This window comes from Giraffa tippelskirchi, chromosome 12 (genome assembly GCF_054371585.1).
Source record: "Giraffa tippelskirchi isolate mGirTip1 chromosome 12, T2T-mGirTip1v1.2.pri, whole genome shotgun sequence".
NCBI lineage: Eukaryota > Metazoa > Chordata > Mammalia > Artiodactyla > Giraffidae > Giraffa > Giraffa tippelskirchi.
This window is the reverse complement of record NC_137286.1, coordinates 72441618-72503544: the sequence shown is the minus strand read 5'-3', so window position 1 is coordinate 72503544 and position 61927 is coordinate 72441618. Positions and strand designations below refer to the sequence as shown.

General features: G+C 55.1%; 5 protein-coding genes and 2 long non-coding RNA genes across 8 annotated transcripts; 5 read left to right on the top strand and 2 right to left on the bottom strand.

The window, feature by feature from the left end:
- The first annotated feature begins 1632 nt into the window (after positions 1-1632).
- On the top strand, positions 1633-5342 carry LOC145529543 (uncharacterized). The gene is made up of 3 exons (XM_081550123.1): positions 1633-3727; positions 4127-4439; positions 4690-5342. The coding sequence occupies exons 1-3, from the start codon at positions 3491-3493 to the stop codon at positions 5316-5318; spliced, it is 1179 nt and encodes a 392-aa protein (XP_081406249.1). The 5' UTR covers positions 1633-3490; the 3' UTR covers positions 5319-5342.
- On the bottom strand, positions 5294-30448 carry LOC145529722 (uncharacterized). The gene is made up of 3 exons (XR_014071312.1): positions 30337-30448; positions 22684-22795; positions 5294-7495 (listed from the first exon to the last, which is right to left on the bottom strand). It is a non-coding gene; the product is annotated as an uncharacterized LOC145529722 (long non-coding RNA).
- Positions 7925-12988, top strand: LOC145529579 (uncharacterized). The gene is made up of 3 exons (XM_081550164.1): positions 7925-11373; positions 11773-12085; positions 12336-12988. The coding sequence occupies exons 1-3, from the start codon at positions 11137-11139 to the stop codon at positions 12962-12964; spliced, it is 1179 nt and encodes a 392-aa protein (XP_081406290.1). The 5' UTR covers positions 7925-11136; the 3' UTR covers positions 12965-12988.
- A 303-nt stretch (positions 30449-30751) lies between the features above and the next one.
- On the bottom strand, positions 30752-41446 carry LOC145529712 (uncharacterized). Its single transcript, XR_014071301.1, has 4 exons — positions 41221-41446; positions 37991-38102; positions 33566-33791; positions 30752-31332 (listed from the first exon to the last, which is right to left on the bottom strand). It is a non-coding gene; the product is annotated as an uncharacterized LOC145529712 (long non-coding RNA).
- LOC145529650 (uncharacterized) lies at positions 34141-37010 on the top strand. Its single transcript, XM_081550247.1, has 3 exons — positions 34141-34326; positions 34726-35038; positions 35289-37010. The coding sequence occupies exons 1-3, from the start codon at positions 34192-34194 to the stop codon at positions 35915-35917; spliced, it is 1077 nt and encodes a 358-aa protein (XP_081406373.1). The 5' UTR covers positions 34141-34191; the 3' UTR covers positions 35918-37010.
- Positions 41447-41795: 349 nt separating the features above from the next.
- Positions 41796-51240, top strand: LOC145529680 (uncharacterized). 2 transcript variants are annotated; one of them, XM_081550282.1, is made up of 3 exons: positions 41796-41981; positions 42381-42693; positions 42944-43594. In XM_081550282.1, exons 1-3 carry the CDS (start codon positions 41847-41849, stop codon positions 43570-43572), a joined length of 1077 nt encoding a protein of 358 aa, XP_081406408.1. In that variant the 5' UTR covers positions 41796-41846; the 3' UTR covers positions 43573-43594. The 2 variants fall into 2 exon arrangements, with proteins under 2 accessions (XP_081406408.1, XP_081406409.1); XM_081550283.1 differs by lacking the exons at positions 42381-42693; positions 42944-43594 and adding exons at positions 50025-50337; positions 50588-51240 and having other exon boundaries at positions 41808-41981.
- A 5862-nt stretch (positions 51241-57102) lies between these two features.
- Positions 57103-61047, top strand: LOC145529702 (uncharacterized). The gene is made up of 3 exons (XM_081550309.1): positions 57103-57279; positions 57679-57991; positions 58242-61047. The coding sequence occupies exons 1-3, from the start codon at positions 57145-57147 to the stop codon at positions 58868-58870; spliced, it is 1077 nt and encodes a 358-aa protein (XP_081406435.1). The 5' UTR covers positions 57103-57144; the 3' UTR covers positions 58871-61047.
- Positions 61048-61927: the final 880 nt, after the last annotated feature.

The following is a 61927-nucleotide window of genomic DNA, read 5'->3' as shown; positions in this document are numbered from 1 at the left end:
GGCCCCGATTGGGCACTGCCCCAGTCCGGAGCCAATCACAGTGGCCAGGGAGCTGGAACGCACCGATTGGCCAGGGCCAGGTCATGTGACCATGCTCCCCAGGAAACACAAATATTACCAAGATACCCTAACAAACCAATGAACAAAATTATCCAGTAAAGGCAAACCGTACTTTTTAATGAGGCCAATGTCACAGAAAAAAAAAAAAAAATGCTTCACAATGAACTGCTCAAGGAAGCTACTAAATAAACTTTCAGAAAAGTTAAGTAGTTTTTTTTTTTTTTTTTAATAGGGTGACGGAGAGCTATACCTTTCCCATCTATGTGAATTTAGGTTTAAACTAGATTTCCCTTGGCTATTATATACGACAAAAAAAACCCCACATCACCCCCTTTCACTCCCCCCACCCCCCAAAAGTGTTTTAGTCTATTGAGTTTTTGTGTCCTCAGTTGTGTCTGATTCACGGCAACTCACGAACTCTACACAGCCAGGCTCTTCCGTCCATGGAATTCAGGGCAATTTTTTTCTGTCACAGTAAATGCCCACCCTGGGTGATCCAAAGGCAAGGGCTCAGAGGCTCCTGAGAGTCTAACTCCTTTCAGCTGAGCACAGAGCTGGCTCCTCACTGGGATGCCTGTGGCCTGGGGCTCCCAGAGGGGAGAGCAGCACTCGCCCCACCGTGTGGTCACTGCTGGAAGTGCAGGCTGCTCCTCACTCCCCCTTGACAGTGTCCCTGAGGGCGGAACAGTGGGAATCTACTCAAGGTGGAAATGCAAACTCCCATGCAACCAAACTTCCCACAAGGTCTCCAAAACCACTCAGGAACAGGGAATTGGAAACTGCAGGGCATGACATGAATGGAGATGGAGACTGGACACCTTACACCGAGTTCACTTCCAGTTATCCCTAGACAAAGTTTCCATGAAAACTTGTCACAAATCTAGAAGAACAATGAGCAGAAACCGGACACGTGCTTTGAGTCTTCACACACAAAACTAAAAGGCAGTCCACAAAACAACCCAGAGAATACAGTGGACTTTGCAAAATCAAAGATATCTACTGTGGGAAAGACCTCATTACAAAAGCAAAAGACAGGTCATACATCGCGAGACGAATGAGTGGAAACACAAAGCTTCTCAAGGATGTGTCTCCAAACAGACAAAGAACACCAACACAACAAGCCTGTGAAAACTAGGGAAAGGTCTGAAGGGACACCAGACTGAGGAAGACACACACAGAGTATCCCGGATGATGTCCAGCACTGAGGGCCTGAAGAAACAACAGTCTAGTTGCACTCCCTCAGGCCTGTGTGACCCTGGATGAGGCCTCTGTTTCCCGGTGGCTCTGAGAGATGGACAGGGAGGAAGGGGAAGAGAAATCACTTGCATTTCTAATACTCACAGCAAAGTCTTCCAATGAGAAGGGAATTATCACCCCCACTGACAATGCCATTCACTGAAGTGATACCCACGAGTCCATCTAACCCAGAAGGGAAGGAAGGACCTGTTCTCACAAAACGGCGAGAGATGGAAGAAGGAAGATCAAGCCCACACCAATCACTGGAAAGAGAAGCTGTGCTCAGGGCTTGAAAGAATTCCTATTGGGAAAATGATGTCACAGCCCCACAAGGCAATCCACAGCTTCGATGCTATTCCTCCCCAAATGCCAATGCATTGTCGCACCGAACAAAGAATTGCAAAAGGGGTTACGGAAACAGAAAAGAGCCTAAATTGTCAATACAATCCGACGAAAAAGCCCCGATACGGACATCCAAGGTTGTGTGAGAGGAAATTAGACGACCAAACTAGGATCCTCAGGAGAGTATCGGAGAAGGCGATGGCGACCCACGCCAGTACTCTTGCCTGGAAAATGCCCTGGACGGAGGAGCCTGGTAGGCTGCAGGCCATGGGGTCGCGCAGAGTCAGACACGACTGAAGTGACTTAGCCGCAGCGGCAGCAGCAGGACAGTATGCTATTGGGAATACAACAACACACACAGATCCAGATCGATGGAATAAAGTTGAGGGTCCAGAAACAAACCCCGGCATCCATGGTCAACTCATCTCTGACACAGAAGGGGAGAATATCCAAATGGGAACAAGAAAGCCTCTTCAATAAATGGCCATGGGAAAACCAGACAGCTACATCTGAAGAACGCTATTGGTTTTGATCTCACACCACCTCAATATCGGGGAAAAACCTCACCCTAAAGACTGATGTCATGAGATAGCTAGAAAGAAGCGTAGGTCAAAGGCTCCTTAACATCAGAGTCTCCTTGCCATTTGCTGGGCGGAGGTAGAAATGGGTCTCTTCAAGTAAGGGAAAGAGGGAAACGAAGTACACCAATGGGCTTCCATCCAATGGAACCTCTTCACAACAGAGAAGCTAAGCATTCACACATGCAAAAGATAGGAAACGGAACATGAGAGACTCCTTGCAAGTGGTGTATCTGAGAAGGGGTTCATATGGAAAGAGACGAAGAATGCACAGCACTCAGATTCCAAGACACACCACCACCACCCTTGACCCTTCCCCCATGACCAACTCCGACCTAAAGCCTTTCTCTCCCTCTAACCCATCCCTAAAACATAACCCTCATCTAATCATATACATGTGCATTCCTAGCATCCATCCATCCACACACGAGAGAGAAAGAGGAAGACACAGACTGAATCGAGAAAGGAAAAGAGAGGGACACAGCCAGAGAGAGACACGGAACCAAAGAGAGGAAAGGAGTCGATGGTCCAGACTTTTCATCAATCTGTCTCGAAGGTAGAAGCAATGACAGCGCCCATCCACCCCAGAAGGGGGAAAAGGACGGAAGGTTTGGAGAGGAAAAGACAAGAACGCAGGGAGCCATTAGAAGCTCAGCCACCCGCAGAAGCCGAGCTGGGACACTTGAACAGAATCTCAATGGAAACAGAGGACCAGAAAGTTGGCTACTCTTTTCTATAAGAGAGGGAGACCTTCGAGTCTTCCTTTCGGGCCTCCAACTTGGATGCGGGGTCTCAAAACAGTCAGGAGGGGCGGTGCCTTTTCCTGGGTACCACGGCGCATCCAGGCCTCGTTCTTCCCCATTCTGTGCTGTGTCAGCCCTGGATGGAGTCTTTCTTTCTGAAGTCTCGGCGCACAAGCTCCACGTGATATCGGCCCCAGGTGGAGAGGCACGGAGCTGCTCGTAGGCCGACAGACCTAGGAAACAGATGGGAGAATGACCCCCACTCTGCAGATGGAGAGACTGGGGAAACCCTGAGGGGCATATGCTTGTCCAGGGCCACACCACTTATGAGAAGAAGGAGCCTGGTCTGAGAGCAGCGGGGTCCTCGGAGCTCAGGCCCTGGCTGCACCCAGGCCTCCCCAGGGCTGTGGGCTGGGCTGTGTGGCTGTCACTGTGCCTGCACATGGCCTAAGGGGGGTGGTCGAGCAGTCAGAAACCCAGAGATTCCCTTGGGAAGTTTTGGGGAAGGGACCTCAGCACGAACCCCAGGAAATGATGTCACCTGCCGGCAACAGAACCCAACAGAACCCGCAACCCGGGTATCCAGGCCTCCAGAGCGGAGAGGAGCCCCCAGCCAGATCTCTTGCTGCCAGGATGTTCTGCTGTTTGCCCCTGCCCAGAGGCCGGGGCCTCAGGAGAGCTCACAGGCAGTGTGCGTGGGCACCCTGTCGACGTTGGCTCAGGGCACCCCCGAGAGGCCTCTGGCCCTCTGCCCGGAGAAACAGAAAGGTAACACGGGGAGCCCCAGGCCGGGCCAGGCCACCTCTCCCATGCCACCCGGAAACACCGGGTCCTTTGCCTGTGTGTGTGGATGCGGGTTTCTCGGGGTGTGTCTCCCTCAAGGAAGCCCAGGCGGATGTGGGGTCAGAAGCCTGCGGACCAGTTGTGTCCACACCCCAGGGGAGAGCAGGCTGGCTGGGATGGGGAGAGTGCGGGCAGCGCCGGCCGCCCAGGCTGACCTCACACCCTCAGGTGGGTCTCTTTCCTCCCGGGTGGGGATCTGAGCAGACACACGTCTCTGACCCTTCTGGGAAGAGAAGTTCGAGCAGGCAGAAGCAGCGGCTCCACTGGCCAGGCCCAGCTCGGAAAACTCCCAGCACGGCTGGCTGACGGTCACTGTCGTTGCAGAGCTTCCCACGTGATGAGGCCGAGGACGGGGACACCCCGTCCACCTCCCGGAGGGAGGGGTCGGAGCACCACCCCCCCGCCCGTGAGGCCCAGTGCAGGCTCCAGGTGAGCGTGCCCACGGAGGCATCAGCCCCACCGGGGGCGAAGCGGAGGCGGGGAAGGCCTGCTGCCGAGACACCGCCCAGGATACACCCGGCGGCCCAGTCTGAGGCTGCCACGGAGCTCAGCACACCCGGCTCCGACCCAGAGTCCCGAGAACCCCGGCCTCTGAGGCAGCAGGAGGACCTGGAGCCCAGCACGCCAGAGCACAGAGGTGAGGACGCTGGGGCTGGTGCACGGGAGTGTGTGGGGAGGGGGTGCTGAGCTACACAGGGACGAGTCCCCGAAAGATGCTGCTGGGCCTGCAGCAAGCGCTGGCCTCACACCCCCACCCCCATCTTGCACACTTCAGTCCCAAAAGACATCCGACCCTGGGTATTCTTTGGGAATCTCTTGGAAGCTTTCTGTCCCGGGATACGCACATGCCAAGGCTGGCCTGTGGGCAAACTTTGCTTCTCCCCCAGCTCTAGCACTGGCCTCCAACTGGAACCAGGCTCCACTTCCCAGACCTGTGCCTACAGAGGTGGTGGCTCCAGGTGCAGGACCCAGGGATCCACCGAGGGCAGATGGAGAACCGAGACTTGCCCTCGCAGAGACACCAGGCCAGCTGGGTACTGGCCAGCACACCGGGCAGATCGCATCTCCGTGCCTGCAGGACCCCCAGCCCCAGGCACTGATGTCCCACCCCCTCAGCCAGAACCTCCACCTCCACGTGCACCTGTACCTGCTCGGGCTTTGGCAGGAGAACCCGAGGCAGAGGAGGAGTCACCGCCTCGGCAGGGAGAGCCTGCCCTGGCTCCCGCGCAACACCCAGACGCCGACGATGACTCACCCGCCCCTGCAGGAAGAACGAGCCCCCGCTCTGGACAGAGACCCAGAGCCCTTGCCGGAAACACCACGTCCAGGGGAGCGGTCGGCTCTGCAGCCTCCATCCCTGTCTGCTCACCGTGGACGCCGGCAACTCGGTCTGCCCCCAGGGGACATGGAGTTCCTTTCCCCTGAACTGCTTTGCATTTGGTTTGTTTCCACCTTTCTGGTGATGTTTTACTTTTTGTATGGTTTCGTCTATTTTTGTTGGTTAAGTTGGGATTAGTAAACTTTTTCATCATTGTTGCAATTTGGGAACACTGTTGTGTAACTCTGGTGATACTGTGTTACCATCACCACTCTGTAGTTTCAGACCCGTTCGATCTTTATGCCCCACCCGCCAACAAAGCCTGGGTTCAAGGCAAGCAGGCCCTGTTCATCCCTCCCCCCGATCCTGACCACAATTTCATCTTTTCTTTCTGCATTCCTTCCTATATTCTTGGTGTCCCCAATCAATGACTCTCAGTGAAATGACTGAAGGAGTTTTTTTCGGACTCTCCACCTACTGTAAGACTCCATTGGAGAGTTCTCATTTTTATGTCATTTGAACTAGCCTTTGATAGCTGAAAGGACGGTGTACGTCCTTTCAAGATATCATGTGCCAAACGAAGCCCTTTTGGCAAATGCCATCATTATCTCCAGGCAGGCATTGCTGTTTGAAGGGTGACATCTCAGCCAGAAGGCAGAGGCTGAGCTCCTCTTGTTGCACCAGCTCCCAAAAGAAGCCAAGAAAGGGAGCTGGAACAACAAACCACCCCAACGCCCAGGAAAGCGTTCTTCACGACAGAAGGCTAGCAAATGACCCAACAACCTTGTGGCCCAGAACCCCTCTAGAAAAATCACTGTTCCATACAAAAGAGAAACACATGGGAAGTTCCAAGGAGAGGCAATGCCCATGGCCAGTGTACTTTAGAGACGGCCTGACCGCTCCGGGGAAGACACGCACCGACGGAACCCCTTGGGAAACAGCAGTGAGAGTCCTCACCGTCGTAAGGGTTTCCTCTGGGGACAACCTGCCCTGGGCACCACATGAGGGAGCAGACCGGCTTCTCTTCCTCTGCCCCCACACCATTCACTCATGAAGGCAGCTCAGCTGTTCTCATGCCCTGCCTGCCTGCCTGCCTGCCTGGCTCATCCGTGAGCTGTGACCACCTCCAGGGCAGGACTCCACCTTCTCCTCTCTGTGTACCGTGAATCTGCACACAGTGGGCTTTCAGAACCTTAGGAGACTTGAGCCATTCCCACTCGAGCCAGAACCCTCCCCAGGAAGGAAAACAGCTGTGGAGTCATTTTGGCCCCAGCACTGGTTCCCAAACCCTGGCGGCTCCTACAGCCTCTACGGTGTGAAGAGGGAGGTCCCTTTTGACAGAGCTTTCTGGCTGTCAGATCGAAGCTGTTGTTTCACTGTCAGCTGTGTCTCTGCCGTTGCAGCCAGGTGGGCCACGCTGCTCCAAAGGAGCTCACAAGCTGAGTGGCAAGGGAGGTATTGAGAGGACAGGGATGGCTACAACGTGCTGCAAACTGAGTGAGGGTCCCCGCAATCCTCAGCAAAGGTCTGTGGTGTGCAAGTGGGGAGTAGAGGGCCCCCAAGTTCCAAAGGAAGGGAGGTACTCGGGAGATAAAGCCCTTGGCTGCTGTGGTAGCAGCTGCAGATGGCAGCTCGTCCACAGTGCACTTCGAATGAGGTCATATGAGCGGGACTCTGGAAATGGCTCCGAAATCCAGAGAAAGGGGTCAGGGTATGTGGGAATCCGGCGGGGGTGGGGGGTGGATGAAGGAAGGTGTCCTTCCTCTCTCCAGTGCAATTTGGTTTGGTGAGTCTCAAAGCTACCAGATGGCACTTCCCAAGTCAGGCCCCCGCAGGAATCAGGGTGGGCTGCGTGCCTCGGCCCCTGCCACAGGGACAAGCCACACCAGTGGCCTCCCTGAGCTCAAATGGCCGGATCTGGGGGTTCCGTCTGGGTGCACACCTCCTGGCTGTGGCCAAGTTCCCCCCTTCTCTGAGCACCAGCTTCATCATCCTCTCGAATGAGGACATCGATTGCTACCTTGGCACGTTACTCTCTTCATCCTGTGAAGACTCATTAGGCTTATCCTACAATTACTAGCTGGCCCGAAGAGATATTTCCTGAATCCAGATTAAGCTGGAGTCTCCCAGGCTCATCTGGCATGTCTTCCCTGAAGTCTGCCAAAACCCACACCCTTGCATTTCCAGGGACTCCCCTTAGCCGGCTGGGCAGAAAACCCAGCATGGTTCAAACAAGCTGACAGACAAGCGGGAGAGGACTCACGGGCAGACGGCCTCCCTCAGGTCTCGGGTGGAGCTCTGGGACCACAGCAGCAACGGGCCATCCCAGCCCCTGGGCTCAGCAGCGCCCTCATTCTCAGGCCGGCGGCTCTGCCCTGAGGGGAGCAGGAAGGTCACCAACTGCCGCAGGCGGACCTCAAGCCCCTCCCACTGCTGGAGCCTGACCTCCCCCGGCCCCACCCCTTCCCCTACCCCAGCAGGACGAGAGCTCGTCTTCCCCTGGCTTCCAACGTGAGGCCCGGCCCTGGGCCCCGATTGGGCACTGCCCCAGTCCGGAGCCAATCACAGTGGCCAGGGAGCTGGAACGCACCGATTGGCCAGGGCCAGGTCATGTGACCATGCTCCCCAGGAAACACAAATATTACCAAGATACCCTAACAAACCAATGAACAAAATTATCCAGTAAAGGCAAACCGTACTTTTTAATGAGGCCAATGTCACAGAAAAAAAAAAAAAAAATGCTTCACAATGAACTGCTCAAGGAAGCTACTAAATAAACTTTCAGAAAAGTTAAGTAGTTTTTTTTTTTTTTTAATAGGGTGACGGAGAGCTATACCTTTCCTATCTATGTGAATTTAGGTTTAAACTAGATTTCCCTTGGCTATTATATACGACAAAAAAAACCCCACATCACCCCCTTTCACTCCCCCCACCCCCCAAAAGTGTTTTAGTCTATTGAGTTTTTGTGTCCTCAGTTGTGTCTGATTCACGGCAACTCACGAACTCTACACAGCCAGGCTCTTCCGTCCATGGAATTCAGGGCAATTTTTTTCTGTCACAGTAAATGCCCACCCTGGGTGATCCAAAGGCAAGGGCTCAGAGGCTCCTGAGAGTCTAACTCCTTTCAGCTGAGCACAGAGCTGGCTCCTCACTGGGATGCCTGTGGCCTGGGGCTCCCAGAGGGGAGAGCAGCACTCGCCCCACCGTGTGGTCACTGCTGGAAGTGCAGGCTGCTCCTCACTCCCCCTTGACAGTGTCCCTGAGGGCGGAACAGTGGGAATCTACTCAAGGTGGAAATGCAAACTCCCATGCAACCAAACTTCCCACAAGGTCTCCAAAACCACTCAGGAACAGGGAATTGGAAACTGCAGGGCATGACATGAATGGAGATGGAGACTTGACACCTTACACCGAGTTCACTTCCAGTTATCCCTAGACAAAGTTTCCATGAAAACTTGTCACAAATCTAGAAGAACAATGAGCAGAAACCGGACACGTGCTTTGAGTCTTCACACACAAAACTAAAAGGCAGTCCACAAAACAACCCAGAGAATACAGTGGACTTTGCAAAATCAAAGATATCTACTGTGGGAAAGACCTCATTACAAAAGCAAAAGACAGGTCATACATCGCGAGACGAATGAGTGGAAACACAAAGCTTCTCAAGGATGTGTCTCCAAACAGACAAAGAACACCAACACAACAAGCCTGTGAAAACTAGGGAAAGGTCTGAAGGGACACCAGACTGAGGAAGACACACACAGAGTATCCCGGATGATGTCCAGCACTGAGGGCCTGAAGAAACAACAGTCTAGTTGCACTCCCTCAGGCCTGTGTGACCCTGGATGAGGCCTCTGTTTCCCGGTGGCTCTGAGAGATGGACAGGGAGGAAGGGGAAGAGAAATCACTTGCATTTCTAATACTCACAGCAAAGTCTTCCAATGAGAAGGGAATTATCACCCCCACTGACAATGCCATTCACTGAAGTGATACCCACGAGTCCATCTAACCCAGAAGGGAAGGAAGGACCTGTTCTCACAAAACGGCGAGAGATGGAAGAAGGAAGATCAAGCCCACACCAATCACTGGAAAGAGAAGCTGTGCTCAGGGCTTGAAAGAATTCCTATTGGGAAAATGATGTCACAGCCCCACAAGGCAATCCACAGCTTCGATGCTATTCCTCCCAAAATGCCAATGCATTGTCGCACCGAACAAAGAATTGCAAAAGGGGTTACGGAAACAGAAAAGAGCCTAAATTGTCAATACAATCCGACGAAAAAGCCCCGATACGGACATCCAAGGTTGTGTGAGAGGAAATTAGACGACCAAACTAGGATCCTCAGGAGAGTATCGGAGAAGGCGATGGCGACCCACGCCAGTACTCTTGCCTGGAAAATGCCCTGGACGGAGGAGCCTGGTAGGCTGCAGGCCATGGGGTCGCGCAGAGTCAGACACGACTGAAGTGACTTAGCCGCAGCGGCAGCAGCAGGACAGTATGCTATTGGGAATACAACAACACACACAGATCCAGATCGATGGAATAAAGTTGAGGGTCCAGAAACAAACCCCGGCATCCATGGTCAACTCATCTGTGACACAGAAGGGGAGAATATCCAAATGGGAACAAGAAAGCCTCTTCAATAAATGGCCATGGGAAAACCAGACAGCTACATCTGAAGAACGCTATTGGTTTTGATCTCACACCACCTCAATATCGGGGAAAAACCTCACCCTAAAGACTGATGTCATGAGATAGCTAGAAAGAAGCGTAGGTCAAAGGCTCCTTAACATCAGAGTCTCCTTGCCATTTGCTGGGCGGAGGTAGAAATGGGTCTCTTCAAGTAAGGGAAAGAGGGAAACGAAGTACACCAATGGGTTTCCATCCAATGGAACCTCTTCACAACAGAGAAGCTAAGCATTCACACATGCAAAAGATAGGAAACGGAACATGAGAGACTCCTTGCAAGTGGTGTATCTGAGAAGGGGTTCATATGGAAAGAGACGAAGAATGCACAGCACTCAGATTCCAAGAAACACCACCACCACCCTTGACCCTTCCCCCATGACCAACTCCGACCTAAAGCCTTTCTCTCCCTCTAACCCATCCCTAAAACATAACCCTCATCTAATCATATACATGTGCATTCCTAGCATCCATCCATCCACACACGAGAGAGAAAGAGGAAGACACAGACTGAATCGAGAAAGGAAAAGAGAGGGACACAGCCAGAGAGAGACACGGAACCAAAGAGAGGAAAGGAGTCGATGGTCCAGACTTTTCATCAATCTGTCTCGAAGGTAGAAGCAATGACAGCGCCCATCCACCCCAGAAGGGGGAAAAGGACGGAAGGTTTGGAGAGGAAAAGACAAGAACGCAGGGAGCCATTAGAAGCTCAGCCACCCGCAGAAGCCGAGCTGGGACACTTGAACAGAATCTCAATGGAAACAGAGGACCAGAAAGTTGGCTACTCTTTTCTATAAGAGAGGGAGACCTTCGAGTCTTCCTTTCGGGCCTCCAACTTGGATGCGGGGTCTCAAAACAGTCAGGAGGGGCGGTGCCTTTTCCTGGGTACCACGGCGCATCCAGGCCTCGTTCTGCCCCATTCTGTGCTGTATCAGCCCTGGATGGAGTCTTTCTTTCTGAAGTCTCGGCGCACAAGCTCCACGTGATATCGGCCCCAGGTGGAGAGGCACGGAGCTGCTCGTAGGCCGACAGACCTAGGAAACAGATGGGAGAATGACCCCCACTCTGCAGATGGAGAGACTGGGGAAACCCTGAGGGGCATATGCTTGTCCAGGGCCACACCACTTATGAGAAGAAGGAGCCTGGTCTGAGAGCAGCGGGGTCCTCGGAGCTCAGGCCCTGGCTGCACCCAGGCCTCCCCAGGGCTGTGGGCTGGGCTGTGTGGCTGTCACTGTGCCTGCACATGGCCTAAGGGGGGTGGTCGAGCAGTCAGAAACCCAGAGATTCCCTTGGGAAGTTTTGGGGAAGGGACCTCAGCACGAACCCCAGGAAATGATGTCACCTGCCGGCAACAGAACCCAACAGAACCCGCAACCCGGGTATCCAGGCCTCCAGAGCGGAGAGGAGCCCCCAGCCAGATCTCTTGCTGCCAGGATGTTCTGCTGTTTGCCCCTGCCCAGAGGCCGGGGCCTCAGGAGAGCTCACAGGCAGTGTGCGTGGGCACCCTGTCGACGTTGGCTCAGGGCACCCCCGAGAGGCCTCTGGCCCTCTGCCCGGAGAAACAGAAAGGTAACACGGGGAGCCCCAGGCCGGGCCAGGCCACCTCTCCCATGCCACCCGGAAACACCGGGTCCTTTGCCTGTGTGTGTGGATGCGGGTTTCTCGGGGTGTGTCTCCCTCAAGGAAGCCCAGGCGGATGTGGGGTCAGAAGCCTGCGGACCAGTTGTGTCCACACCCCAGGGGAGAGCAGGCTGGCTGGGATGGGGAGAGTGCGGGCAGCGCCGGCCGCCCAGGCTGACCTCACACCCTCAGGTGGGTCTCTTTCCTCCCGGGTGGGGATCTGAGCAGACACACGTCTCTGACCCTTCTGGGAAGAGAAGTTCGAGCAGGCAGAAGCAGCGGCTCCACTGGCCAGGCCCAGCTCGGAAAACTCCCAGCACGGCTGGCTGACGGTCACTGTCGTTGCAGAGCTTCCCACGTGATGAGGCCGAGGACGGGGACACCCCGTCCACCTCCCAGAGGGAGGGGTCGGAGCACCACCCCCCCGCCCGTGAGGCCCAGTGCAGGCTCCAGGTGAGCGTGCCCACGGAGGCATCAGCCCCACCGGGGGCGAAGCGGAGGCGGGGAAGGCCTGCTGCCGAGACACCGCCCAGGATACACCCGGCGGCCCAGTCTGAGGCTGCCACGGAGCTCAGCACACCCGGCTCCGACCCAGAGTCCCGAGAACCCCGGCCTCTGAGGCAGCAGGAGGACCTGGAGCCCAGCACGCCAGAGCACAGAGGTGAGGACGCTGGGGCTGGTGCACGGGAGTGTGTGGGGAGGGGGTGCTGAGCTACACAGGGACGAGTCCCCGAAAGATGCTGCTGGGCCTGCAGCAAGCGCTGGCCTCACGCCCCCACCCCCATCTTGCACACTTCAGTCCCGAAAGACATCCGACCCTGGGTATTCTTTGGGAATCTCTTGGAAGCTTTCTGTCCCGGGATACGCACATGCCAAGGCTGGCCTGTGGGCAAACTTTGCTTCTCCCCCAGCTCTAGCACTGGCCTCCAACTGGAACCAGGCTCCACTTCCCAGACCTGTGCCTACAGAGGTGGTGGCTCCAGGTGCAGGACCCAGGGATCCACCGAGGGCAGATGGAGAACCGAGACTTGCCCTCGCAGAGACACCAGGCCAGCTGGGTACTGGCCAGCACACCGGGCAGATCGCATCTCCGTGCCTGCAGGACCCCCAGCCCCAGGCACTGATGTCCCACCCCCTCAGCCAGAACCTCCACCTCCACGTGCGCCTGTACCTGCTCGGGCTTTGGCAGGAGAACCCGAGGCAGAGGAGGAGTCACCGCCTCGGCAGGGAGAGCCTGCCCTGGCTCCCGCGCAACACCCAGACGCCGACGATGACTCACCCGCCCCTGCAGGAAGAACGAGCCCCCGCTCTGGACAGAGACCCAGAGCCCTTGCCGGAAACACCACGTCCAGGGGAGCGGTCGGCTCTGCAGCCTCCATCCCTGTCTGCTCACCGTGGACGCCGGCAACTCGGTCTGCCCCCAGGGGACATGGAGTTCCTTTCCCCTGAACTGCTTTGCATTTGGTTTGTTTCCACCTTTCTGGTGATGTTTTACTTTTTGTATGGTTTCGTCTATTTTTGTTGGTTAAGTTGGGATTAGTAAACTTTTTCATCATTGTTGCAATTTGGGAACACTGTTGTGTAACTCTGGTGATACTGTGTTACCATCACCACTCTGTAGTTTCAGACCCGTTCGATCTTTATGCCCCACCCGCCAACAAAGCCTGGGTTCAAGGCAAGGAGGCCCTGTTCATCCCTCCCCCCGATCCTGACCACAATTTCATCTTTTCTTTCTGCATTCCTTCCTATATTCTTGGTGTCCCCAATCAATGACTCTCAGTGAAATGACTGAAGGAGTTTTTTTCGGACTCTCCACCTACTGTAAGACTCCATTGGAGAGTTCTCATTTTTATGTCATTTGAACTAGCCTTTGATAGCTGACAGGACGGTGTACGTCCTTTCAAGATATCATGTGCCAAACGAAGCCCTTTTGGCAAATGCCATCATTATCTCCAGGCAGGCATTGCTGTTTGAAGGGTGACATCTCAGCCAGAAGGCAGAGGCTGAGCTCCTCTTGTTGCACCAGCTCCCAAAAGAAGCCAAGAAAAGGAGCTGGAACAACAAACCACCCCAACGCCCAGGAAAGCGTTCTTCACGACAGAAGGCTAGCAAATGACCCAACAACCTTGTGGCCCAGAACCCCTCTAGAAAAATCACTGTTCCATACAAAAGAGAAACACATGGGAAGTTCCAAGGAGAGGCAATGCCCATGGCCAGTGTACTTTAGAGACGGCCTGACCGCTCCGGGGAAGACACGCACCGACGGAACCCCTTGGGAAACAGCAGTGAGAGTCCTCACCGTCGTAAGGGTTTCCTCTGGGGACAACCTGCCCTGGGCACCACATGAGGGAGCAGACCGGCTTCTCTTCCTCTGCCCCCACACCACTCACTCATGAAGGCAGCTCAGCTGTTCTCATGCCCTGCCTGCCTGCCTGCCTGCCTGGCTCATCCGTGAGCTGTGACCACCTCCAGGGCAGGACTCCACCTTCTCCTCTCTGTGTACCGTGAATCTGCACACAGTGGGCTTTCAGAACCTTAGGAGACTTGAGCCATTCCCACTCGAGCCAGAACCCTCCCCAGGAAGGAAAACAGCTGTGGAGTCATTTTCGCCCCAGCACTGGTTCCCAAACCCTGGCGGCTCCTACAGCCTCTACGGTGTGAAGAGGGAGGTCCCTTTTGACAGAGCTTTCCGGCTGTCAGATCGAAGCTGTTGTTTCACTGTCAGCTGTGTCTCTGCCGTTGCAGCCAGGTGGGCCACGCTGCTCCAAAGGAGCTCACAAGCTGAGTTGCAAGGGAGGTATTGAGAGGACAGGGATGGCTACAACGTGCTGCAAACTGAGTGAGGGTCCCCGCAATCCTCAGCAAAGGTCTGTGGTGTGCAAGTGGGGAGTAGAGGGCCCCCAAGTTCCAAAGGAAGGGAGGTACTCGGGAGATAAAGCCCTTGGCTGCTGTGGTAGCAGCTGCAGATGGCAGCTCGTCCACAGTGCACTTCGAATGAGGTCATATGAGCGGGACTCTGGAAATGGCTCCGAAATCCAGAGAAAGGGGTCAGGGTATGTGGGAATCCGGCGGGGGTGGGGGGTGGATGAAGGAAGGTGTCCTTCCTCTCTCCAGTGCAATTTGGTTTGGTGAGTCTCAAAGCTACCAGATGGCACTTCCCAAGTCAGGCCCCCGCAGGAATCAGGGTGGGCTGCGTGCCTCGGCCCCTGCCACAGGGACAAGCCACACCAGTGGCCTCCCTGAGCTCAAATGGCCGGATCTGGGGGTTCCGTCTGGGTGCACACCTCCTTGCTGTGGCCAAGTTCCCCCCTTCTCTGAGCACCAGCTTCATCATCCTCTCGAATGAGGACATCGATTGCTACCTTGGCACGTTAATCTCTTCATCCTGTGAAGACTCATTAGGCTTATCCTACAATTACTAGCTGGCCCGAAGAGATATCTCCTGAATCCAGATTAAGCTGGAGTCTCCCAGGCTCATCTGGCATGTCTTCCCTGAAGTCTGCCAAAACCCACACCCTTGCATTTCCAGGGACTCCCCTTAGCCGGCTGGGCAGAAAACCCAGCATGGTTCAAACAAGCTGACAGACAAGCGGGAGAGGACTCAACGGGCAGACGGCCTCCGTCAGGTCTCGGGTGGAGCTCTGGGACCACAGCAGCAACGGGCCATCCCAGCCCCTGGGCTCAGCAGCGCCCTCATTCTCAGGCCGGCGGCTCTGCCCTGAGGGGAGCAGGAAGGTCACCAACTGCCGCAGGCGGACCTCAAGCCCCTCCCACTGCTGGAGCCTGACCTCCCCCGGCCCCACCCCTTCCCCTACCCCAGCAGGACGAGAGCTCGTCTTCCCCTGGCTTCCAACGTGAGGCCCGGCCCTGGGCCCCGATTGGGCACTGCCCCAGTCCGGAGCCAATCACAGTGGCCAGGGAGCTGGAACGCACCGATTGGCCAGGGCCAGGTCATGTGACCATGCTCCCCAGGAAACACAAATATTACCAAGATACCCTAACAAACCAATGAACAAAATTATCCAGTAAAGGCAAACCGTACTTTTTAATGAGGCCAATGTCACAGAAAAAAAAAAAAAATGCTTCACAATGAACTGCTCAAGGAAGCTACTAAATAAACTTTCAGAAAAGTTAAGTAGTTTTTTTTGTTTTTTAATAGGTTGACGGAGAGCTATACCTTTCCCATCTATGTGAATTTAGGTTTAAACTAGATTTCCCTTGGCTATTATATACGACAAAAAAAACCCCCACATCACCCCCTTTCACTCCCCCCACCCCCCAAAAGTGTTTTAGTCTATTGAGTTTTTGTGTCCTCAGTTGTGTCTGATTCACGGCAACTCACGAACTCTACACAGCCAGGCTCTTCCGTCCATGGAATTCAGGGCAATTTTTTTCTGTCACAGTAAATGCCCACCCTGGGTGATCCAAAGGCAAGGGCTCAGAGGCTCCTGAGAGTCTAACTCCTTTCAGCCGAGCACAGAGCTGGCTCCTCACTGGGATGCCTGTGGCCTGGGGCTCCCAGAGGGGAGAGCAGCACTCGCCCCACCGTGTGGTCACTGCTGGAAGTGCAGGCTGCTCCTCACTCCCCCTTGACAGTGTCCCTGAGGGCAGAACAGTGGGAATCTACTCAAGGTGGAAATGCAAACTCCCATGCAACCAAACTTCCCACAAGGTCTCCAAAACCACTCAGGAACAGGGAATTGGAAACTGCAGGGCATGACATGAATGGAGATGGAGACTTGACACCTTACACCGAGTTCACTTCCAGTTATCCCTAGACAAAGTTTCCATGAAAACTTGTCACAAATCTAGAAGAACAATGAGCAGAAACCGGACACGTGCTTTGAGTCTTCACACACAAAACTAAAAGGCAGTCCACAAAACAACCCAGAGAATACAGTGGACTTTGCAAAATCAAAGATATCTACTGTGGGAAAGACCTCATTACAAAAGCAAAAGACAGGTCATACATCGCGAGACGAATGAGTGGAAACACAAAGCTTCTCAAGGATGTGTCTCCAAACAGACAAAGAACACCAACACAACAAGCCTGTGAAAACTAGGGAAAGGTCTGAAGGGACACCAGACTGAGGAAGACACACACAGAGTATCCCGGATGATGTCCAGCACTGAGGGCCTGAAGAAACAACAGTCTAGTTGCACTCCCTCAGGCCTGTGTGACCCTGGATGAGGCCTCTGTTTCCCGGTGGCTCTGAGAGATGGACAGGGAGGAAGGGGAAGAGAAATCACTTGCATTTCTAATACTCACAGCAAAGTCTTCCAATGAGAAGGGAATTATCACCCCCACTGACAATGCCATTCACTGAAGTGATACCCACGAGTCCATCTAACCCAGAAGGGAAGGAAGGACCTGTTCTCACCAAACGGCGAGAGATGGAAGAAGGAAGATCAAGCCCAAACCAATCACTGGAAAGAGAAGCTGTGCTCAGGGCTTGAAAGAATTCCTATTGGGAAAATGATGTCACAGCCCCACAAGGCAATCCACAGCTTGGACGCTATTCCTCCCAAAATAACAATGCATTGTCGCACCGAACAAAGAATTGCAAAAGGGGTTACGGAAACAGAAAAGAGCCTAAATTGTCAATACAATCCGACGAAAAAGCCCCGATACGGACATCCAAGGTTGTGTGAGAGGAAATTAGACGACCAAACTAGGATCCTCAGGAGAGTATCGGAGAAGGCGATGGCGACCCACGCCAGTACTCTTGCCTGGAAAATGCCCTGGACGGAGGAGCCTGGTAGGCTGCAGGCCATGGGGTCGCGCAGAGTCAGACACGACTGAAGTGACTTAGCCGCAGCGGCAGCAGCAGGACAGTATGCTATTGGGAATACAACAACACACACAGATCCAGATCGATGCAATAAAGTTGAGGGTCCAGAAACAAACCCCGGCATCCATGGTCAACTCATCTCTGACACAGAAGGGGAGAATATCCAAATGGGAACAAGAAAGCCTCTTCAATAAATGGCCATGGGAAAACCAGACAGCTACATCTGAAGAACGCTATTGGTTTTGATCTCACACCACCTCAATATCGGGGAAAAACCTCACCCTAAAGACTGATGTCATGAGATAGCTAGAAAGAAGCGTAGGTCAAAGGCTCCTTAACATCAGAGTCTCCTTGCCATTTGCTGGGCGGAGGTAGAAATGGGTCTCTTCAAGTAAGGGAAAGAGGGAAACGAAGTACACCAATGGGTTTCCATCCAATGGAACCTCTTCACAACAGAGAAGCTAAGCATTCACACATGCAAAAGATAGGAAACGGAACATGAGAGACTCCTTGCAAGTGGTGTATCTGAGAAGGGGTTCATATGGAAAGAGACGAAGAATGCACAGCACTCAGATTCCAAGAAACACCACCACCACCCTTGACCCTTCCCCCATGACCAACTCCGACCTAAAGCCTTTCTCTCCCTCTAACCCATCCCTAAAACATAACCCTCATCTAATCATATACATGTGCATTCCTAGCATCCATCCATCCACACACGAGAGAGAAAGAGGAAGACACAGACTGAATCGAGAAAGGAAAAGAGAGGGACACAGCCAGAGAGAGACACGGAACCAAAGAGAGGAAAGGAGTCGATGGTCCAGACTTTTCATCAATCTGTCTCGAAGGTAGAAGCAATGACAGCGCCCATCCACCCCAGAAGGGGGAAAAGGACGGAAGGTTTGGAGAGGAAAAGACAAGAACGCAGGGAGCCCTTAGAAGCTCAGCCACCCGCAGAAGCCGAGCTGGGACACTTGAACAGAATCTCAATGGAAACAGAGGACCAGAAAGTTGGCTACTCTTTTCTATAAGAGAGGGAGACCTTCGAGTCTTCCTTTTGGGCCTCCAACTTGGATGCGGGGTCTCAAAACAGTCAGGAGGGGCGGTGCCTTTTCCTGGGTACCACGGCGCATCCAGGCCTCGTTCTGCCCCATTCTGTGCTGTATCAGCCCTGGATGGAGTCTTTCTTTCTGAAGTCTCGGCGCACAAGCTCCACGTGATATCGGCCCCAGGTGGAGAGGCACGGAGCTGCTCGTAGGCCGACAGACCTAGGAAACAGATGGGAGAATGACCCCCACTCTGCAGATGGAGAGACTGGGGAAACCCTGAGGGGCATATGCTTGTCCAGGGCCACACCACTTATGAGAAGAAGGAGCCTGGTCTGAGAGCAGCGGGGTCCTCGGAGCTCAGGCCCTGGCTGCACCCAGGCCTCCCCAGGGCTGTGGGCTGGGCTGTGTGGCTGTCACTGTGCCTGCACATGGCCTAAGGGGGGTGGTCGAGCAGTCAGAAACCCAGAGATTCCCTTGGGAAGTTTTGGGGAAGGGACCTCAGCACGAACCCCAGGAAATGATGTCACCTGCCGGCAACAGAACCCAACAGAACCCGCAACCCGGGTATCCAGGCCTCCAGAGCGGAGAGGAGCCCCCAGCCAGATCTCTTGCTGCCAGGATGTTCTGCTGTTTGCCCCTGCCCAGAGGCCGGGGCCTCAGGAGAGCTCACAGGCAGTGTGCGTGGGCACCCTGTCGACGTTGGCTCAGGGCACCCCCGAGAGGCCTCTGGCCCTCTGCCCGGAGAAACAGAAAGGTAACACGGGGAGCCCCAGGCCGGGCCAGGCCACCTCTCCCATGCCACCCGGAAACACCGGGTCCTTTGCCTGTGTGTGTGGATGCGGGTTTCTCGGGGTGTGTCTCCCTCAAGGAAGCCCAGGCGGATGTGGGGTCAGAAGCCTGCGGACAAGTTGTGTCCACACCCCAGGGGAGAGCAGGCTGGCTGGGATGGGGAGAGTGCGGGCAGCGCCGGCCGCCCAGGCTGACCTCACACCCTCAGGTGGGTCTCTTTCCTCCCGGGTGGGGATCTGAGCAGACACACGTCTCTGACCCTTCTGGGAAGAGAAGTTCGAGCAGGCAGAAGCAGCGGCTCCACTGGCCAGGCCCAGCTCGGAAAACTCCCAGCACGGCTGGCTGACGGTCACTGTCGTTGCAGAGCTTCCCACGTGATGAGGCCGAGGACGGGGACACCCCGTCCACCTCCCAAAGGGAGGGGTCGGAGCACCAGCCCCCCGCCCGTGAGGCCCAGTGCAGGCTCCAGGTGAGCGTGCCCACGGAGGCATCAGCCCCACCGGGGGCGAAGCGGAGGCGGGGAAGGCCTGCTGCCGAGACACCGCCCAGGATACACCCGGCGGCCCAGTCTGAGGCTGCCACGGAGCTCAGCACACCCGGCTCCGACCCAGAGTCCCGAGAACCCCGGCCTCTGAGGCAGCAGGAGGACCTGGAGCCCAGCACGCCAGAGCACAGAGGTGAGGACGCTGGGGCTGGTGCACGGGAGTGTGTGGGGAGGGGGTGCTGAGCTACACAGGGACGAGTCCCCGAAAGATGCTGCTGGGCCTGCAGCAAGCGCTGGCCTCACGCCCCCACCCCCATCTTGCACACTTCAGTCCCAAAAGACATCCGACCCTGGGTATTCTTTGGGAATCTCTTGGAAGCTTTCTGTCCCGGGATACGCACATGCCAAGGCTGGCCTGTGGGCAAACTTTGCTTCTCCCCCAGCTCTAGCACTGGCCTCCAACTGGAACCAGGCTCCACTTCCCAGACCTGTGCCTACAGAGGTGGTGGCTCCAGGTGCAGGACCCAGGGATCCACCGAGGGCAGATGGAGAACCGAGACTTGCCCTCGCAGAGACACCAGGCCACCTGGGTACTGGCCAGCACACCGGGCAGATCGCATCTCCGTGCCTGCAGGACCCCCAGCCCCAGGCACTGATGTCCCACCCCCTCAGCCAGAACCTCCACCTCCACGTGCACCTGTACCTGCTCGGGCTTTGGCAGGAGAACCCGAGGCAGAGGAGGAGTCACCGCCTCGGCAGGGAGAGCCTGCCCTGGCTCCCGCGCAACACCCAGACGCCGACGATGACTCACCCGCCCCTGCAGGAAGAACGAGCCCCCGCTCTGGACAGAGACCCAGAGCCCTTGCCGGAAACACCACGTCCAGGGGAGCGGTCGGCTCTGCAGCCTCCATCCCTGTCTGCTCACCGTGGACGCCGGCAACTCGGTCTGCCCCCAGGGGACATGGAGTTCCTTTCCCCTGAACTGCTTTGCATTTGGTTTGTTTCCACCTTTCTGGTGATGTTTTACTTTTTGTATGGTTTCGTCTGTTTTTGTTGGTTAAGTTGGGATTAGTAAACTTTTTCATCATTGTTGCAATTTGGGAACACTGTTGTGTAACTCTGGTGATACTGTGTTACCATCACCACTCTGTAGTTTCAGACCCGTTCGATCTTTATGCCCCACCCGCCAACAAAGCCTGGGTTCAAGGCAAGCAGGCCCTGTTCATCCCTCCCCCCGATCCTGACCACAATTTCATCTTTTCTTTCTGCATTCCTTCCTATATTCTTGGTGTCCCCAATCAATGACTCTCAGTGAAATGACTGAAGGAGTTTTTTTCGGACTCTCCACCTACTGTAAGACTCCATTGGAGAGTTCTCATTTTTATGTCATTTGAACTAGCCTTTGATAGCTGAAAGGACGGTGTACGTCCTTTCAAGATATCATGTGCCAAACGAAGCCCTTTTGGCAAATGCCATCATTATCTCCAGGCAGGCATTGCTGTTTGAAGGGTGACATCTCAGCCAGAAGGCAGAGGCTGAGCTCCTCTTGTTGCACCAGCTCCCAAAAGAAGCCAAGAAAGGGAGCTGGAACAACAAACCACCCCAACGCCCAGGAAAGCGTTCTTCATGACAGAAGGCTAGCAAATGACCCAACAACCTTGTGGCCCAGAACCCCTCTAGAAAAATCACTGTTCCATACAAAAGAGAAACACATGGGAAGTTCCAAGGAGAGGCAATGCCCATGGCCAGTGTACTTTAGAGACGGCCTGACCGCTCCGGGGAAGACACGCACCGACGGAACCCCTTGGGAAACAGCAGTGAGAGTCCTCACCGTCGTAAGGGTTTCCTCTGGGGACAACCTGCCCTGGGCACCACATGAGGGAGCAGACCGGCTTCTCTTCCTCTGCCCCCACACCATTCACTCATGAAGGCAGCTCAGCTGTTCTCATGCCCTGCCTGTCTGCCTGCCTGCCTGCCTGCCTGGCTCATCCGTGAGCTGTGACCACCTCCAGGGCAGGACTCCACCTTCTCCTCTCTGTGTACCGTGAATCTGCACACAGTGGGCTTTCAGAACCTTAGGAGACTTGAGCCATTCCCACTCGAGCCAGAACCCTCCCCAGGAAGGAAAACAGCTGTGGAGTCATTTTGGCCCCAGCACCGGTTCCCAAACCCTGGCGGCTCCTAAAGCCTCTACGGTGTGAAGAGGGAGGTCCCTTTTGACAGAGCTTTCTGGCTGTCAGATCGAAGCTGTTGTTTCACTGTCAGCTGTGTCTCTGCCGTTGCAGCCAGGTGGGCCACGCTGCTCCAAAGGAGCTCACAAGCTGAGTGGCAAGGGAGGTATTGAGAGGACAGGGATGGCTACAACGTGCTGCAAACTGAGTGAGGGTCCCCACAATCCTCAGCAAAGGTCTGTGGTGTGCAAGTGGGGAGTAGAGGGCCCCCAAGTTCCAAAGGAAGGGAGGTACTCGGGAGATAAAGCCCTTGGCTGCTGTGGTAGCAGCTGCAGATGGCAGCTCGTCCACAGTGCACTTCGAATGAGGTCATATGAGCGGGACTCTGGAAATGGCTCCGAAATCCAGAGAAAGGGGTCAGGGTATGTGGGAATCCGGCGGGGGTGGGGGGTGGATGAAGGAAGGTGTCCTTCCTCTCTCCAGTGCAATTTGGTTTGGTGAGTCTCAAAGCTACCAGATGGCACTTCCCAAGTCAGGCCCCCGCAGGAATCAGGGTGGGCTGCGTGCCTCGGCCCCTGCCACAGGGACAAGCCACACCAGTGGCCTCCCTGAGCTCAAATGGCCGGATCTGGGGGTTCCGTCTGGGTGCACACCTCCTGGCTGTGGCCAAGTTCCCCCCTTCTCTGAGCACCAGCTTCATCATCCTCTCGAATGAGGACATCGATTGCTACCTTGGCACGTTACTCTCTTCATCCTGTGAAGACTCATTAGGCTTATCCTACAATTACTAGCTGGCCCGAAGAGATATTTCCTGAATCCAGATTAAGCTGGAGTCTCCCAGGCTCATCTGGCATGTCTTCCCTGAAGTCTGCCAAAACCCACACCCTTGCATTTCCAGGGACTCTCCTTAGCCGGCTGGGCAGAAAACCCAGCATGGTTCAAACAAGCTGACAGACAAGCGGGAGAGGACTCACGGGCAGACGGCCTCCCTCAGGTCTCGGGTGGAGCTCTGGGACCACAGCAGCAACGGGCCATCCCAGCCCCTGGGCTCAGCAGCGCCCTCATTCTCAGGCCGGCGGCTCTGCCCTGAGGGGAGCAGGAAGGTCACCAACTGCCGCAGGCGGACCTCAAGGCCCTCCCACTGCTGGAGCCTGACCTCCCCCGGCCCCACCCCTTCCCCTACCCCAGCAGGACGAGAGCTCGTCTTCCCCTGGCTTCCAACGTGAGGCCCGGCCCTGGGCCCCGATTGGGCACTGCCCCAGTCCGGAGCCAATCACAGTGGCCAGGGAGCTGGAACGCACCGATTGGCCAGGGCCAGGTCATGTGACCATGCTCCCCAGGAAACACAAATATTACCAAGATACCCTAACAAACCAATGAACAAAATTATCCAGTAAAGGCAAACCGTACTTTTTAATGAGGCCAATGTCACAGAAAAAAAAAAAAAAAGCTTCACAATGAACTGCTCAAGGAAGCTACTAAATAAACTTTCAGAAAAGTTAAGTAGTTTTTTTTTTTTTTTTAATAGGGTGACGGAGAGCTATACCTTTCCCATCTATGTGAATTTAGGTTTAAACTAGATTTCCCTTGGCTATTATATACGACAAAAAAAACCCCACATCACCCCCTTTCACTCCCCCCACCCCCCAAAAGTGTTTTAGTCTATTGAGTTTTTGTGTCCTCAGTTGTGTCTGATTCACGGCAACTCACGAACTCTACACAGCCAGGCTCTTCCGTCCATGGAATTCAGGGCAATTTTTTTCTGTCACAGTAAATGCCCACCCTGGGTGATCCAAAGGCAAGGGCTCAGAGGCTCCTGAGAGTCTAATTCCTTTCAGCTGAGCACAGAGCTGGCTCCTCACTGGGATGCCTGTGGCCTGGGGCTCCCAGAGGGGAGAGCAGCACTCGCCCCACCGTGTGGCCACTGCTGGAAGTGCAGGCTGCTCCTCACTCCCCCTTGACAGTGTCCCTGAGGGCGGAACAGTGGGAATCTACTCAAGGTGGAAATGCAAACTCCCATGCAACCAAACTTCCCACAAGGTCTCCAAAACCACTCAGGAACAGGGAATTGGAAACTGCAGGGCATGACATGAATGGAGATGGAGACTGGACACCTTACACCGAGTTCACTTCCAGTTATCCCTAGACAAAGTTTCCATGAAAACTTGTCACAAATCTAGAAGAACAATGAGCAGAAACTGGACACGTGCTTTGAGTCTTCACACACAAAACTAAAAGGCAGTCCACAAAACAACCCAGAGAATACAGTGGACTTTGCAAAATCAAAGATATCTACTGTGGGAAAGACCTCATTACAAAAGCAAAAGACAGGTCATACATCGCGAGACGAATGAGTGGAAACACAAAGCTTCTCAAGGATGTGTCTCCAAACAGACAAAGAACACCAACACAACAAGCCTGTGAAAACTAGGGAAAGGTCTGAAGGGACACCAGACTGAGGAAGACACACACAGAGTATCCCGGATGATGTCCAGCACTGAGGGCCTGAAGAAACAACAGTCTAGTTGCACTCCCTCAGGCCTGTGTGACCCTGGATGAGGCCTCTGTTTCCTGGTGGCTCTGAGAGATGGACAGGGAGGAAGGGGAAGAGAAATCACTTGCATTTCTAATACTCACAGCAAAGTCTTCCAATGAGAAGGGAATTATCACCCCCACTGACAATGCCATTCACTGAAGTGATACCCACGAGTCCATCTAACCCAGAAGGGAAGGAAGGACCTGTTCTCACAAAACGGCGAGAGATGGAAGAAGGAAGATCAAGCCCACACCAATCACTGGAAAGAGAAGCTGTGCTCAGGGCTTGAAAGAATTCCTATTGGGAAAATGATGTCACAGCCCCACAAGGCAATCCACAGCTTCGATGCTATTCCTCCCCAAATGCCAATGCATTGTCGCACCGAACAAAGAATTGCAAAAGGGGTTACGGAAACAGAAAAGAGCCTAAATTGTCAATACAATCCGACGAAAAAGCCCCGATACGGACATCCAAGGTTGTGTGAGAGGAAATTAGACGACCAAACTAGGATCCTCAGGAGAGTATCGGAGAAGGCGATGGCGACCCACGCCAGTACTCTTGCCTGGAAAATGCCCTGGACGGAGGAGCCTGGTAGGCTGCAGGCCATGGGGTCGCGCAGAGTCAGACACGACTGAAGTGACTTAGCCGCAGCGGCAGCAGCAGGACAGTATGCTATTGGGAATACAACAACACACACAGATCCAGATCGATGGAATAAAGTTGAGGGTCCAGAAACAAACCCCGGCATCCATGGTCAACTCATCTCTGACACAGAAGGGGAGAATATCCAAATGGGAACAAGAAAGCCTCTTCAATAAATGGCCATGGGAAAACCAGACAGCTACATCTGAAGAACGCTATTGGTTTTGATCTCACACCACCTCAATATCGGGGAAAAACCTCACCCTAAAGACTGATGTCATGAGATAGCTAGAAAGAAGCGTAGGTCAAAGGCTCCTTAACATCAGAGTCTCCTTGCCATTTGCTGGGCGGAGGTAGAAATGGGTCTCTTCAAGTAAGGGAAAGAGGGAAACGAAGTACACCAATGGGTTTCCATCCAATGGAACCTCTTCACAACAGAGAAGCTAAGCATTCACACATGCAAAAGATAGGAAACGGAACATGAGAGACTCCTTGCAAGTGGTGTATCTGAGAAGGGGTTCATATGGAAAGAGACGAAGAATGCACAGCACTCAGATTCCAAGAAACACCACCACCACCCTTGACCCTTCCCCCATGACCAACTCCGACCTAAAGCCTTTCTCTCCCTCTAACCCATCCCTAAAACATAACCCTCATCTAATCATATACATGTGCATTCCTAGCATCCATCCATCCACACACGAGAGAGAAAGAGGAAGACACAGACTGAATCGAGAAAGGAAAAGAGAGGGACACAGCCAGAGAGAGACACGGAACCAAAGAGAGGAAAGGAGTCGATGGTCCAGACTTTTCATCAATCTGTCTCGAAGGTAGAAGCAATGACAGCGCCCATCCACCCCAGAAGGGGGAAAAGGACGGAAGGTTTGGAGAGGAAAAGACAAGAACGCAGGGAGCCCTTAGAAGCTCAGCCACCCGCAGAAGCCGAGCTGGGACACTTGAACAGAATCTCAATGGAAACAGAGGACCAGAAAGTTGGCTACTCTTTTCTATAAGAGAGGGAGACCTTCGAGTCTTCCTTTTGGGCCTCCAACTTGGATGCGGGGTCTCAAAACAGTCAGGAGGGGCGGTGCCTTTTCCTGGGTACCACGGCGCATCCAGGCCTCGTTCTGCCCCATTCTGTGCTGTATCAGCCCTGGATGGAGTCTTTCTTTCTGAAGTCTCGGCGCACAAGCTCCACGTGATATCGGCCCCAGGTGGAGAGGCACGGAGCTGCTCGTAGGCCGACAGACCTAGGAAACAGATGGGAGAATGACCCCCACTCTGCAGATGGAGAGACTGGGGAAACCCTGAGGGGCATATGCTTGTCCAGGGCCACACCACTTATGAGAAGAAGGAGCCTGGTCTGAGAGCAGCGGGGTCCTCGGAGCTCAGGCCCTGGCTGCACCCAGGCCTCCCCAGGGCTGTGGGCTGGGCTGTGTGGCTGTCACTGTGCCTGCACATGGCCTAAGGGGGGTGGTCGAGCAGTCAGAAACCCAGAGATTCCCTTGGGAAGTTTTGGGGAAGGGACCTCAGCACGAACCCCAGGAAATGATGTCACCTGCCGGCAACAGAACCCAACAGAACCCGCAACCCGGGTATCCAGGCCTCCAGAGCGGAGAGGAGCCCCCAGCCAGATCTCTTGCTGCCAGGATGTTCTGCTGTTTGCCCCTGCCCAGAGGCCGGGGCCTCAGGAGAGCTCACAGGCAGTGTGCGTGGGCACCCTGTCGACGTTGGCTCAGGGCACCCCCGAGAGGCCTCTGGCCCTCTGCCCGGAGAAACAGAAAGGTAACACGGGGAGCCCCAGGCCGGGCCAGGCCACCTCTCCCATGCCACCCGGAAACACCGGGTCCTTTGCCTGTGTGTGTGGATGCGGGTTTCTCGGGGTGTGTCTCCCTCAAGGAAGCCCAGGCGGATGTGGGGTCAGAAGCCTGCGGACAAGTTGTGTCCACACCCCAGGGGAGAGCAGGCTGGCTGGGATGGGGAGAGTGCGGGCAGCGCCGGCCGCCCAGGCTGACCTCACACCCTCAGGTGGGTCTCTTTCCTCCCGGGTGGGGATCTGAGCAGACACACGTCTCTGACCCTTCTGGGAAGAGAAGTTCGAGCAGGCAGAAGCAGCGGCTCCACTGGCCAGGACCAGCTCGGAAAACTCCCAGCACGGCTGGCTGACGGTCACTGTCGTTGCAGAGCTTCCCACGTGATGAGGCCGAGGACGGGGACACCCCGTCCACCTCCCAAAGGGAGGGGTCGGAGCACCAGCCCCCCGCCCGTGAGGCCCAGTGCAGGCTCCAGGTGAGCGTGCCCACGGAGGCATCAGCCCCACCGGGGGCGAAGCGGAGGCGGGGAAGGCCTGCTGCCGAGACACCGCCCAGGATACACCCGGCGGCCCAGTCTGAGGCTGCCACGGAGCTCAGCACACCCGGCTCCGACCCAGAGTCCCGAGAACCCCGGCCTCTGAGGCAGCAGGAGGACCTGGAGCCCAGCACGCCAGAGCACAGAGGTGAGGACGCTGGGGCTGGTGCACGGGAGTGTGTGGGGAGGGGGTGCTGAGCTACACAGGGACGAGTCCCCGAAAGATGCTGCTGGGCCTGCAGCAAGCGCTGGCCTCACGCCCCCACCCCCATCTTGCACACTTCAGTCCCAAAAGACATCCGACCCTGGGTATTCTTTGGGAATCTCTTGGAAGCTTTCTGTCCCGGGATACGCACATGCCAAGGCTGGCCTGTGGGCAAACTTTGCTTCTCCCCCAGCTCTAGCACTGGCCTCCAACTGGAACCAGGCTCCACTTCCCAGACCTGTGCCTACAGAGGTGGTGGCTCCAGGTGCAGGACCCAGGGATCCACCGAGGGCAGATGGAGAACCGAGACTTGCCCTCGCAGAGACACCAGGCCAGCTGGGTACTGGCCAGCACACCGGGCAGATCGCATCTCCGTGCCTGCAGGACCCCCAGCCCCAGGCACTGATGTCCCACCCCCTCAGCCAGAACCTCCACATCCACGTGCACCTGTACCTGCTCGGGCTTTGGCAGGAGAACCCGAGGCAGAGGAGGAGTCACCGCCTCGGCAGGGAGAGCCTGCCCTGGCTCCCGCGCAACACCCAGACGCCGACGATGACTCACCCGCCCCTGCAGGAAGAACGAGCCCCCGCTCTGGACAGAGACCCAGAGCCCTTGCCGGAAACACCATGTCCAGGGGAGCGGTCGGCTCTGCAGCCTCCATCCCTGTCTGCTCACCGTGGACGCCGGCAACTCGGTCTGCCCCCAGGGGACATGGAGTTCCTTTCCCCTGAACTGCTTTGCATTTGGTTTGTTTCCACCTTTCTGGTGATGTTTTACTTTTTGTATGGTTTCGTCTATTTTTGTTGGTTAAGTTGGGATTAGTAAACTTTTTCATCATTGTTGCAATTTGGGAACACTGTTGTGTAACTCTGGTGATACTGTGTTACCATCACCACTCTGTAGTTTCAGACCCGTTCGATCTTTATGCCCCACCCGCCAACAAAGCCTGGGTTCAAGGCAAGCAGGCCCTGTTCATCCCTCCCCCCGATCCTGACCACAATTTCATCTTTTCTTTCTGCATTCCTTCCTATATTCTTGGTGTCCCCAATCAATGACTCTCAGTGAAATGACTGAAGGAGTTTTTTTCGGACTCTCCACCTACTGTAAGACTCCATTGGAGAGTTCTCATTTTTATGTCATTTGAACTAGCCTTTGATAGCTGAAAGGACGGTGTACGTCCTTTCAAGATATCATGTGCCAAACGAAGCCCTTTTGGCAAATGCCATCATTATCTCCAGGCAGGCATTGCTGTTTGAAGGGTGACATCTCAGCCAGAAGGCAGAGGCTGAGCTCCTCTTGTTGCACCAGCTCCCAAAAGAAGCCAAGAAAGGGAGCTGGAACAACAAACCACCCCAACGCCCAGGAAAGCGTTCTTCATGACAGAAGGCTAGCAAATGACCCAACAACCTTGTGGCCCAGAACCCCTCTAGAAAAATCACTGTTCCATACAAAAGAGAAACACATGGGAAGTTCCAAGGAGAGGCAATGCCCATGGCCAGTGTACTTTAGAGACGGCCTGACCGCTCCGGGGAAGACACGCACCGACGGAACCCCTTGGGAAACAGCAGTGAGAGTCCTCACCGTCGTAAGGGTTTCCTCTGGGGACAACCTGCCCTGGGCACCACATGAGGGAGCAGACCGGCTTCTCTTCCTCTGCCCCCACACCATTCACTCATGAAGGCAGCTCAGCTGTTCTCATGCCCTGCCTGTCTGCCTGCCTGCCTGCCTGCCTGGCTCATCCGTGAGCTGTGACCACCTCCAGGGCAGGACTCCACCTTCTCCTCTCTGTGTACCGTGAATCTGCACACAGTGGGCTTTCAGAACCTTAGGAGACTTGAGCCATTCCCACTCGAGCCAGAACCCTCCCCAGGAAGGAAAACAGCTGTGGAGTCATTTTGGCCCCAGCACCGGTTCCCAAACCCTGGCGGCTCCTAAAGCCTCTACGGTGTGAAGAGGGAGGTCCCTTTTGACAGAGCTTTCTGGCTGTCAGATCGAAGCTGTTGTTTCACTGTCAGCTGTGTCTCTGCCGTTGCAGCCAGGTGGGCCACGCTGCTCCAAAGGAGCTCACAAGCTGAGTGGCAAGGGAGGTATTGAGAGGACAGGGATGGCTACAACGTGCTGCAAACTGAGTGAGGGTCCCCACAATCCTCAGCAAAGGTCTGTGGTGTGCAAGTGGGGAGTAGAGGGCCCCCAAGTTCCAAAGGAAGGGAGGTACTCGGGAGATAAAGCCCTTGGCTGCTGTGGTAGCAGCTGCAGATGGCAGCTCGTCCACAGTGCACTTCGAATGAGGTCATATGAGCGGGACTCTGGAAATGGCTCCGAAATCCAGAGAAAGGGGTCAGGGTATGTGGGAATCCGGCGGGGGTGGGGGGTGGATGAAGGAAGGTGTCCTTCCTCTCTCCAGTGCAATTTGGTTTGGTGAGTCTCAAAGCTACCAGATGGCACTTCCCAAGTCAGGCCCCCGCAGGAATCAGGGTGGGCTGCGTGCCTCGGCCCCTGCCACAGGGACAAGCCACACCAGTGGCCTCCCTGAGCTCAAATGGCCGGATCTGGGGGTTCCGTCTGGGTGCACACCTCCTGGCTGTGGCCAAGTTCCCCCCTTCTCTGAGCACCAGCTTCATCATCCTCTCGAATGAGGACATCGATTGCTACCTTGGCACGTTACTCTCTTCATCCTGTGAAGACTCATTAGGCTTATCCTACAATTACTAGCTGGCCCGAAGAGATATTTCCTGAATCCAGATTAAGCTGGAGTCTCCCAGGCTCATCTGGCATGTCTTCCCTGAAGTCTGCCAAAACCCACACCCTTGCATTTCCAGGGACTCCCCTTAGCCGGCTGGGCAGAAAACCCAGCATGGTTCAAACAAGCTGACAGACAAGCGGGAGAGGACTCACGGGCAGACGGCCTCCCTCAGGTCTCGGGTGGAGCTCTGGGACCACAGCAGCAACGGGCCATCCCAGCCCCTGGGCTCAGCAGCGCCCTCATTCTCAGGCCGGCGGCTCTGCCCTGAGGGGAGCAGGAAGGTCACCAACTGCCGCAGGCGGACCTCAAGGCCCTCCCACTGCTGGAGCCTGACCTCCCCCGGCCCCACCCCTTCCCCTACCCCAGCAGGACGAGAGCTCGTCTTCCCCTGGCTTCCAACGTGAGGCCCGGCCCTGGGCCCCGATTGGGCACTGCCCCAGTCCGGAGCCAATCACAGTGGCCAGGGAGCTGGAACGCACCGATTGGCCAGGGCCAGGTCATGTGACCATGCTCCCCAGGAAACACAAATATTACCAAGATACCCTAACAAACCAATGAACAAAATTATCCAGTAAAGGCAAACCGTACTTTTTAATGAGGCCAATGTCACAGAAAAAAAAAAAAAAAAGCTTCACAATGAACTGCTCAAGGAAGCTACTAAATAAACTTTCAGAAAAGTTAAGTAGTTTTTTTTTTTTTTTTAATAGGGTGACGGAGAGCTATACCTTTCCCATCTATGTGAATTTAGGTTTAAACTAGATTTCCCTTGGCTATTATATACGACAAAAAAAACCCCACATCACCCCCTTTCACTCCCCCCACCCCCCAAAAGTGTTTTAGTCTATTGAGTTTTTGTGTCCTCAGTTGTGTCTGATTCACGGCAACTCACGAACTCTACACAGCCAGGCTCTTCCGTCCATGGAATTCAGGGCAATTTTTTTCTGTCACAGTAAATGCCCACCCTGGGTGATCCAAAGGCAAGGGCTCAGAGGCTCCTGAGAGTCTAATTCCTTTCAGCTGAGCACAGAGCTGGCTCCTCACTGGGATGCCTGTGGCCTGGGGCTCCCAGAGGGGAGAGCAGCACTCGCCCCACCGTGTGGCCACTGCTGGAAGTGCAGGCTGCTCCTCACTCCCCCTTGACAGTGTCCCTGAGGGCGGAACAGTGGGAATCTACTCAAGGTGGAAATGCAAACTCCCATGCAACCAAACTTCCCACAAGGTCTCCAAAACCACTCAGGAACAGGGAATTGGAAACTGCAGGGCATGACATGAATGGAGATGGAGACTGGACACCTTACACCGAGTTCACTTCCAGTTATCCCTAGACAAAGTTTCCATGAAAACTTGTCACAAATCTAGAAGAACAATGAGCAGAAACTGGACACGTGCTTTGAGTCTTCACACACAAAACTAAAAGGCAGTCCACAAAACAACCCAGAGAATACAGTGGACTTTGCAAAATCAAAGATATCTACTGTGGGAAAGACCTCATTACAAAAGCAAAAGACAGGTCATACATCGCGAGACGAATGAGTGGAAACACAAAGCTTCTCAAGGATGTGTCTCCAAACAGACAAAGAACACCAACACAACAAGCCTGTGAAAACTAGGGAAAGGTCTGAAGGGACACCAGACTGAGGAAGACACACACAGAGTATCCCGGATGATGTCCAGCACTGAGGGCCTGAAGAAACAACAGTCTAGTTGCACTCCCTCAGGCCTGTGTGACCCTGGATGAGGCCTCTGTTTCCCGGTGGCTCTGAGAGATGGACAGGGAGGAAGGGGAAGAGAAATCACTTGCATTTCTAATACTCACAGCAAAGTCTTCCAATGAGAAGGGAATTATCACCCCCACTGACAATGCCATTCACTGAAGTGATACCCACGAGTCCATCTAACCCAGAAGGGAAGGAAGGACCTGTTCTCACAAAACGGCGAGAGATGGAAGAAGGAAGATCAAGCCCACACCAATCACTGGAAAGAGAAGCTGTGCTCAGGGCTTGAAAGAATTCCTATTGGGAAAATGATGTCACAGCCCCACAAGGCAATCCACAGCTTCGATGCTATTCCTCCCCAAATGCCAATGCATTGTCGCACCGAACAAAGAATTGCAAAAGGGGTTACGGAAACAGAAAAGAGCCTAAATTGTCAATACAATCCGACGAAAAAGCCCCGATACGGACATCCAAGGTTGTGTGAGAGGAAATTAGACGACCAAACTAGGATCCTCAGGAGAGTATCGGAGAAGGCGATGGCGACCCACGCCAGTACTCTTGCCTGGAAAATGCCCTGGACGGAGGAGCCTGGTAGGCTGCAGGCCATGGGGTCGCGCAGAGTCAGACACGACTGAAGTGACTTAGCCGCAGCGGCAGCAGCAGGACAGTATGCTATTGGGAATACAACAACACACACAGATCCAGATCGATGGAATAAAGTTGAGGGTCCAGAAACAAACCCCGGCATCCATGGTCAACTCATCTCTGACACAGAAGGGGAGAATATCCAAATGGGAACAAGAAAGCCTCTTCAATAAATGGCCATGGGAAAACCAGACAGCTACATCTGAAGAACGCTATTGGTTTTGATCTCACACCACCTCAATATCGGGGAAAAACCTCACCCTAAAGACTGATGTCATGAGATAGCTAGAAAGAAGCGTAGGTCAAAGGCTCCTTAACATCAGAGTCTCCTTGCCATTTGCTGGGCGGAGGTAGAAATGGGTCTCTTCAAGTAAGGGAAAGAGGGAAACGAAGTACACCAATGGGTTTCCATCCAATGGAACCTCTTCACAACAGAGAAGCTAAGCATTCACACATGCAAAAGATAGGAAACGGAACATGAGAGACTCCTTGCAAGTGGTGTATCTGAGAAGGGGTTCATATGGAAAGAGACGAAGAATGCACAGCACTCAGATTCCAAGAAACACCACCACCACCCTTGACCCTTCCCCCATGACCAACTCCGACCTAAAGCCTTTCTCTCCCTCTAACCCATCCCTAAAACATAACCCTCATCTAATCATATACATGTGCATTCCTAGCATCCATCCATCCACACACGAGAGAGAAAGAGGAAGACACAGACTGAATCGAGAAAGGAAAAGAGAGGGACACAGCCAGAGAGAGACACGGAACCAAAGAGAGGAAAGGAGTCGATGGTCCAGACTTTTCATCAATCTGTCTCGAAGGTAGAAGCAATGACAGCGCCCATCCACCCCAGAAGGGGGAAAAGGACGGAAGGTTTGGAGAGGAAAAGACAAGAACGCAGGGAGCCCTTAGAAGCTCAGCCACCCGCAGAAGCCGAGCTGGGACACTTGAACAGAATCTCAATGGAAACAGAGGACCAGAAAGTTGGCTACTCTTTTCTATAAGAGAGGGAGACCTTCGAGTCTTCCTTTTGGGCCTCCAACTTGGATGCGGGGTCTCAAAACAGTCAGGAGGGGCGGTGCCTTTTCCTGGGTACCACGGCGCATCCAGGCCTCGTTCTGCCCCATTCTGTGCTGTATCAGCCCTGGATGGAGTCTTTCTTTCTGAAGTCTCGGCGCACAAGCTCCACGTGATATCGGCCCCAGGTGGAGAGGCACGGAGCTGCTCGTAGGCCGACAGACCTAGGAAACAGATGGGAGAATGACCCCCACTCTGCAGATGGAGAGACTGGGGAAACCCTGAGGGGCATATGCTTGTCCAGGGCCACACCACTTATGAGAAGAAGGAGCCTGGTCTGAGAGCAGCGGGGTCCTCGGAGCTCAGGCCCTGGCTGCACCCAGGCCTCCCCAGGGCTGTGGGCTGGGCTGTGTGGCTGTCACTGTGCCTGCACATGGCCTAAGGGGGGTGGTCGAGCAGTCAGAAACCCAGAGATTCCCTTGGGAAGTTTTGGGGAAGGGACCTCAGCACGAACCCCAGGAAATGATGTCACCTGCCGGCAACAGAACCCAACAGAACCCGCAACCCGGGTATCCAGGCCTCCAGAGCGGAGAGGAGCCCCCAGCCAGATCTCTTGCTGCCAGGATGTTCTGCTGTTTGCCCCTGCCCAGAGGCCGGGGCCTCAGGAGAGCTCACAGGCAGTGTGCGTGGGCACCCTGTCGACGTTGGCTCAGGGCACCCCCGAGAGGCCTCTGGCCCTCTGCCCGGAGAAACAGAAAGGTAACACGGGGAGCCCCAGGCCGGGCCAGGCCACCTCTCCCATGCCACCCGGAAACACCGGGTCCTTTGCCTGTGTGTGTGGATGCGGGTTTCTCGGGGTGTGTCTCCCTCAAGGAAGCCCAGGCGGATGTGGGGTCAGAAGCCTGCGGACAAGTTGTGTCCACACCCCAGGGGAGAGCAGGCTGGCTGGGATGGGGAGAGTGCGGGCAGCGCCGGCCGCCCAGGCTGACCTCACACCCTCAGGTGGGTCTCTTTCCTCCCGGGTGGGGATCTGAGCAGACACACGTCTCTGACCCTTCTGGGAAGAGAAGTTCGAGCAGGCAGAAGCAGCGGCTCCACTGGCCAGGCCCAGCTCGGAAAACTCCCAGCACGGCTGGCTGACGGTCACTGTCGTTGCAGAGCTTCCCACGTGATGAGGCCGAGGACGGGGACACCCCGTCCACCTCCCAAAGGGAGGGGTCGGAGCACCAGCCCCCCGCCCGTGAGGCCCAGTGCAGGCTCCAGGTGAGCGTGCCCACGGAGGCATCAGCCCCACCGGGGGCGAAGCGGAGGCGGGGAAGGCCTGCTGCCGAGACACCGCCCAGGATACACCCGGCGGCCCAGTCTGAGGCTGCCACGGAGCTCAGCACACCCGGCTCCGACCCAGAGTCCCGAGAACCCCGGCCTCTGAGGCAGCAGGAGGACCTGGAGCCCAGCACGCCAGAGCACAGAGGTGAGGACGCTGGGGCTGGTGCACGGGAGTGTGTGGGGAGGGGGTGCTGAGCTACACAGGGACGAGTCCCCGAAAGATGCTGCTGGGCCTGCAGCAAGCGCTGGCCTCACGCCCCCACCCCCATCTTGCACACTTCAGTCCCAAAAGACATCCGACCCTGGGTATTCTTTGGGAATCTCTTGGAAGCTTTCTGTCCCGGGATACGCACATGCCAAGGCTGGCCTGTGGGCAAACTTTGCTTCTCCCCCAGCTCTAGCACTGGCCTCCAACTGGAACCAGGCTCCACTTCCCAGACCTGTGCCTACAGAGGTGGTGGCTCCAGGTGCAGGACCCAGGGATCCACCGAGGGCAGATGGAGAACCGAGACTTGCCCTCGCAGAGACACCAGGCCAGCTGGGTACTGGCCAGCACACCGGGCAGATCGCATCTCCGTGCCTGCAGGACCCCCAGCCCCAGGCACTGATGTCCCACCCCCTCAGCCAGAACCTCCACCTCCACGTGCACCTGTACCTGCTCGGGCTTTGGCAGGAGAACCCGAGGCAGAGGAGGAGTCACCGCCTCGGCAGGGAGAGCCTGCCCTGGCTCCCGCGCAACACCCAGACGCCGACGATGACTCACCCGCCCCTGCAGGAAGAACGAGCCCCCGCTCTGGACAGAGACCCAGAGCCCTTGCCGGAAACACCATGTCCAGGGGAGCGGTCGGCTCTGCAGCCTCCATCCCTGTCTGCTCACCGTGGACGCCGGCAACTCGGTCTGCCCCCAGGGGACATGGAGTTCCTTTCCCCTGAACTGCTTTGCATTTGGTTTGTTTCCACCTTTCTGGTGATGTTTTACTTTTTGTATGGTTTCGTCTATTTTTGTTGGTTAAGTTGGGATTAGTAAACTTTTTCATCATTGTTGCAATTTGGGAACACTGTTGTGTAACTCTGGTGATACTGTGTTACCATCACCACTCTGTAGTTTCAGACCCGTTCGATCTTTATGCCCCACCCGCCAACAAAGCCTGGGTTCAAGGCAAGCAGGCCCTGTTCATCCCTCCCCCCGATCCTGACCACAATTTCATCTTTTCTTTCTGCATTCCTTCCTATATTCTTGGTGTCCCCAATCAATGACTCTCAGTGAAATGACTGAAGGAGTTTTTTTCGGACTCTCCACCTACTGTAAGACTCCATTGGAGAGTTCTCATTTTTATGTCATTTGAACTAGCCTTTGATAGCTGAAAGGACGGTGTACGTCCTTTCAAGATATCATGTGCCAAACGAAGCCCTTTTGGCAAATGCCATCATTATCTCCAGGCAGGCATTGCTGTTTGAAGGGTGACATCTCAGCCAGAAGGCAGAGGCTGAGCTCCTCTTGTTGCACCAGCTCCCAAAAGAAGCCAAGAAAGGGAGCTGGAACAACAAACCACCCCAACGCCCAGGAAAGCGTTCTTCATGACAGAAGGCTAGCAAATGACCCAACAACCTTGTGGCCCAGAACCCCTCTAGAAAAATCACTGTTCCATACAAAAGAGAAACACATGGGAAGTTCCAAGGAGAGGCAATGCCCATGGCCAGTGTACTTTAGAGACGGCCTGACCGCTCCGGGGAAGACACGCACCGACGGAACCCCTTGGGAAACAGCAGTGAGAGTCCTCACCGTCGTAAGGGTTTCCTCTGGGGACAACCTGCCCTGGGCACCACATGAGGGAGCAGACCGGCTTCTCTTCCTCTGCCCCCACACCATTCACTCATGAAGGCAGCTCAGCTGTTCTCATGCCCTGCCTGTCTGCCTGCCTGCCTGCCTGCCTGGCTCATCCGTGAGCTGTGACCACCTCCAGGGCAGGACTCCACCTTCTCCTCTCTGTGTACCGTGAATCTGCACACAGTGGGCTTTCAGAACCTTAGGAGACTTGAGCCATTCCCACTCGAGCCAGAACCCTCCCCAGGAAGGAAAACAGCTGTGGAGTCATTTTGGCCCCAGCACCGGTTCCCAAACCCTGGCGGCTCCTACAGCCTCTACGGTGTGAAGAGGGAGGTCCCTTTTGACAGAGCTTTCCGGCTGTCGGATCGAAGCTGTTGTTTCACTGTCAGCTGTGTCTCTGCCGTTGCAGCCAGGTGGGCCACGCTGCTCCAAAGGAGCTCACAAGCTGAGTGGCAAGGGAGGTATTGAGAGGACAGGGATGGCTACAACGTGCTGCAAACTGAGTGAGGGTCCCCACAATCCTCAGCAAAGGTCTGTGGTGTGCAAGTGGGGAGTAGAGGGCCCCCAAGTTCCAAAGGAAGGGAGGTACTCGGGAGATAAAGCCCTTGGCTGCTGTGGTAGCAGCTGCAGATGGCAGCTCGTCCACAGTGCACTTCGAATGAGGTCATATGAGCGGGACTCTGGAAATGGCTCCGAAATCCAGAGAAAGGGGTCAGGGTATGTGGGAATCCGGCGGGGGTGGGGGGTGGATGAAGGAAGGTGTCCTTCCTCTCTCCAGTGCAATTTGGTTTGGTGAGTCTCAAAGCTACCAGATGGCACTTCCCAAGTCAGGCCCCCGCAGGAATCAGGGTGGGCTGCGTGCCTCGGCCCCTGCCACAGGGACAAGCCACACCAGTGGCCTCCCTGAGCTCAAATGGCCGGATCTGGGGGTTCCGTCTGGGTGCACACCTCCTGGCTGTGGCCAAGTTCCCCCCTTCTCTGAGCACCAGCTTCATCATCCTCTCGAATGAGGACATCGATTGCTACCTTGGCACGTTACTCTCTTCATCCTGTGAAGACTCATTAGGCTTATCCTACAATTACTAGCTGGCCCGAAGAGATATTTCCTGAATCCAGATTAAGCTGGAGTCTCCCAGGCTCATCTGGCATGTCTTCCCTGAAGTCTGCCAAAACCCACACCCTTGCATTTCCAGGGACTCCCCTTAGCCGGCTGGGCAGAAAACCCAGCATGGTTCAAACAAGCTGACAGACAAGCGGGAGAGGACTCACGGGCAGACGGCCTCCCTCAGGTCTCGGGTGGAGCTCTGGGACCACAGCAGCAACGGGCCATCCCAGCCCCTGGGCTCAGCAGCGCCCTCATTCTCAGGCCGGCGGCTCTGCCCTGAGGGGAGCAGGAAGGTCACCAACTGCCGCAGGCGGACCTCAAGGCCCTCCCACTGCTGGAGCCTGACCTCCCCCGGCCCCACCCCTTCCCCTACCCCAGCAGGACGAGAGCTCGTCTTCCCCTGGCTTCCAACGTGAGGCCCGGCCCTGGGCCCCGATTGGGCACTGCCCCAGTCCGGAACCAATCACAGTGGCCAGGGAGCTGGAACGCACCGATTGGCCAGGGCCAGGTCATGTGACCATGCTCCCCAGGAAACACAAATATTACCAAGATACCCTAACAAACCAATGAACAAAATTATCCAGTAAAGGCAAACCGTACTTTTTAATGAGGCCAATGTCACAGAAAAAAAAAAAAAAAAGCTTCACAATGAACTGCTCAAGGAAGCTACTAAATAAACTTTCAGAAAAGTTAAGTAGTTTTTTTTTTTTTTTTAATAGGGTGACGGAGAGCTATACCTTTCCCATCTATGTGAATTTAGGTTTAAACTAGATTTCCCTTGGCTATTATATACGACAAAAAAAACCCCACATCACCCCCTTTCACTCCCCCCACCCCCCAAAAGTGTTTTAGTCTATTGAGTTTTTGTGTCCTCAGTTGTGTCTGATTCACGGCAACTCACGAACTCTACACAGCCAGGCTCTTCCGTCCATGGAATTCAGGGCAATTTTTTTCTGTCACAGTAAATGCCCACCCTGGGTGATCCAAAGGCAAGGGCTCAGAGGCTCCTGAGAGTCTAATTCCTTTCAGCTGAGCACAGAGCTGGCTCCTCACTGGGATGCCTGTGGCCTGGGGCTCCCAGAGGGGAGAGCAGCACTCGCCCCACCGTGTGGCCACTGCTGGAAGTGCAGGCTGCTCCTCACTCCCCCTTGACAGTGTCCCTGAGGGCGGAACAGTGGGAATCTACTCAAGGTGGAAATGCAAACTCCCATGCAACCAAACTTCCCACAAGGTCTCCAAAACCACTCAGGAACAGGGAATTGGAAACTGCAGGGCATGACATGAATGGAGATGGAGACTGGACACCTTACACCGAGTTCACTTCCAGTTATCCCTAGACAAAGTTTCCATGAAAACTTGTCACAAATCTAGAAGAACAATGAGCAGAAACTGGACACGTGCTTTGAGTCTTCACACACAAAACTAAAAGGCAGTCCACAAAACAACCCAGAGAATACAGTGGACTTTGCAAAATCAAAGATATCTACTGTGGGAAAGACCTCATTACAAAAGCAAAAGACAGGTCATACATCGCGAGACGAATGAGTGGAAACACAAAGCTTCTCAAGGATGTGTCTCCAAACAGACAAAGAACACCAACACAACAAGCCTGTGAAAACTAGGGAAAGGTCTGAAGGGACACCAGACTGAGGAAGACACACACAGAGTATCCCGGATGATGTCCAGCACTGAGGGCCTGAAGAAACAACAGTCTAGTTGCACTCCCTCAGGCCTGTGTGACCCTGGATGAGGCCTCTGTTTCCCGGTGGCTCTGAGAGATGGACAGGGAGGAAGGGGAAGAGAAATCACTTGCATTTCTAATACTCACAGCAAAGTCTTCCAATGAGAAGGGAATTATCACCCCCACTGACAATGCCATTCACTGAAGTGATACCCACGAGTCCATCTAACCCAGAAGGGAAGGAAGGACCTGTTCTCACAAAACGGCGAGAGATGGAAGAAGGAAGATCAAGCCCACACCAATCACTGGAAAGAGAAGCTGTGCTCAGGGCTTGAAAGAATTCCTATTGGGAAAATGATGTCACAGCCCCACAAGGCAATCCACAGCTTCGATGCTATTCCTCCCCAAATGCCAATGCATTGTCGCACCGAACAAAGAATTGCAAAAGGGGTTACGGAAACAGAAAAGAGCCTAAATTGTCAATACAATCCGACGAAAAAGCCCCGATACGGACATCCAAGGTTGTGTGAGAGGAAATTAGACGACCAAACTAGGATCCTCAGGAGAGTATCGGAGAAGGCGATGGCGACCCACGCCAGTACTCTTGCCTGGAAAATGCCCTGGACGGAGGAGCCTGGTAGGCTGCAGGCCATGGGGTCGCGCAGAGTCAGACACGACTGAAGTGACTTAGCCGCAGCGGCAGCAGCAGGACAGTATGCTATTGGGAATACAACAACACACACAGATCCAGATCGATGGAATAAAGTTGAGGGTCCAGAAACAAACCCCGGCATCCATGGTCAACTCATCTCTGACACAGAAGGGGAGAATATCCAAATGGGAACAAGAAAGCCTCTTCAATAAATGGCCATGGGAAAACCAGACAGCTACATCTGAAGAACGCTATTGGTTTTGATCTCACACCACCTCAATATCGGGGAAAAACCTCACCCTAAAGACTGATGTCATGAGATAGCTAGAAAGAAGCGTAGGTCAAAGGCTCCTTAACATCAGAGTCTCCTTGCCATTTGCTGGGCGGAGGTAGAAATGGGTCTCTTCAAGTAAGGGAAAGAGGGAAACGAAGTACACCAATGGGTTTCCATCCAATGGAACCTCTTCACAACAGAGAAGCTAATCATTCACACATGCAAAAGATAGGAAACGGAACATGAGAGACTCCTTGCAAGTGGTGTATCTGAGAAGGGGTTCATATGGAAAGAGACGAAGAATGCACAGCACTCAGATTCCAAGAAACACCACCACCACCCTTGACCCTTCCCCCATGACCAACTCCGACCTAAAGCGTTTCTCTCCCTCTAACCCATCCCTAAAACATAACCCTCATCTAATCATATACATGTGCATTCCTAGCATCCATCCATCCACACACGAGAGAGAAAGAGGAAGACACAGACTGAATCGAGAAAGGAAAAGAGAGGGACACAGCCAGAGAGAGACACGGAACCAAAGAGAGGAAAGGAGTCGATGGTCCAGACTTTTCATCAATCTGTCTCGAAGGTAGAAGCAATGACAGCGCCCATCCACCCCAGAAGGGGGAAAAGGACGGAAGGTTTGGAGAGGAAAAGACAAGAACGCAGGGAGCCATTAGAAGCTCAGCCACCCGCAGAAGCCGAGCTGGGACACTTGGAACAGAATCTCAATGGAAACAGAGGACCAGAAAGTTGGCTACAATTTTCTATAAGAGAGGGAGACCTTCGAGTCTTCCTTTCGGGCCTCCAACTTGGATGCGGGGTCTCAAAACAGTCAGGAGGGGCGGTGCCTTTTCCTGGGTACCACGGCGCATCCAGGCCTCGTTCTGCCCCATTCTGTGCTGTGTCAGCCCTGGATGGAGTCTTTCTTTCTGAAGTCTCGGCTCACAAGCTCCACGTGATATCGGCCCCAGGTGGAGAGGCACGGAGCTGCTCGTAGGCCGACAGACCTAGGAAACAGATGGGAGAATGACCCCCACTCTGCAGATGGAGAGGCTGGGGAAACCCTGAGGGGCATATGCTTGTCCAGGGCCACACCACTTATGAGAAGAAGGAGCCTGGTCTGAGAGCAGCGGGGTCCTCGGAGCTCAGGCCCTGGCTGCACCCAGGCCTCCCCAGGGCTGTGGGCTGGGCTGTGTGGCTGTCACTGTGCCTGCACATGGCCTAAGGGGGGTGGTCGAGCAGTCAGAAACCCAGAGATTCCCTTGGGAAGTTTTGGGGAAGGGACCTCAGCACGAACCCCAGGAAATGATGTCACCTGCCGGCAACAGAACCCAACAGAACCCGCAACCCGGGTATCCAGGCCTCCAGAGCGGAGAGGAGCCCCCAGCCAGATCTCTTGCTGCCAGGATGTTCTGCTGTTTGCCCCTGCCCAGAGGCCGGGGCCTCAGGAGAGCTCACAGGCAGTGTGCGTGGGCACCCTGTCGACGTTGGCTCAGGGCACCCCCGAGAGGCCTCTGGCCCTCTGCCCGGAGAAACAGAAAGGTAACACGGGGAGCCCCAGGCCGGGCCAGGCCACCTCTCCCATGCCACCCGGAAACACCGGGTCCTTTGCCTGTGTGTGTGGATGCGGGTTTCTCGGGGTGTGTCTCCCTCAAGGAAGCCCAGGCGGATGTGGGGTCAGAAGCCTGCGGACAAGTTGTGTCCACACCCCAGGGGAGAGCAGGCTGGCTGGGATGGGGAGAGTGCGGGCAGCGCCGGCCGCCCAGGCTGACCTCACACCCTCAGGTGGGTCTCTTTCCTCCCGGGTGGGGATCTGAGCAGACACACGTCTCTGACCCATCTGGGAAGAGAAGTTCGAGCAGGCAGAAGCAGCGGCTCCACTGGCCAGGCCCAGCTCGGAAAACTCCCAGCACGGCTGGCTGACGGTCACTGTCGTTGCAGAGCTTCCCACGTGATGAGGCCGAGGACGGGGACACCCCGTCCACCTCCCGGAGGGAGGGGTCGGAGCACCACCCCCCCGCCCGTGAGGCCCAGTGCAGGCTCCAGGTGAGCGTGCCCACGGAGGCATCAGCCCCACCGGGGGCGAAGCGGAGGCGGGGAAGGCCTGCTGCCGAGACACCGCCCAGGATACACCCGGCGGCCCAGTCTGAGGCTGCCACGGAGCTCAGCACACCCGGCTCCGACCCAGAGTCCCGAGAACCCCGGCCTCTGAGGCAGCAGGAGGACCTGGAGCCCAGCACGCCAGAGCACAGAGGTGAGGACGCTGGGGCTGGTGCACGGGAGTGTGTGGGGAGGGGGTGCTGAGCTACACAGGGACGAGTCCCCGAAAGATGCTGCTGGGCCTGCAGCAAGCGCTGGCCTCACACCCCCACCCCCATCTTGCACACTTCAGTCCCAAAAGACATCCGACCCTGGGTATTCTTTGGGAATCTCTTGGAAGCTTTCTGTCCCGGGATACGCACATGCCAAGGCTGGCCTGTGGGCAAACTTTGCTTCTCCCCCAGCTCTAGCACTGGCCTCCAACTGGAACCAGGCTCCACTTCCCAGACCTGTGCCTACAGAGGTGGTGGCTCCAGGTGCAGGACCCAGGGATCCACCGAGGGCAGATGGAGAACCGAGACTTGCCCTCGCAGAGACACCAGGCCAGATGGGTACTGGCCAGCACACCGGGCAGATCGCATCTCCGTGCCTGCAGGACCCCCAGCCCCAGGCACTGATGTCCCACCCCCTCAGCCAGAACCTCCACCTCCACGTGCACCTGTACCTGCTCGGGCTTTGGCAGGAGAACCCGAGGCAGAGGAGGAGTCACCGCCTCGGCAGGGAGAGCCTGCCCTGGCTCCCGCGCAACACCCAGACGCCGACGATGACTCACCCGCCCCTGCAGGAAGAACGAGCCCCCGCTCTGGACAGAGACCCAGAGCCCTTGCCGGAAACACCATGTCCAGGGGAGCGGTCGGCTCTGCAGCCTCCATCCCTGTCTGCTCACCGTGGACGCCGGCAACTCGGTCTGCCCCCAGGGGACATGGAGTTCCTTTCCCCTGAACTGCTTTGCATTTGGTTTGTTTCCACCTTTCTGGTGATGTTTTACTTTTTGTATGGTTTCGTCTATTTTTGTTGGTTAAGTTGGGATTAGTAAACTTTTTCATCATTGTTGCAATTTGGGAACACTGTTGTGTAACTCTGGTGATACTGTGTTACCATCACCACTCTGTAGTTTCAGACCCGTTCGATCTTTATGCCCCACCCGCCAACAAAGCTTGGGTTCAAGGCAAGCAGGCCCTGTTCATCCCTCCCCCCGATCCTGACCACAATTTCATCTTTTCTTTCTGCATTCCTTCCTATATTCTTGGTGTCCCCAATCAATGACTCTCAGTGAAATGACTGAAGGAGTTTTTTTCGGACTCTCCACCTACTGTAAGACTCCATTGGAGAGTTCTCATTTTTATGTCATTTGAACTAGCCTTTGATAGCTGAAAGGACGGTGTACGTCCTTTCAAGATATCATGTGCCAAACGAAGCCCTTTTGGCAAATGCCATCATTATCTCCAGGCAGGCATTGCTGTTTGAAGGGTGACATCTCAGCCAGAAGGCAGAGGCTGAGCTCCTCTTGTTGCACCAGCTCCCAAAAGAAGCCAGGAAAGGGAGCTGGAACAACAAACCACCCCAACGCCCAGGAAAGCGTTCTTCACGACAGAAGGCTAGCAAATGACCCAACAACCTTGTGGCCCAGAACCCCTCTAGAAAAATCACTGTTCCATACAAAAGAGAAACACATGGGAAGTTCCAAGGAGAGGCAATGCCCATGGCCAGTGTACTTTAGAGACGGCCTGACCGCTCCGGGGAAGACACGCACCGACGGAACCCCTTGGGAAACAGCAGTGAGAGTCCTCACCGTCGTAAGGGTTTCCTCTGGGGACAACCTGCCCTGGGCACCACATGAGGGAGCAGACCGGCTTCTCTTCCTCTGCCCCCACACCATTCACTCATGAAGGCAGCTCAGCTGTTCTCATGCCCTGCCTGCCTGCCTGCCTGCCTGGCTCATCCGTGAGCTGTGACCACCTCCAGGGCAGGACTCCACCTTCTCCTCTCTGTGTACCGTGAATCTGCACACAGTGGGCTTTCAGAACCTTAGGAGACTTGAGCCATTCCCACTCGAGCCAGAACCCTCCCCAGGAAGGAAAACAGCTGTGGAGTCATTTTGGCCCCAGCACCGGTTCCCAAACCCTGGCGGCTCCTACAGCCTCTACGGTGTGAAGAGGGAGGTCCCTTTTGACAGAGCTTTCCGGCTGTCGGATCGAAGCTGTTGTTTCACTGTCAGCTGTGTCTCTGCCGTTGCAGCCAGGTGGGCCACGCTGCTCCAAAGGAGCTCACAAGCTGAGTGGCAAGGGAGGTATTGAGAGGACAGGGATGGCTACAACGTGCTGCAAACTGAGTGAGGGTCCCCACAATCCTCAGCAAAGGTCTGTGGTGTGCAAGTGGGGAGTAGAGGGCCCCCAAGTTCCAAAGGAAGGGAGGTACTCGGGAGATAAAGCCCTTGGCTGCTGTGGTAGCAGCTGCAGATGGCAGCTCGTCCACAGTGCACTTCGAATGAGGTCATATGAGCGGGACTCTGGAAATGGCTCCGAAATCCAGAGAAAGGGGTCAGGGTATGTGGGAATCCGGCGGGGGTGGGGGGTGGATGAAGGAAGGTGTCCTTCCTCTCTCCAGTGCAATTTGGTTTGGTGAGTCTCAAAGCTACCAGATGGCACTTCCCAAGTCAGGCCCCCGCAGGAATCAGGGTGGGCTGCGTGCCTCGGCCCCTGCCACAGGGACAAGCCACACCAGTGGCCTCCCTGAGCTCAAATGGCCGGATCTGGGGGTTCCGTCTGGGTGCACACCTCCTTGCTGTGGCCAAGTTCCCCCCTTCTCTGAGCACCAGCTTCATCATCCTCTCGAATGAGGACATCGATTGCTACCTTGGCACGTTACTCTCTTCATCCTGTGAAGACTCATTAGGCTTATCCTACAATTACTAGCTGGCCCGAAGAGATATTTCCTGAATCCAGATTAAGCTGGAGTCTCCCAGGCTCATCTGGCATGTCTTCCCTGAAGTCTGCCAAAACCCACACCCTTGCATTTCCAGGGACTCCCCTTAGCCGGCTGGGCAGAAAACCCAGCATGGTTCAAACAAGCTGACAGAGAAGCGGGAGAGGACTCACGGGCAGACGGCCTCCCTCAGGTCTCGGGTGGAGCTCTGGGACCACAGCAGCAACGGGCCATCCCAGCCCCTGGGCTCAGCAGCGCCCTCATTCTCAGGCCGGCGGCTCTGCCCTGAGGGGAGCAGGAAGGTCACCAACTGCCGCAGGCGGACCTCAAGCCCCTCCCACTGCTGGAGCCTGACCTCCCCCGGCCCCACCCCTTCCCCTACCCCAGCAGGACGAGAGCTCGTCTTCCCCTGGCTTCCAACGTGAGGCCCGGCCCTGGGCCCCGATTGGGCACTGCCCCAGTCCGGAGCCAATCACAGTGGCCAGGGAGGTGGAACGCACCGATTGGCCAGGGCCAGGTCATGTGACCATGCTCCCCAGGAAACACAAATATTACCAAGATACCCTAACAAACCAATGAACAAAATTATCCAGTAAAGGCAAACCGTACTTTTTAATGAGGCCAATGTCACAGAAAAAAAAAAAAATGCTTCACAATGAACTGCTCAAGGAAGCTACTAAATAAACTTTCAGAAAAGTTAAGTCGTTTTTTTTTTTTTTTTAATAGGGTGACGGAGAGCTATACCTTTCCCATCTATGTGAATTTAGGTTTAAACTAGATTTCCCTTGGCTATTATATACGACAAAAAAAACCCCACATCACCCCCTTTCACTCCCCCCACCCCCCAAAAGTGTTTTAGTCTATTGAGTTTTTGTGTCCTCAGTTGTGTCTGATTCAGGGCAACTCACGAACTCTACACAGCCAGGCTCTTCCGTCCATGGAATTCAGGGCAATTTTTTTCTGTCACAGTAAATGCCCACCCTGGGTGATCCAAAGGCAAGGGCTCAGAGGCTCCTGAGAGTCTAACTCCTTTCAGCTGAGCACAGAGCTGGCTCCTCACTGGGATGCCTGTGGCCTGGGGCTCCCAGAGGTGAGAGCAGCACTCGCCCCACCGTGTGGTCACTGCTGGAAGTGCAGGCTGCTCCTCACTCCCCCTTGACAGTGTCCCTGAGGGCGGAACAGTGGGAATCTACTCAAGGTGGAAATGCAAACTCCCATGCAACCAAACTTCCCACAAGGTCCCCAAAACCACTCAGGAACAGGGAATTGGAAACTGCAGGGCATGACATGAATGGAGATGGAGACTTGACACCTTACACCGAGTTCACTTCCAGTTATCCCTAGACAAAGTTTCCATGAAAACTTGTCACAAATCTAGAAGAACAATGAGCAGAAACCGGACACGTGCTTTGAGTCTTCACACACAAAACTAAAAGGCAGTCCACAAAACAACCCAGAGAATACAGTGGACTTTGCAAAATCAAAGATATCTACTGTGGGAAAGACCTCATTACAAAAGCAAAAGACAGGTCATACATCGCGAGACGAATGAGTGGAAACACAAAGCTTCTCAAGGATGTGTCTCCAAACAGACAAAGAACACCAACACAACAAGCCTGTGAAAACTAGGGAAAGGTCTGAAGGGACACCAGACTGAGGAAGACACACACAGAGTATCCCGGATGATGTCCAGCACTGAGGGCCTGAAGAAACAACAGTCTAGTTGCACTCCCTCAGGCCTGTGTGACCCTGGATGAGGCCTCTGTTTCCCGGTGGCTCTGAGAGATGGACAGGGAGGAAGGGGAAGAGAAATCACTTGCATTTCTAATACTCACAGCAAAGTCTTCCAATGAGAAGGGAATTATCACCCCCACTGACAATGCCATTCACTGAAGTGATACCCACGAGTCCATCTAACCCAGAAGGGAAGGAAGGACCTGTTCTCACAAAACGGCGAGAGATGGAAGAAGGAAGATCAAGCCCACACCAATCACTGGAAAGAGAAGCTGTGCTCAGGGCTTGAAAGAATTCCTATTGGGAAAATAATGTCACAGCCCCACAAGGCAATCCACAGCTTCGATGCTATTCCTCCCAAAATGCCAATGCATTGTCGCACCGAACAAAGAATTGCAAAAGGGGTTACGGAAACAGAAAAGAGCCTAAATTGTCAATAAAATCCGACGAAAAAGCCCCGATACGGACATCCAAGGTTGTGTGAGAGGAAATTAGACGACCAAACTAGGATCCTCAGGAGAGTATCAGAGAAGGCGATGGCGACCCACGCCAGTACTCTTGCCTGGAAAATGCCCTGGACGGAGGAGCCTGGTAGGCTGCAGGCCATGGGGTCGCGCAGAGTCAGACACGACTGAAGTGACTTAGCCGCAGCGGCAGCAGCAGGACAGTATGCTATTGGGAATACAACAACACACACAGATCCAGATCGATGGAATAAAGTTGAGGGTCCAGAAACAAACCCCGGCATCCATGGTCAACTCATCTCTGACACAGAAGGGGAGAATATCCAAATGGGAACAAGAAAGCCTCTTCAATAAATGGCCATGGGAAAACCAGACAGCTACATCTGAAGAACGCTATTGGTTTTGATCTCACACCACCTCAATATCGGGGAAAAACCTCACCCTAAAGACTGATGTCATGAGATAGCTAGAAAGAAGCGTAGGTCAAAGGCTCCTTAACATCAGAGTCTCCTTGCCATTTGCTGGGCGGAGGTAGAAATGGGTCTCTTCAAGTAAGGGAAAGAGGGAAACGAACTACACCAATGGGTTTCCATCCAATGGAACCTCTTCACAACAGAGAAGCTAAGCATTCACACATGCAAAAGATAGGAAACGGAACATGAGAGACTCCTTGCAAGTGGTGTATCTGAGAAGGGGTTCATATGGAAAGAGACGAAGAATGCACAGCACTCAGATTCCAAGGAACACCACCACCACCCTTGACCCTTCCCCCATGACCAACTCCGACCTAAAGCCTTTCTCTCCCTCTAACCCATCCCTAAAACATAACCCTCATCTAATCATATACATGTGCATTCCTAGCATCCATCCATCCACACACGAGAGAGAAAGAGGAAGACACAGACTGAATCGAGAAAGGAAAAGAGAGGGACACAGCCAGAGAGAGACACGGAACCAAAGAGAGGAAAGGAGTCGATGGTCCAGACTTTTCATCAATCTGTCTCGAAGGTAGAAGCAATGACAGCGCCCATCCACCCCAGAAGGGGGAAAAGGACGGAAGGTTTGGAGAGGAAAAGACAAGAACGCAGGGAGCCATTAGAAGCTCAGCCACCCGCAGAAGCCGAGCTGGGACACTTGAACAGAATCTCAATGGAAACAGAGGACCAGAAAGTTGGCTACTCTTTTCTATAAGAGAGGGAGACCTTCGAGTCTTCCTTTCGGGCCTCCAACTTGGATGCGGGGTCTCAAAACAGTCAGGAGGGGCGGTGCCTTTTCCTGGGTACCACGGCGCATCCAGGCCTCGTTCTGCCCCATTCTGTGCTGTGTCAGCCCTGGATGGAGTCTTTCTTTCTGAAGTCTCGGCGCACAAGCTCCACGTGATATCGGCCCCAGGTGGAGAGGCACGGAGCTGCTCGTAGGCCGACAGACCTAGGAAACAGATGGGAGAATGACCCCCACTCTGCAGATGGAGAGGCTGGGGAAACCCTGAGGGGCATATGCTTGTCCAGGGCCACACCACTTATGAGAAGAAGGAGCCTGGTCTGAGAGCAGCGGGGTCCTCGGAGCTCAGGCCCTGGCTGCACCCAGGCCTCCCCAGGGCTGTGGGCTGGGCTGTGTGGCTGTCACTGTGCCTGCACATGGCCTAAGGGGGGTGGTCGAGCAGTCAGAAACCCAGAGACTCCCTTGGGAAGTTTTGGGGAAGGGACCTCAGCACGAACCCCAGGAAATGATGTCACCTGCCGGCAACAGAACCCAACAGAACCCGCAACCCGGGTATCCAGGCCTCCAGAGCGGAGAGGAGCCCCCAGCCAGATCTCTTGCTGCCACGATGTTCTGCTGTTTGCCCCTGCCCAGAGGCCGGGGCCTCAGGAGAGCTCACAGGCAGTGTGCGTGGGCACCCTGTCGACGTTGGCTCAGGGCACCCCCGAGAGGCCTCTGGCCCTCTGCCCGGAGAAACAGAAAGGTAACACGGGGAGCCCCAGGCCGGGCCAGGCCACCTCTCCCATGCCACCCGGAAACACCGGGTCCTTTGCCTGTGTGTGTGGATGCGGGTTTCTCGGGGTGTGTCTCCCTCAAGGAAGCCCAGGCGGATGTGGGGTCAGAAGCCTGCGGACCAGTTGTGTCCACACCCCAGGGGAGAGCAGGCTGGCTGGGATGGGGAGAGTGCGGGCAGCGCCGGCCGCCCAGGCTGACCTCACACCCTCAGGTGGGTCTCTTTCCTCCCGGGTGGGGATCTGAGCAGACACACGTCTCTGACCCTTCTGGGAAGAGAAGTTCGAGCAGGCAGAAGCAGCGGCTCCACTGGCCAGGCCCAGCTCGGAAAACTCCCAGCACGGCTGGCTGACGGTCACTGTCGTTGCAGAGCTTCCCACGTGATGAGGCCGAGGACGGGGACACCCCGTCCACCTCCCGGAGGGAGGGGTCGGAGCACCAGCCCCCCGCCCGTGAGGCCCAGTGCAGGCTCCAGGTGAGCGTGCCCACGGAGGCATCAGCCCCACCGGGGGCGAAGCGGAGGCGGGGAAGGCCTGCTGCCGAGACACCGCCCAGGATACACCCGGCGGCCCAGTCTGAGGCTGCCACGGAGCTCAGCACACCCGGCTCCGACCCAGAGTCCCGAGAACCCCGGCCTCTGAGGCAGCAGGAGGACCTGGAGCCCAGCACGCCAGAGCACAGAGGTGAGGACGCTGGGGCTGGTGCACGGGAGTGTGTGGGGAGGGGGTGCTGAGCTACACAGGGACGAGTCCCCGAAAGATGCTGCTGGGCCTGCAGCAAGCGCTGGCCTCACACCCCCACCCCCATCTTGCACACTTCAGTCCCGAAAGACATCCGACCCTGGGTATTCTTTGGGAATCTCTTGGAAGCTTTCTGTCCCGGGATACGCACATGCCAAGGCTGGCCTGTGGGCAAACTTTGCTTCTCCCCCAGCTCTAGCACTGGCCTCCAACTGGAACCAGGCTCCACTTCCCAGACCTGTGCCTACAGAGGTGGTGGCTCCAGGTGCAGGACCCAGGGATCCACCGAGGGCAGATGGAGAACCGAGACTTGCCCTCGCAGAGACACCAGGCCAGCTGGGTACTGGCCAGCACACCGGGCAGATCGCATCTCCGTGCCTGCAGGACCCCCAGCCCCAGGCACTGATGTCCCACCCCCTCAGCCAGAACCTCCACCTCCACGTGCACCTGTACCTGCTCGGGCTTTGGCAGGAGAACCCGAGGCAGAGGAGGAGTCACCGCCTCGGCAGGGAGAGCCTGCCCTGGCTCCCGCGCAACACCCAGTCGCCGACGATGACTCACCCGCCCCTGCAGGAAGAACGAGCCCCCGCTCTGGACAGAGACCCAGAGCCCTTGCCGGAAACACCACGTCCAGGGGAGCGGTCGGCTCTGCAGCCTCCATCCCTGTCTGCTCACCGTGGACGCCGGCAACTCGGTCTGCCCCCAGGGGACATGGAGTTTCTTTCCCCTGAACTGCTTTGCATTTGGTTTGTTTCCACCTTTCTGGTGATGTTTTACTTTTTGTATGGTTTCGTCTATTTTTGTTGGTTAATTTGGGATTAGTAAACTTTTTCATCATTGTTGCAATTTGGGAACACTGTTGTGTAACTCTGGTGATACTGTGTTACCATCACCACTCTGTAGTTTCAGACCCGTTCGATCTTTATGCCCCACCCGCCAACAAAGCCTGGGTTCAAGGCAAGCACGCCCTGTTCATCCCTCCCCCCGATCCTGACCACAATTTCATCTTTTCTTTCTGCATTCCTTCCTATATTCTTGGTGTCCCCAATCAATGACTCTCAGTGAAATGACTGAAGGAGTTTTTTTCGGACTCTCCACCTACTGTAAGACTCCATTGGAGAGTTCTCATTTTTATGTCATTTGAACTAGCCTTTGATAGCTGACAGGACGGTGTACGTCCTTTCAAGATATCATGTGCCAAACGAAGCCCTTTTGGCAAATGCCATCATTATCTCCAGGCAGGCATTGCTGTTTGAAGGGTGACATCTCAGCCAGAAGGCAGAGGCTGAGCTCCTCTTGTTGCACCAGCTCCCAAAAGAAGCCAAGAAAGGGAGCTGGAACAACAAACCACCCCAACGCCCAGGAAAGCGTTCTTCACGACAGAAGGCTAGCAAATGACCCAACAACCTTGTGGCCCAGAACCCCTCTAGAAAAATCACTGTTCCATACAAAAGAGAAACACATGGGAAGTTCCAAGGAGAGGCAATGCCCATGGCCAGTGTACTTTAGAGACGGCCTGACCGCTCCGGGGAAGACACGCACCGACGGAACCCCTTGGGAAACAGCAGTGAGAGTCCTCACCGTCGTAAGGGTTTCCTCTGGGGACAACCTGCCCTGGGCACCACATGAGGGAGCAGACCGGCTTCTCTTCCTCTGCCCCCACACCATTCACTCATGAAGGCAGCTCAGCTGTTCTCATGCCCTGCCTGCCTGCCTGCCTGCCTGCCTGCCTGGCTCATCCGTGAGCTGTGACCACCTCCAGGGCAGGACTCCACCTTCTCCTCTCTGTGTACCGTGAATCTGCACACAGTGGGCTTTCAGAACCTTAGGAGACTTGAGCCATTCCCACTCGAGCCAGAACCCTCCCCAGGAAGGAAAACAGCTGTGGAGTCATTTTGGCCCCAGCACCGGTTCCCAAACCCTGGCGGCTCCTAAAGCCTCTACGGTGTGAAGAGGGAGGTCCCTTTTGACAGAGCTTTCTGGCTGTCAGATCGAAGCTGTTGTTTCACTGTCAGCTGTGTCTCTGCCGTTGCAGCCAGGTGGGCCACGCTGCTCCAAAGGAGCTCACAAGCTGAGTGGCAAGGGAGGTATTGAGAGGACAGGGATGGCTACAACGTGCTGCAAACTGAGTGAGGGTCCCCACAATCCTCAGCAAAGGTCTGTGGTGTGCAAGTGGGGAGTAGAGGGCCCCCAAGTTCCAAAGGAAGGGAGGTACTCGGGAGATAAAGCCCTTGGCTGCTGTGGTAGCAGCTGCAGATGGCAGCTCGTCCACAGTGCACTTCGAATGAGGTCATATGAGCGGGACTCTGGAAATGGCTCCGAAATCCAGAGAAAGGGGTCAGGGTATGTGGGAATCCGGCGGGGGTGGGGGGTGGATGAAGGAAGGTGTCCTTCCTCTCTCCAGTGCAATTTGGTTTGGTGAGTCTCAAAGCTACCAGATGGCACTTCCCAAGTCAGGCCCCCGCAGGAATCAGGGTGGGCTGCGTGCCTCGGCCCCTGCCACAGGGACAAGCCACACCAGTGGCCTCCCTGAGCTCAAATGGCCGGATCTGGGGGTTCCGTCTGGGTGCACACCTCCTGGCTGTGGCCAAGTTCCCCCCTTCTCTGAGCACCAGCTTCATCATCCTCTCGAATGAGGACATCGATTGCTACCTTGGCACGTTACTCTCTTCATCCTGTGAAGACTCATTAGGCTTATCCTACAATTACTAGCTGGCCCGAAGAGATATTTCCTGAATCCAGATTAAGCTGGAGTCTCCCAGGCTCATCTGGCATGTCTTCCCTGAAGTCTGCCAAAACCCACACCCTTGCATTTCCAGGGACTCCCCTTAGCCGGCTGGGCAGAAAACCCAGCATGGTTCAAACAAGCTGACAGACAAGCGGGAGAGGACTCACGGGCAGACGGCCTCCCTCAGGTCTCGGGTGGAGCTCTGGGACCACAGCAGCAACGGGCCATCCCAGCCCCTGGGCTCAGCAGCGCCCTCATTCTCAGGCCGGCGGCTCTGCCCTGAGGGGAGCAGGAAGGTCACCAACTGCCGCAGGCGGACCTCAAGGCCCTCCCACTGCTGGAGCCTGACCTCCCCCGGCCCCACCCCTTCCCCTACCCCAGCAGGACGAGAGCTCGTCTTCCCCTGGCTTCCAACGTGAGGCCCGGCCCTGGGCCCCGATTGGGCACTGCCCCAGTCCGGAGCCAATCACAGTGGCCAGGGAGCTGGAACGCACCGATTGGCCAGGGCCAGGTCATGTGACCATGCTCCCCAGGAAACACAAATATTACCAAGATACCCTAACAAACCAATGAACAAAATTATCCAGTAAAGGCAAACCGTACTTTTTAATGAGGCCAATGTCACAGAAAAAAAAAAAAAAAAGCTTCACAATGAACTGCTCAAGGAAGCTACTAAATAAACTTTCAGAAAAGTTAAGTAGTTTTTTTTTTTTTTTTAATAGGGTGACGGAGAGCTATACCTTTCCCATCTATGTGAATTTAGGTTTAAACTAGATTTCCCTTGGCTATTATATACGACAAAAAAAACCCCACATCACCCCCTTTCACTCCCCCCACCCCCCAAAAGTGTTTTAGTCTATTGAGTTTTTGTGTCCTCAGTTGTGTCTGATTCACGGCAACTCACGAACTCTACACAGCCAGGCTCTTCCGTCCATGGAATTCAGGGCAATTTTTTTCTGTCACAGTAAATGCCCACCCTGGGTGATCCAAAGGCAAGGGCTCAGAGGCTCCTGAGAGTCTAATTCCTTTCAGCTGAGCACAGAGCTGGCTCCTCACTGGGATGCCTGTGGCCTGGGGCTCCCAGAGGGGAGAGCAGCACTCGCCCCACCGTGTGGCCACTGCTGGAAGTGCAGGCTGCTCCTCACTCCCCCTTGACAGTGTCCCTGAGGGCGGAACAGTGGGAATCTACTCAAGGTGGAAATGCAAACTCCGATGCAACCAAACTTCCCACAAGGTCTCCAAAACCACTCAGGAACAGGGAATTGGAAACTGCAGGGCATGACATGAATGGAGATGGAGACTGGACACCTTACACCGAGTTCACTTCCAGTTATCCCTAGACAAAGTTTCCATGAAAACTTGTCACAAATCTAGAAGAACAATGAGCAGAAACTGGACACGTGCTTTGAGTCTTCACACACAAAACTAAAAGGCAGTCCACAAAACAACCCAGAGAATACAGTGGACTTTGCAAAATCAAAGATATCTACTGTGGGAAAGACCTCATTACAAAAGCAAAAGACAGGTCATACATCGCGAGACGAATGAGTGGAAACACAAAGCTTCTCAAGGATGTGTCTCCAAACAGACAAAGAACACCAACACAACAAGCCTGTGAAAACTAGGGAAAGGTCTGAAGGGACACCAGACTGAGGAAGACACACACAGAGTATCCCGGATGATGTCCAGCACTGAGGGCCTGAAGAAACAACAGTCTAGTTGCACTCCCTCAGGCCTGTGTGACCCTGGATGAGGCCTCTGTTTCCCGGTGGCTCTGAGAGATGGACAGGGAGGAAGGGGAAGAGAAATCACTTGCATTTCTAATACTCACAGCAAAGTCTTCCAATGAGAAGGGAATTATCACCCCCACTGACAATGCCATTCACTGAAGTGATACCCACGAGTCCATCTAACCCAGAAGGGAAGGAAGGACCTGTTCTCACAAAACGGCGAGAGATGGAAGAAGGAAGATCAAGCCCACACCAATCACTGGAAAGAGAAGCTGTGCTCAGGGCTTGAAAGAATTCCTATTGGGAAAATGATGTCACAGCCCCACAAGGCAATCCACAGCTTCGATGCTATTCCTCCCCAAATGCCAATGCATTGTCGCACCGAACAAAGAATTGCAAAAGGGGTTACGGAAACAGAAAAGAGCCTAAATTGTCAATACAATCCGACGAAAAAGCCCCGATACGGACATCCAAGGTTGTGTGAGAGGAAATTAGACGACCAAACTAGGATCCTCAGGAGAGTATCGGAGAAGGCGATGGCGACCCACGCCAGTACTCTTGCCTGGAAAATGCCCTGGACGGAGGAGCCTGGTAGGCTGCAGGCCATGGGGTCGCGCAGAGTCAGACACGACTGAAGTGACTTAGCCGCAGCGGCAGCAGCAGGACAGTATGCTATTGGGAATACAACAACACACACAGATCCAGATCGATGGAATAAAGTTGAGGGTCCAGAAACAAACCCCGGCATCCATGGTCAACTCATCTCTGACACAGAAGGGGAGAATATCCAAATGGGAACAAGAAAGCCTCTTCAATAAATGGCCATGGGAAAACCAGACAGCTACATCTGAAGAACGCTATTGGTTTTGATCTCACACCACCTCAATATCGGGGAAAAACCTCACCCTAAAGACTGATGTCATGAGATAGCTAGAAAGAAGCGTAGGTCAAAGGCTCCTTAACATCAGAGTCTCCTTGCCATTTGCTGGGCGGAGGTAGAAATGGGTCTCTTCAAGTAAGGGAAAGAGGGAAACGAAGTACACCAATGGGTTTCCATCCAATGGAACCTCTTCACAACAGAGAAGCTAAGCATTCACACATGCAAAAGATAGGAAACGGAACATGAGAGACTCCTTGCAAGTGGTGTATCTGAGAAGGGGTTCATATGGAAAGAGACGAAGAATGCACAGCACTCAGATTCCAAGAAACACCACCACCACCCTTGACCCTTCCCCCATGACCAACTCCGACCTAAAGCCTTTCTCTCCCTCTAACCCATCCCTAAAACATAACCCTCATCTAATCATATACATGTGCATTCCTAGCATCCATCCATCCACACACGAGAGAGAAAGAGGAAGACACAGACTGAATCGAGAAAGGAAAAGAGAGGGACACAGCCAGAGAGAGACACGGAACCAAAGAGAGGAAAGGAGTCGATGGTCCAGACTTTTCATCAATCTGTCTCGAAGGTAGAAGCAATGACAGCGCCCATCCACCCCAGAAGGGGGAAAAGGACGGAAGGTTTGGAGAGGAAAAGACAAGAACGCAGGGAGCCCTTAGAAGCTCAGCCACCCGCAGAAGCCGAGCTGGGACACTTGAACAGAATCTCAATGGAAACAGAGGACCAGAAAGTTGGCTACTCTTTTCTATAAGAGAGGGAGACCTTCGAGTCTTCCTTTCAGGCCTCCAACTTGGATGCGGGGTCTCAAAACAGTCAGGAGGGGCGGTGCCTTTTCCTGGGTACCACGGCGCATCCAGGCCTCGTTCTGCCCCATTCTGTGCTGTATCAGCCCTGGATGGAGTCTTTCTTTCTGAAGTCTCGGCGCACAAGCTCCACGTGATATCGGCCCCAGGTGGAGAGGCACGGAGCTGCTCGTAGGCCGACAGACCTAGGAAACAGATGGGAGAATGACCCCCACTCTGCAGATGGAGAGACTGGGGAAACCCTGAGGGGCATATGCTTGTCCAGGGCCACACCACTTATGAGAAGAAGGAGCCTGGTCTGAGAGCAGCGGGGTCCTCGGAGCTCAGGCCCTGGCTGCACCCAGGCCTCCCCAGGGCTGTGGGCTGGGCTGTGTGGCTGTCACTGTGCCTGCACATGGCCTAAGGGGGGTGGTCGAGCAGTCAGAAACCCAGAGATTCCCTTGGGAAGTTTTGGGGAAGGGACCTCAGCACGAACCCCAGGAAATGATGTCACCTGCCGGCAACAGAACCCAACAGAACCCGCAACCCGGGTATCCAGGCCTCCAGAGCGGAGAGGAGCCCCCAGCCAGATCTCTTGCTGCCAGGATGTTCTGCTGTTTGCCCCTGCCCAGAGGCCGGGGCCTCAGGAGAGCTCACAGGCAGTGTGCGTGGGCACCCTGTCGACGTTGGCTCAGGGCACCCCCGAGAGGCCTCTGGCCCTCTGCCCGGAGAAACAGAAAGGTAACACGGGGAGCCCCAGGCCGGGCCAGGCCACCTCTCCCATGCCACCCAGAAACACCGGGTCCTTTGCCTGTGTGTGTGGATGCGGGTTTCTCGGGGTGTGTCTCCCTCAAGGAAGCCCAGGCGGATGTGGGGTCAGAAGCCTGCGGACAAGTTGTGTCCACACCCCAGGGGAGAGCAGGCTGGCTGGGATGGGGAGAGTGCGGGCAGCGCCGGCCGCCCAGGCTGACCTCACACCCTCAGGTGGGTCTCTTTCCTCCCGGGTGGGGATCTGAGCAGACACACGTCTCTGACCCTTCTGGGAAGAGAAGTTCGAGCAGGCAGAAGCAGCGGCTCCACTGGCCAGGCCCAGCTCGGAAAACTCCCAGCACGGCTGGCTGACGGTCACTGTCGTTGCAGAGCTTCCCACGTGATGAGGCCGAGGACGGGGACACCCCGTCCACCTCCCAAAGGGAGGGGTCGGAGCACCAGCCCCCCGCCCGTGAGGCCCAGTGCAGGCTCCAGGTGAGCGTGCCCACGGAGGCATCAGCCCCACCGGGGGCGAAGCGGAGGCGGGGAAGGCCTGCTGCCGAGACACCGCCCAGGATACACCCGGCGGCCCAGTCTGAGGCTGCCACGGAGCTCAGCACACCCGGCTCCGACCCAGAGTCCCGAGAACCCCGGCCTCTGAGGCAGCAGGAGGACCTGGAGCCCAGCACGCCAGAGCACAGAGGTGAGGACGCTGGGGCTGGTGCACGGGAGTGTGTGGGGAGGGGGTGCTGAGCTACACAGGGACGAGTCCCCGAAAGATGCTGCTGGGCCTGCAGCAAGCGCAGGCCTCACGCCCCCACCCCCATCTTGCACACTTCAGTCCCAAAAGACATCCGACCCTGGGTATTCTTTGGGAATCTCTTGGAAGCTTTCTGTCCCGGGATACGCACATGCCAAGGCTGGCCTGTGGGCAAACTTTGCTTCTCCCCCAGCTCTAGCACTGGCCTCCAACTGGAACCAGGCTCCACTTCCCAGACCTGTGCCTACAGAGGTGGTGGCTCCAGGTGCAGGACCCAGGGATCCACCGAGGGCAGATGGAGAACCGAGACTTGCCCTCGCAGAGACACCAGGCCAGCTGGGTACTGGCCAGCACACCGGGCAGATCGCATCTCCGTGCCTGCAGGACCCCCAGCCCCAGGCACTGATGTCCCACCCCCTCAGCCAGAACCTCCACCTCCACGTGCGCCTGTACCTGCTCGGGCTTTGGCAGGAGAACCCGAGGCAGAGGAGGAGTCACCGCCTCGGCAGGGAGAGCCTGCCCTGGCTCCCGCGCAACACCCAGACGCCGACGATGACTCACCCGCCCCTGCAGGAAGAACGAGCCCCCGCTCTGGACAGAGACCCAGAGCCCTTGCCGGAAACACCATGTCCAGGGGAGCGGTCGGCTCTGCAGCCTCCATCCCTGTCTGCTCACCGTGGACGCCGGCAACTCGGTCTGCCCCCAGGGGACATGGAGTTCCTTTCCCCTGAACTGCTTTGCATTTGGTTTGTTTCCACCTTTCTGGTGATGTTTTACTTTTTGTATGGTTTCGTCTATTTTTGTTGGTTAAGTTGGGATTAGTAAACTTTTTCATCATTGTTGCAATTTGGGAACACTGTTGTGTAACTCTGGTGATACTGTGTTACCATCACCACTCTGTAGTTTCAGACCCGTTCGATCTTTATGCCCCACCCGCCAACAAAGCCTGGGTTCAAGGCAAGCAGGCCCTGTTCATCCCTCCCCCCGATCCTGACCACAATTTCATCTTTTCTTTCTGCATTCCTTCCTATATTCTTGGTGTCCCCAATCAATGACTCTCAGTGAAATGACTGAAGGAGTTTTTTTCGGACTCTCCACCTACTGTAAGACTCCATTGGAGAGTTCTCATTTTTATGTCATTTGAACTAGCCTTTGATAGCTGAAAGGACGGTGTACGTCCTTTCAAGATATCATGTGCCAAACGAAGCCCTTTTGGCAAATGCCATCATTATCTCCAGGCAGGCATTGCTGTTTGAAGGGTGACATCTCAGCCAGAAGGCAGAGGCTGAGCTCCTCTTGTTGCACCAGCTCCCAAAAGAAGCCAAGAAAGGGAGCTGGAACAACAAACCACCCCAACGCCCAGGAAAGCGTTCTTCATGACAGAAGGCTAGCAAATGACCCAACAACCTTGTGGCCCAGAACCCCTCTAGAAAAATCACTGTTCCATACAAAAGAGAAACACATGGGAAGTTCCAAGGAGAGGCAATGCCCATGGCCGGTGTACTTTAGAGACGGCCTGACCGCTCCGGGGAAGACACGCACCGACGGAACCCCTTGGGAAACAGCAGTGAGAGTCCTCACCGTCGTAAGGGTTTCCTCTGGGGACAACCTGCCCTGGGCACCACATGAGGGAGCAGACCGGCTTCTCTTCCTCTGCCCCCACACCATTCACTCATGAAGGCAGCTCAGCTGTTCTCATGCCCTGCCTGTCTGCCTGCCTGCCTGCCTGCCTGGCTCATCCGTGAGCTGTGACCACCTCCAGGGCAGGACTCCACCTTCTCCTCTCTGTGTACCGTGAATCTGCACACAGTGGGCTTTCAGAACCTTAGGAGACTTGAGCCATTCCCACTCGAGCCAGAACCCTCCCCAGGAAGGAAAACAGCTGTGGAGTCATTTTGGCCCCAGCACCGGTTCCCAAACCCTGGCGGCTCCTACAGCCTCTACGGTGTGAAGAGGGAGGTCCCTTTTGACAGAGCTTTCCGGCTGTCAGATCGAAGCTGTTGTTTCACTGTCAGCTGTGTCTCTGCCGTTGCAGCCAGGTGGGCCACGCTGCTCCAAAGGAGCTCACAAGCTGAGTGGCAAGGGAGGTATTGAGAGGACAGGGATGGCTACAATGTGCTGCAAACTGAGTGAGGGTCCCCACAATCCTCAGCAAAGGTCTGTGGTGTGCAAGTGGGGAGTAGAGGGCCCCCAAGTTCCAAAGGAAGGGAGGTACTCGGGAGATAAAGCCCTTGGCTGCTGTGGTAGCAGCTGCAGATGGCAGCTCGTCCACAGTGCACTTCGAATGAGGTCATATGAGCGGGACTCTGGAAATGGCTCCGAAATCCAGAGAAAGGGGTCAGGGTATGTGGGAATCCGGCGGGGGTGGGGGGTGGATGAAGGAAGGTGTCCTTCCTCTCTCCAGTGCAATTTGGTTTGGTGAGTCTCAAAGCTACCAGATGGCACTTCCCAAGTCAGGCCCCCGCAGGAATCAGGGTGGGCTGCGTGCCTCGGCCCCTGCCACAGGGACAAGCCACACCAGTGGCCTCCCTGAGCTCAAATGGCCGGATCTGGGGGTTCCGTCTGGGTGCACACCTCCTTGCTGTGGCCAAGTTCCCCCCTTCTCTGAGCACCAGCTTCATCATCCTCTCGAATGAGGACATCGATTGCTACCTTGGCACGTTACTCTCTTCATCCTGTGAAGACTCACTAGGCTTATCCTACAATTACTAGCTGGCCCGAAGAGATATTTCCTGAATCCAGATTAAGCTGGAGTCTCCCAGGCTCATCTGGCATGTCTTCCCTGAAGTCTGCCAAAACCCACACCCTTGCATTTCCAGGGACTCCCCTTAGCCGGCTGGGCAGAAAACCCAGCATGGTTCAAACAAGCTGACAGACAAGCGGGAGAGGACTCACGGGCAGACGGCCTCCCTCAGGTCTCGGGTGGAGCTCTGGGACCACAGCAGCAACGGGCCATCCCAGCCCCTGGGCTCAGCAGCGCCCTCATTCTCAGGCCGGCGGCTCTGCCCTGAGGGGAGCAGGAAGGTCACCAACTGCCGCAGGCGGACCTCAAGCCCCTCCCACTGCTGGAGCCTGACCTCCCCCGGCCCCACCCCTTCCCCTACCCCAGCAGGACGAGAGCTCGTCTTCCCCTGGCTTCCAACGTGAGGCCCGGCCCTGGGCCCCGATTGGGCACTGCCCCAGTCCGGAGCCAATCACAGTGGCCAGGGAGCTGGAACGCACCGATTGGCCAGGGCCAGGTCATGTGACCATGCTCCCCAGGAAACACAAATATTACCAAGATACCCTAACAAACCAATGAACAAAATTATCCAGTAAAGGCAAACCGTACTTTTTAATGAGGCCAATGTCACAGAAAAAAAAAAAAATGCTTCACAATGAACTGCTCAAGGAAGCTACTAAATAAACTTTCAGAAAAGTTAAGTAGTTTTTTTTTTTTTTTAATAGGGTGACGGAGAGCTATACCTTTCCCATCTATGTGAATTTAGGTTTAAACTAGATTTCCCTTGGCTATTATATACGACAAAAAAAACCCCACACCACCCCCTTTCACTCCCCACACCCCCCAAAAGTGTTTTAGTCTATTGAGTTTTTGTGTCCTCAGTTGTGTCTGATTCACGGCAACTCACGAACTCTACACAGCCAGGCTCTTCCGTCCATGGAATTCAGGGCAATTTTTTTCTGTCACAGTAAATGCCCACCCTGGGTGATCCAAAGGCAAGGGCTCAGAGGCTCCTGAGAGTCTAACTCCTTTCAGCTGAGCACAGAGCTGGCTCCTCACTGGGATGCCTGTGGCCTGGGGCTCCCAGAGGGGAGAGCAGCACTCGCCCCACCGTGTGGTCACTGCTGGAAGTGCAGGCTGCTCCTCACTCCCCCTTG

Excerpts from the sequence above, each read along its gene's own strand:
- LOC145529543 (XM_081550123.1), top strand. The coding sequence starts at position 3,491 with ATGATGTCACCTGCCGGCAACAGAACCCAACAGAACCCGCAACCCGGG. Across the intron at positions 3,728-4,126 it reads CTGCCCGGAGAAACAGAAAG|AGCTTCCCACGTGATGAGGC; the intron begins GTAACACGGGGA and ends CTGTCGTTGCAG. Across the intron at positions 4,440-4,689 it reads CAGCACGCCAGAGCACAGAG|CTCTAGCACTGGCCTCCAAC; the intron begins GTGAGGACGCTG and ends CTTCTCCCCCAG.
- LOC145529579 (XM_081550164.1), top strand. The coding sequence starts at position 11,137 with ATGATGTCACCTGCCGGCAACAGAACCCAACAGAACCCGCAACCCGGG. Across the intron at positions 11,374-11,772 it reads CTGCCCGGAGAAACAGAAAG|AGCTTCCCACGTGATGAGGC; the intron begins GTAACACGGGGA and ends CTGTCGTTGCAG. Across the intron at positions 12,086-12,335 it reads CAGCACGCCAGAGCACAGAG|CTCTAGCACTGGCCTCCAAC; the intron begins GTGAGGACGCTG and ends CTTCTCCCCCAG.
- LOC145529650 (XM_081550247.1), top strand. The coding sequence starts at position 34,192 with ATGTTCTGCTGTTTGCCCCTGCCCAGAGGCCGGGGCCTCAGGAGAGCT. Across the intron at positions 34,327-34,725 it reads CTGCCCGGAGAAACAGAAAG|AGCTTCCCACGTGATGAGGC; the intron begins GTAACACGGGGA and ends CTGTCGTTGCAG. Across the intron at positions 35,039-35,288 it reads CAGCACGCCAGAGCACAGAG|CTCTAGCACTGGCCTCCAAC; the intron begins GTGAGGACGCTG and ends CTTCTCCCCCAG.
- LOC145529680 (XM_081550283.1), top strand. The coding sequence starts at position 41,847 with ATGTTCTGCTGTTTGCCCCTGCCCAGAGGCCGGGGCCTCAGGAGAGCT. Across the intron at positions 41,982-50,024 it reads CTGCCCGGAGAAACAGAAAG|AGCTTCCCACGTGATGAGGC; the intron begins GTAACACGGGGA and ends CTGTCGTTGCAG. Across the intron at positions 50,338-50,587 it reads CAGCACGCCAGAGCACAGAG|CTCTAGCACTGGCCTCCAAC; the intron begins GTGAGGACGCTG and ends CTTCTCCCCCAG.
- LOC145529702 (XM_081550309.1), top strand. The coding sequence starts at position 57,145 with ATGTTCTGCTGTTTGCCCCTGCCCAGAGGCCGGGGCCTCAGGAGAGCT. Across the intron at positions 57,280-57,678 it reads CTGCCCGGAGAAACAGAAAG|AGCTTCCCACGTGATGAGGC; the intron begins GTAACACGGGGA and ends CTGTCGTTGCAG. Across the intron at positions 57,992-58,241 it reads CAGCACGCCAGAGCACAGAG|CTCTAGCACTGGCCTCCAAC; the intron begins GTGAGGACGCTG and ends CTTCTCCCCCAG.